Source organism: Nicotiana sylvestris, chromosome 8 (genome assembly GCF_000393655.2).
Source record: "Nicotiana sylvestris chromosome 8, ASM39365v2, whole genome shotgun sequence".
NCBI classification, from domain to species: domain Eukaryota; kingdom Viridiplantae; phylum Streptophyta; class Magnoliopsida; order Solanales; family Solanaceae; genus Nicotiana; species Nicotiana sylvestris.
In genome coordinates, this window is record NC_091064.1 from 17,754,873 (window position 1) to 17,826,961 (window position 72,089).

A 72,089-nucleotide genomic window follows, 5' to 3' on the forward strand; every position below is an offset into this window, starting at 1 on the left:
ATAACTTCTTCTTTTCAACTCCAAATTGGGCGATTTTTGAAAGGGAATTTCACCACCAATTCATAGGTATGTAATCTTAGACTCATTTTCTTCAATTTCTATTAACACCCATTAGATTTCTAGGCTTAAATCATGTTCTTAAGGGTAGAAAATTTGGGATTTGGGTAGAGTTAGGGCTTTTAATATATTTGTGATTTAGACCTCGTTTTGGGGTTGAATTTTGGAACTAATTATATATTCGGGCTCGTGGGTGAATGGGTGATCGGATTTTGGTCCGAACCTCGTATTTTGACCAAGCGGGCCCGGGGTCAATTTTTGACTTTTTGGGAAGAATGTTTAGAAAGCTATAAGTAAGCATTGGAATTGGACTGTTTAGCGTTTATTGATGTTATTAAATCGATTATGTCTAGATACAATTAATTTGGAGCCAAATTCGAAAGGAAAGGCGGTGTTTGAGGCTTGAGTTGGCCGTGGAAGTTCGAGGTAAGTGTTTGGTCTAATCTTAACTTGAGGGATTAGGAGTTGTGTCCTATTTGCTATTTTCTTCTTGTTGAGTACGACGTATAGGCATGGTGACGAGTATCTATACGTTGGTGTCGAGCATGACCGTGAGTCTTAACTTGAAATTTGGCGTGTTCTTAAATGATCCTACGGATGCTTTAATTGATGATTCTCAATATTGAGCAAGGATTAAGTTTGTTTTCGTGGAAATTAATTAGGATTGAGTATTGATGTTAGCTGAGATGAGTAGAAGTTGGGTTAAGATTGGTTATAGTTGTTTCTCCCTTGCCGGAACGTATTTATTTTTACTGTCGAATACCTTGTCGGGATAGTGTAGTTTATTATTAATCCCTTGCTGGGACTCTTGGTATGGTTGTTGTTAAAGGTATATAAATATGTGGAACGGGCACACCGCAACACCACTATATATGGAACGGGCTGCACGCCGCAACAATACTATATATAGAACGGGTTGTATGCCGCAACAACACTATATATATGGAACGGGTTGCACGCCGCAACAATGTTATGTTGGATCGGGTTGCACGCCGCAACAATGTTATATTGGATCGGGTTGCACGCCGCAATAATGTTATATTGGATCGGGTTGCACACCGCAATAGTGTTAAGTGATAGGGATCGGGTTACGCGCCGCAACAATATTATTATTGTTTTGTTGTAGATCTTGGGTTGTTCCCTCATATTTCTCTTAAATTACTGCTGGACCTGATATTTTCCCTATAGCATGTACCCCCTCCCACCTTTATTTGTTTATTGCTTGTATTATCTTTCCGCTATATATTATATAACTACACAGGTTTATCTAAAGTATGGTCTTAGCCTCGTCACTACCTCGCCGGGGTTAGGCCAGACACTTACCAGCACATAGGGTCGGTTGTGCTGATGCTACACTCTGCACTATGTGCAGATTCCGGAGCAGCTTTTGGATAGTAGCACATGGGGAGCCTGCCTTCAGTCCATCCAGAGATCCCGAGGTAGTCCTACAGGCGTCCGCAGGCCCGACGTTCTCTTCTACTTTATTATGTACTTTGTTTTCATTAGATTTCAAGACCTATTGTATTTCTTTCAGACAATTGTGTGTAGTACTTATAGATAGTCCGTGAATATTGTGACACCAGATTTTGGGTAGAGGAGTGTATTGGCATTGTAGTACTGGCTTGGTTATTTTTAGTTGTTTAAGTCTTCCGCTTATTCTGGTCATTGTTAATATTTAAAAATGTTGATTACCTACTAATTCAAACTGTTAAAAAGGATTAAGATGAAAGAGTTAGAATTTCAATATTTTGTGGCTTGCCTAGCTTCTAATAGTAGGCGCCATCACGACTCCCGAGGGTGGAAAAATTCGGGTCGTGACAACTCTTAGTTTATAAGTTGAAAAATTTTAGGATATGAATTGAACTTTTAGGATTTGTAGTTGAACTTTTAGTTTATGAATTGGACCTTTTGGATATTAAATTGAATTTTTAGTTTATAAATTGAAATTTTTGGATATGAGTTGAACTTTTAGTTTATGAATTGAACTTTTAGTTTATAAATTAAAATTTTAGGATATGAATTGAACATTTAGGATTTGTAGTTGAACTTTTAGTTTATAAAAAAGATTATGATATGAAATAACTAAATGAATTTGTTCTTGTTTTATTTGTATAGATGGAACATCGTACTTGGATGTACAATAGGAATTATTCTAATCTGCGAGGATTGCGGGAGAATGTTGTTGAAGGGGTTGACGACTTTATTAGACATGCAATGTTACTTTCGCCATTCCAAAGTGAAGGAGTAATTAGGTGCCCTTGTGTTAGGTGCGACTGTATGAAGTTTGAAAAACCGGAGGAAGTTAAGCTGCATCTTTATAGGAAGGGATTTATAGAGAATTACTTTGTGTGGACTAATCATGGAGAGATCGATGGTAGCCGTGGGATATTTCATAACATGGTTGTTGGTGAAAGTAGTAGGTCGGTGGAGAATACAAATCGTGATTCTAGAATTCATGATATGGTTACAGATGCTTTGGGGATGCACTTCGGGGGGTGAGCCCAATGAAAATGTTGAACAAATTCCTAATGATGATGCAAAACATTTTTATGAACAGTTAGAGGAAGCTAGTCGTCCACTACGTAAAGGAAGTCTGCACTCTGAGCTGTCTGTTGCAGTTAGATTACTAAGTATCAAATCTGATTGGAATATTTCTCAAGCAGCCATAGACACTTTCATTGACCTTATGAGTGAACTAGTTGACCCTAATATCAAATTAACTGGTGATTTCTATAAGGCAAAGAGATTAGTTTCTAAGTTAGAACTTTCGTCAATGAGAATTGATTGTTGTGAAGATGGTTGCATGTTATATTATAAAGATGATGCAATTTTAGACAGTTGTAAATTTTGCAAAAAGCCTCGTTTCAAGAGGCTTTCCAGCAGGAATATGGTCGCTATCAAGGCGATGCATTATTTACCTCTTATACCTAGGTTAAAGAGGTTATATGCGTCGATGAGTCCTACTCCTCATATGAGATGACACTTTGAAAATAGAAGACCACCTGGTGTTATGTGTCATCCTTCAGATGGAGAAGCTTGGAAGCACTTTGATAGGACATATCCAGATTTTGCTAGTGAACCAAGGAACATTCGATTAGGTCTGTGTGCGGGTGGCTTCACGCCTTTTTCTATATCTGCGACACCATATTCATGTTGGCATGTCTTTCTTACACCTTATAATCTATCACCCGAGTTGTGTATGACCAGTCCATATATACTCTTAAATTGTATTATCCCTGGTCCACGTAACTTGAAAAGTTTGATTGATGTATATTTGCAACCTTTGATTGATGAGATAAAACAATTGTGGTATGATGGTGTTGAAACATATGACATATCAACCAAGCAAAATTTCAATTTGCGTGCTAATTTAATGTGGACTATTAACAATTTTCCTGTGTATGGAATGTTGTTTGGATAGATGACTGCTAGGAAGCTAGCTTGTCCTTACTGCATGGAAAATAGTAAAGCGTTCACTTTGAAAAATGGTCGAAAGCAATCATGGTTTGATTGTCATCGTCAATTCTTGCCTCGTGATCATGAGTTTAGAAGGATGAAAAATGCATTCAAAAAGAATAAAATGGAATATGATTCTCCACCTCCGATACTTTCAGGTGAGGGAATTTGGGAGAGTATCCAGAATTTCAGTAAAGTTACTGAAACTCCCCCTTATAGATTCTCCGGATATGGTGTTACTCATAATTGGATGAAATAGAGTATATTTTGGGAGTTGCCTTATTGGAACGATAATCTTCTTTTATAACTTTGATGTCATGCATATTGAGAAAAGTTATTTTGATAATTTGTTCAACACAGTAATGGATGTTAAAGGTAAGACAAAGTATAACTCGAAGGCTAGAATGGACTTACAAGAATATTGCAGGCAGCCTGAATTATACTTGCAGACAACAAACATTGGTAAGGTATTCAAGCCTAAAGCAAGTTACACATTCACTTTGGAGGAAATACGGCAAATTTGTGATTGGGTTACGAAATTGAAAATGCTTGAGGGTTATGCGTCGAATCTTGGAAAAAAGTATATATGGAGGTAGGGAAGTTGAGCCATTTGAAAAGTCATGACTGTCATGTTTTCATGGAGACCTTAGTGCCTATTGCATTTTGCGGTTTGCCTGAAAGAATCCGGAAACCTATCACAGAGATTAGTTTGTTTTTCAAAGACTTGTGTTCTACCACATTAAGGGAAGAAAACCTACTCCGGATGGATCAGAACATTCGTGTAACTTCTAGTAAGATGGAAAAGATATTTCCATATGGTTTTTTTATGTGATGGAACACCTTCCAATCCACCTTGTACACGAGTCACGACTTGGAGGGCCTGTTCAATGCAGATGGATGTATCCCTTTGAGAGGTAATATTATAAGTTTTATGTAATTTTCTATTTTATTTGAAGGATCTATGGCTAACATGACATTATGTAGGACAATTGGCAAATGCAAACAATTTGTTAAGTAGAGGAATAGGATTGAAGGATCTATATGCGAAGCTTATCTTGCAAAGGAAACTGCTCATTTTTGCTCTTATTATTTTGAGAGTAACATGCCATGTTCTAGGAATAGGCCCAATAGGCACATGGTCGAATGTGTGAATGATCCATTATATCTGTCAATGTCCATATTCAATCGACCAGGCCGATGTTCTAAGAATGTTAGAAAGAGAAGTTTGAGTGATATGGAGTACAAGTCAGCTACACTTCATATGTTGTTAAATTATCCCGAAGTTGGACCATTTCTCAAGTATTAATTTATTAGTTATCAAAATATAAAATTTACAGTGATTACATCTCGATGCAACTACTAAAAATATTTGATGTGTCACAGTCACTTCGTGGGTCAATTTGGCCACGATGCTGCATAAACGAGATTTGATACGTGGTTCAAACAATTTGTAAGATTATCCTGATAATGTTCTAACACTATGTAGGTAAATAATATTTGTAAGTTATGCTAACTTATGAATTCTTTTAACATTATGTAGGTAAGTAATTCAAATAATGGTGTAAATTAATTTTTGAAAGATATATCTTGGGGACCTAGGCTTAAGGTCACAACAATGTCTAAGTACGTAGTGAATGGTTATAAGTTCCATACAGAGGATTGCTCTAAAAATAAAAATAGCAACAACAGCGGGGTGTGGGTTCAAGGTGGTGATGGCGGCCAAGTTGGAGATATTGATTACTATGGCGTGCTAAAAGAAATAATAGAACTAGAATATACATGTTGGCCATTTAAGAAATCGATACTCTTTAGATGCAAGTGGTTTGACCCAAATCCAACAAGAGGTACAAGAGTACACAATCAATACAGCATAATTGAGGTTAATCATACGAGAGAGTATGATTGCTATGATCCTTTCTTAATTGCACATAATGTTAGGCAAGTGTATTATGCTCCTTATCCATTATGGCGGAATAAGTCTGATTGGTGGGTTGTAATAAAAACTAAGCCTGTAGATAGGGTGGAAGTCGAGAATGTGTTAGATATTACATATCAAAATGATATCTTCAGTGTTCACCAAATAGTAGACGATCAGCTAGAAAATGATTCGGAACATCCTGAACGTATATTGGAAGAAGTTGATATAAATGAAGTAACAATTATAGAAAATAAGGACGAAGAATCAATTGATGAAGCTCAAACAAGTGAGGACGAAGAATTCTTGGACGAGGAACAATACGTCGATGAGCTTTAAAAAGTTGGTTTTTTAAATAACTCTTGTTTTATAGCTAGTTTCTTATACGTTTCAATCTAAATATGTAATATATTATGCAGATGACTAGCAAGGGTCAAGGTAACAATGACCCTATTGGTTCTCGGGGTCGAGGAAATGCTAGGAATGAAAAGAGGAAGGTAGTTAATGATACTCCCTCTTTTCCACCCTCTACAGATAAGCCTATGTCTTATCCTCCACCCCACAGCTATACTGAGCTGCCACAACATCACGAGCCCTACAGCTTCATGCAGATACCAGGTCTTTCATCACAGAGCCATAGGACTGTACGTCCGACATATAGTCCAACTACCTCACGACCACGTGGATCGCAGCCATCTGCATCACATGGATCGCATCCATCCATGTCACAGCCACATGGATCACAGCCACTCGGGTCACAGCCCACAGCCACTTGAGGTCCATCCAGCTATGTCACATTCACAGGGATCACAACCATCTTCATCAGCGGCTCCATCTATTTCAGGCCTTCGCCTGAGAGGTAGTAGCTCTAACCCCCCTACACTGTCTACACATGCCTATGATGTACATGGTTCAGACGATGATGTTGATGATGACGAGGAGGTGCATTATGATCAATATGGCAAGATCATTATAGTCCCTGAGGGTGATGGATAAGAGTTATTTGTTATTTTTGCGTTTATTATTTTGTAAAGTTTTTACTAAGATATTAATGTATTTTTAAATTGCAGGTTCATCCTAAGTAATAGGACTACGAGGATAATCACCAAAGCCATTAGAAAGCTTTATGATGGCCTTATACGACTTGGTCTGATTTCCCATTCTCGCTGAAGGAGCAAATTTTCAATCAATTTAAGGTATAAATGTTCTTTTAAGCAGTTTAATAATTTATATTTATGATATTTCTTTTTTAATATTTAACTTTTGAAATACAGAGCAAGTGTGTATGGGAACACCACTATAGCACGAAAGTGGCTGCAAATTTTAATCACAAAGCTCGCAAGCGAGTGTCGCATACTTTCTCCGAAGCTAGAAAGAAGAACAAGAAGCCTGACTGGTTACTTCGAAATTTATGGCAAGATTTGCAAAAGCAATGGCTTACCGCAAAGTTCTTGGAGAAGAGCGAAAAATGAAAGAAATCTCACGCATCTGAGAAGGGAGCCTCCTTGCACACTGGAGGTACGGTCAGCATAGGGACAATAAAAAGAAGATTGGTACGTAATTGCTTAAATTATTTTAATTTTCAAAGTATATCGATTCAGTTTATTAACTAAATTAATTTGTTTTCAGGAAAAGAAGTTGGGGCATCTAATGAACCATAATGAGCTATTCAAGGAGACACATATTGTAAAGAAAAAGAAAGAGACGGATCAAGAAAGGTGGGTCGAGGACCGAGCCTCGACTATATATGTAAGCTTTTACTTTTCTTTAAGTATAATAATTTACTTTTATATAAATTTTGAAATACTAACTCAATTTAAATTTTCGTATAGGATCACTACCAAACTAACGTGGAGGAGTTCATCCGCACTCAGGCAACTGGTGAATCGGGCTAGCCAATCCAACCTTCGAACGAGGATGCTGAAAGAATATGGATGGAGTCTGCTAGCAGTCCAAAATGGGGGAAGGTATACGGTCTTCCTACTAAAAAGTTTCATCGCTATAAGTGTGGAATGCAAGGAATAGGGACTTCCTCGCAAGGCGAGCGACTTGATGGGGAGAGCTTCTCCGCTATGCGGGAGACTGTGACAAAGCTCACATCTGAGCTAGAAGTGGCCAAGGAAAGAGAAAGGGTTAGAGATGCTCAATTCCTTGGCATGCAAGCTCAGATCAGACTCTCCTATCTACTGGAGCTTTTCTGTTGCCCCGGTCTCGTGAGTCATCGCCAGAGGCTCGACTTGAACGTGAGCGTTCCTTCCATCCTCCCTGTGATCGTTCCTCCCGTCCTCCTCATGGTCGTTCTTCACGTCCTCCACAAGACCCTTCTCGACACCGTCTTTTAGATAAAAGTTCATCAGATGGTAATGATAAATTTGTACAAAACACTCCTTGACTTGTATATACTTTAAACTAGACAAATAGATCCAGTTCTGAACTAGTTGTAATAAGTATTAACTTGGATTTGGATTTTTTAGTTCTATTGAACTTTAATTTATTAGTTTTAATGTATTTATTGAATTATGTTGTTGTTGTTGTTGTTTATTGTTGTTGTTGTTGTTGTTGTTGTTGTTGGCATAAAATGCCTGTTTAGGAATTTTGGTATGCTAGCAGGTGTGTAGCTGCCAAAACAGGCATTTTATGCCAAAATTAAAACCCAAAAAACCGACCAAAGTTGGTCGATATTTAATTAAAAAAATAATTTTAATTAGCGATCAAAGTTAGTCTCTTAATCCTAAAAAAATAAAAAAATTAATAATTACCGATCAAAGTTGGTCGGTTAATGAACAAGGATTACCCAGATTTCACATTTACCGACCAACTTTGGTCGCTAATCTTTAAATTTTAATAATTAATAATATAACGTAATTTACATATATCGACCAACTTTGGTCGGTAAAATTAAATTATTAAAATATGTTATCGACCAAAGTTGGTCGGTATGTGCTTTAAATTGCACAGTTGGTCCTTTTACGCGTGCGACCAACTTTGGTCGGTATACAAAAGCGACCACTAAAATAGCGACCAAGCCTGTTTGGACGGGTTTTGGTCGGTATTTTGCATAAAGAGACCAACGTTGGTTGCTTTTTGTGGTTGCTAAAACCCGAATTTCTAGTAGTGTATAGAGGTGATGGTATTGACTTCACTCATGTCGTCCTGCTGCAACTGATTACTATTGTTGCTAAGGAATTAATAAAATTAGTGACCTACATATGAAATCACAATAAAAGGCTTTATATGCAATTCCTAAAATTCAGATACTAATGAAACAAAATGACTTACTATGCATGGATCAGTCAAAAGAGACAAAACTAAATAGCTAATTCAGAAAGAAAGAAAGAAAGAAAGAAAGAAAGAAAGAACTGAGTAGAAATTGAAGGGAAAAAATCATCATAAATAGAAAAATAATGAGTATGTGTAGAGGAGAAAAAATCAAATTTGAAAACGGGATAAATGTACTAAATGAGAAAAAGGAAATTCACGTAATTTACTCGCTCAAAACAACCTCAACAAAATTCAAATACTATAACGTAAAATCCCCTTGAACTATAACGTAATTGTCAATACACACTCAAAACTTTTCGGGAGGATGGTGGAACAATACAGGGATAAGAAGAAGGATCTCCACATAGTGTTTATCGATCTAGAGAAAGCGTACGACAGGGTTCCTAGGGAGGTCTTATGGAGATGCTTAGAGGCTAAAGGGGTCCCGGTTGCCTACATTAGGGCGATTAAGGACATGTATGATGGAGCTAAGACTCGGGTTAGGACAGCAGGAGGTGATTCAGATTATTTTCCGGTTAGTACGGGGTTGCACCAAGGGTCTGCATTCAGCCCTTTCCTATTTGCCCTGGTGATGGATGCTATAACGCATCATATTCAGGGGGAGGTGTCATGGTGCATGCTATTTGCTGATGACATAGTCCTAATCGACGAGACACGACGCGGCGTCAGCGAGAGGTTAGAGGTTTGGAGACATACCCTTGAGTCCAAAGGTTTCAGGTTGAGCAGGACGAAGACGGAATACCTTGAGTGCAAATTTGGGGCAGAGCCGACGGAAGCGGGAGTGGAAGTGAGGCTTGATTCTCAAGTCATCCCTAAGAGGGGTAGTTTCAAGTACCTGGGGTCGTTTATTCAGGGGTCCGGGGAGATCGACGAGGATGTCACACACCGTATAGGGGTGGGGTGGATGAAATGGAGGTTAGCGACGGGAGTCCTGTGTGACAAGAAAGTGCCACTGTTACTGAAAGGTAAATTTTATAGGGCAGTGGTTAGGCCTGCTATGTTGTATGGGACCGAGTGTTGGCCGGTGAAGATCTCACACATCCAGAGGATGAAAGTTGCAGAGATGAGGATGTTGAGGTGGATGTGCGGGCATACAAGGAAGGATAAGATTAGAAATGAAGATATTCGAGAGAAGGTGGGTGTGGCCCCCATGGAGGACAAGATGCGGGAAGCAAGACTCAGATGGTTCGGGCACATTCAGAGGAGGAACACTGATGCACCGGTGAGAAGGTGTGAACGACTGGCGGTGGTGGGTACGAGGAGAGGTAGAGGGAGACCTAAGAAGTATTGGGGAGAGGTGATCAGGCAGGATATGGCGCGACTTAGGGTTACTGAGGACATGGCCCTAAACAGGGAATTGTGGAGATCGAGCATTAAGGTTGTAGGTTAGGGGAAATTGTGATGTCTTTTTTACAGCGCACTAGAGTGAGACTAGCCAGTTAGGAATTAGTCTTAGGATGCTATTGATCAACTACTGATGATGGGTTTTATCTTCTGTGTATTAATACCTTACATCTTTCTCGTATTTCTTATATCTCTTATATTGCTGTTATTTTATTTTTTATGGAATTTATGTTATGTTATGGATTTTACGGTATTTTATGTTGTTTTATTATGAGTCTATTGATAGTACTAATATAGTGTCTCTTGTTGCCTCTTTGAGCCGAGGGTCTCCTGGAAACAGCCTCTCTGCCCTCGGGGTAGAGGTAAGGTCTGCGTATATATTACCCTCCCCAGACCCCACTTGTGAGATTACACTGGGTTGTTGTTGTTGTTGTTGTATTACCCCGAGTACTTTCGAAGTGGAATTTTAACCACCTTTAGTGATGACATGGCAGAGGAATTGTATTCACCTTCACTAAGGCGCGTGAATGTTTTAAAAATTGACCAAATTTTTTGTTCTTCCTGTTATTTCTCTTTTGTCCCTCAAAATTTTTGTTTGGGTCAACTTCGATGTCTTCCCCTATGTTTCTGACCCTTCGACAAAATTCCAATGGTCCTCGCCGTCAACTTCGTCACCCTACACCGTCTGGCAGCTCCTCCATCTGCACCGCAGCTGAGGAACTCCGCTATTTATTTCAGGAAAATTTTTAATCTGAATCGCGACAGCTCGTTGGAGAGCATCCAAATAGAACATATGATTTACCCGCTTTATAAAATCGGTACCGTTCCATTGCAAGAACGAGTCTAGGATGACTCAATTAGTGCTACTGCTCTAATTCGGAGTATGATTCCCATCCACATTATTCTTACAAAAATTTATTAATTTCACCTCCTCTGGAAATGCAAATTGGTTTTGGTCGGAGAGGATGGTGAAAAGAAAGAAAGAAGAAAAAAGAAAGCAAAAGTCATACAAAAGCTTAGCCTCACTTCCATGACTATTATGTACCTGAAACTAATGCAAACTAGTGCCACCAACACTAGTGTTTCATCTACAGAAATTTCAATGGCAGACCCATTTTGAAAACAAAACTACAGAACGATGAGATAAGCATATTGCAATGATTAGGTAAATTTTTGATCTTCTAATAGAAAGCAGAAGTAAAAACATACTCGCTTTGTTTCAGTTTACGTGAACTTATTTCCTTTTTGGTCCGATCCAAAAAGAATGAACCCTTTCTAAATTTGGTAACAATTTAGCTTTAACTTACAACTCTACCCTTAATGAGAAGCTTTTATAACCACACAAATACTCTGGGCCCCATTTGGACTTATTTAGGACTACAAATTCCAAAAGTCTTCATTTTTTCTTAAACTCCGTGCTCAGTCAAACAGGTTCACATAAATTGGAACGGAGGGAGTAGTATTTTCGGATGGAGCAGTGGCGAATCTAGAGGGTAGCGTGCGGGTTCCCGGAAATTAGTAGCTTTTGCACGGCCCTTGTATATATATTAAAAAATTCAATAAATATCTATAAATATTCGATTATGAACCCAATTGATAATTTAAAATCGTTCTAGGAACCCATAAACTTCAAAGTCTGGATCCGCCTCTACGGATAGTATCCTCCAATGGGTTGTGACGATTAGAAATCATCACTGCTAAGGAAGGAGAATCAAGAATGTTCAGAGAGTTAGTGAAGTACTGTTAATATTAGTCATTGTAATTAAAGAATTGAGTTTCCATTTTTAATCCTTAAGTTTAGCTTTTTCCATTTTGGTTCATAGAGAAGGGCTAGGAAGGGTTCTAGAAAATTACAAGCGTCTATTTCTAGTTTGGGGAGTACAATTAGAATAGCTGCATTTTTTATCCTTAAAAGGATAGAATTTGAGTATTGTAAATAGCGTAAGATGATGAATATCAATCTTCTTTTTCTCTAAATCTTCTTATTTCTATGTTAATTTCCTTTATTTTGCTAGAATCGTTACATGGGTCAAAGAGAAGCAAAAGTTTTTTTTTTTTTTTGGGGGGGGGGGGGGGTGAGGAATAGGCAAATAAAAATGACATGGAAAATATGTGGTAGCGTGCATGTGCTACACTGCAGATTTAAATCTGGTTTTGGTCTCTTAGGGTGGTCAAAATTCCACTTCGAAAGTACTCGGGGTAATAGATCTCCCGGAAAGTTTGAGCGTGTAACTGAAAATTTCATTATAATTCAGGGGCGATTTTTATGTATTATCCCAAGCATGAGATAATACATAAAATCCCATTGATAATAAATAAAAAGCATTAAACTTGAAACCTTTCAAGTTTCACCATTGATAATTATTATACTATGTGCTATATTATACATGTAATAATAGTATTTTGATGGGACCTTTATTTTTTGGCTTCAATGGCCAAACAAATCCAAAAACTAAAAAACATAAAATTTGAAACCTTTCATATAATTATATAAATTATGTGTTACATATAATAGTAGTGTTTCCGGGCCCTTATTTTTGAAGAATTAACCTAAATAGTTGTTTATCCAATCACTTAAATTAAAATTAGCCCATGAATGTATAATATATATATATAACATATGCATAACCATGTATAATCAGTATATAATCGGTGTATACCGGCTAGGAAAAGTAGTGAATCCGGCAGGCTATTTTTGTAAAGATCCCTATTTTTTTTTTGTGCGGCTTCAATGGCCTTACGTTGAAGCCAGCCTTCGTAAGGTACTTGCTGTTAGGAAGGTTAGTGGTGGATGGTGGAAGCTGATCATCTGTCTTATGACCATATCCACTTTCATCCTCAGGCATATGAAATTTGGTTCTTGATCTTTGTTTGGAATTACTATTTTTGTCTCTTTTTCATGACCCAATTTGTTGGTGGGAATTTTACCAAAGAATTGGCCGTCTCTTGCATGGATATGCAGTGAAGATAAGATAGCAATTAGTAGGAAGAGGAAGGAGGTAAGATGCTTGACAAGGAATGCCATGGAAGAGGGATAAAGAGTAAGAGAGATAGATTATATCAATTGTATAATGCCCAAGTGTGTCACATAAAATGGACAAACACTAATATTTTACCCACTAAAACATTACTCAATAACTGAAAACGAAGCACTAATACTGGAACTTATGACATGTTGCTCACATTAACTTAAAACTATTGCAGAATTAAAAAGCTAGTTCAAGGCATGTCCCCTTCTGGTTGGAACTCCTCTTCATTCTCATACTTCACAAAATTAACGTTGTTGTAGTTGCTTAACTCATTGTCAGCATAGGAATTTGCAAATTCCCTTGAATTTTCATATGGATCCCTCACATACTTCTCTGTATTGACATCATAGGAGTATTTCCCATTTTCCAAAAATCTTGTGTCACTCATTCTCTGCTGCTGCACCCTGTGACCATTGTCACCATCGTAGTGGTTATAGTCAAGGGGATAGCTTTGTTCTTGATCGTTGTAGTAACTGTTGCCAACACTGTTGCCAGGGTAATTATTGTTGTAGTTGTAATTGCTACCACCATTGTGGTATTGATTGTGGTTGTAAGTACTGCCACCACTATAGTACTGATTATTGTTGTCTTCGTTGTCATAAGTATTGTGATCACCACTGCAGTATTGGTTGTAGTTGTTATTATTGTTGTCGTCGTTGTTGTTATTAGGATTGTCCTGAGGGACAATAACATAAGCAACAGGGTTGTAATTCTTGGGAAGGTACTTGCTATTAGGAATGTTATTTGTGGGGTTAGTAGTAGAAGGTGAAAGCTGACCTGATTCATGATCATAAACACCATAGCCATTTTCATTTTCAGGTATGAAATTTGGTTCTTGCTCTTTGTTTGGAGTTCCTTCCTTTGTCTCTTTTTCACGACCATTGTTGGTGGTGGAAATTTTGTTGAAGAATTTGTTGTCTCTTGCATGGATTTGCAATGAAGATAAGAGAGTAATTAGGAGGAAGAAAGATAAATGATTGGCAAGAAATGCCATGGAAGATAGCTAAGAGAGTAAGGGAAAGAGAGATGATGTGAATGTGTGTAGTGTTGGTAACATTAATGGTCACTCTCTCTTTATATAGAAATCCTTTTGTCATTTTTAAGTGTGTAAATATCGAGTACAAGTAAATATTTTTTGTAATATATATGAGTTCTTCCTAATCATTCCTTAATTTGTTCATACTCTCTACATATTTTATTTACAGATCTCTTATGATATTTTTTACTGATTGTGAAAAGAGTCATATGCTAAAATAACATATGTAATGGACGACAAAACTAATTCTCTTGTTTTTTGACCTTTTTATATTTATTTTAAGCCATATTGTGAAAAATCATCCTAATTAGTAATATCGCCATGACCGGAAACTTCGATATGGAAGAAATGATCTCTTACATCCACTTATGACCCTACAAACATCTCTTGTGTTTTATTTACAGATTTTCTATATTACTTTTTACTGATCTTCTGTGAAAAGAATCATATAACTAAAATAACATATGTAATGACTTACAAAACTAATTCTCTTGTATTTTGACCTTTTTATATTTATTTTTAAAACCATATTGTAAAAACTCATCTCAATTAGTATGTTACGATTCATTTCCATAATAGGTCATGATGACGCCCAACACCCTTGCCGGGCAAGCCAATGCGGAAAAATACTAAACAAACTTTCGCTCACCTTTACCCAAAAAAATAGTTGAAATAATTCTTTAAGTTGAAATAAAAATTAGAAATGATTAATAAAATCATAATAATCATACAACCCCAAAATGATATAGTCTAATAATGTGTGTGTCAAGACCTAGTGTCACAAGTTGTGGGCAACTAGTAGAATATACAAAAGAATCACACTATCCTATTGTCCGAAACAGAATAGACAGCAAAAAAACATAAGAAAGACTTCCTCAGGCTGCTGAACGGCATGGGAGGGAAACAGCTCAACGTAGAAGTCTCGAGTCCGCTCAGGGATGCGTACCAGACTGATAGCCAGATACACCTGCTTCAGATCCTGTACAATTAAGTACATAAGTGTAGTATGAGTACATAAACAATATGTACCCAGTAAATATCCCGTCTAATCTCGAAGAAGTAGAGACAAGAGGCCGACTTGATACTTACTAGGGTCAAATAATATGAGAAGAATTTATAATAAGCACAGATAGCACAATTTATTAACGTTTTATGGCAATGAGTAACAGTTCTTTTTCCAAATAATGTCATGATATCCATTTACATTTTTCAAAGCATATCTGAAGTTCAGTCCACTGAGAAATACTACGCAAAGCATGCGCAAATAACACCGAGGGACGTACGGCCTGATCCAACATAAAAGTAAAGTGTGCACTACCGAGGGTCGAACGACTCGAACCATAGATGCATCTATTACCCCGCTCGCTAATCACACGTGCGACGCGGTCAAATATAAATAAGCTCATCAACAAGCAGACAATAATATATATATCAGAGGGGTAGTTATTCATAGGAATATCCAAATTCTCTTTTAAAAGACCAAACAGGATAAGGTTCCTCTACTAGTCTCTTTTACCTTAATCAAAATAATTTATACGAATCCGAATTTAGCATCAAGCTACAAGAATATCATGTAGAGCATGCTTTGGGTCCTAGACTACCCGGACTTAACATAGTAGTAGCTATGCACGGACTCTCGTCACCTAGTGCGTACGTATCCCCCGCATATAAGAACAATTAATTTCATTATTACACCTATGGGGACAATTCCCTCTTACAAGATTAGAAAGGAGACTCACCTCGCTCCAAAGTGCACTTCCAATACCAAGAACGAGTCCAAGCCCTCAATTCGGAGTCGAACGATCCCAAACTAGTTAAATGAGGTAAGAACTAGTCAATATAGGTTCCAAGATCGAATTCTAGCTATTTAAGCAATTTCCCAACCTTTAACACAAGTTTCCTAAAATCCGCCCCCTGGGCCCACTTGCCCGGATTCCGAAATTTTTCGAAGGAAGTTGTTCTCTATAATCTAAGGATCGATAAAATATGATTTCTAATTTATTCCATAGCAAATTTCGTGGTTAAATCTAACTTTTACTAAAACCCAAGATTTTTGCTCTAACTCCATGATTTCACCTTAATACTAGTGTTTAATCTACCCAAGACGAAATCATTAAACTAGAAATAGGTAGAACACATTACCTCAAGATGCTAGGTGAAGATCTTCTCTCAAAAGCTCTAAAATCGCCAATGGAAGAGTGAAAAAGTGATAAAAATGACTTAGAACCCGTATTAATGAACCTCACTACCTCAACGATTTCTGCATCTGCGTTCCCGCATCTGCGAGAAGAGGACCGCATCTGCGAAAGGGGCTAAAATGGTTGGGACCGCTTCTGCGGTCTTGAGGACGTATCTGCGATGAAAGGACCGATTTTGCGGTCTCACACCTGCGGTCCACCAACCGCAGGTTCGGTTATGACAGAAGTAGTTGCTTCAGCTCTTCTAAAAAATTTCCACTTCACTCGAGCCTCGTCCGATTGATGCTTAGGGCTCTCGGGCCCCGCCCGAACATACCGACAAGTCTGAAATCACGAGACGGGCCTTCTTGAACCTTCGGAACACCCAAAACAATGCTAAATCTAGGAATCACCCCCTAAAACCAAATGAATCAAACTTATGAACTTCAAGTTCTTAATTTTCCTTTAACGGGCCAAAACGCCCTTAAACTACTCGGATTGACTCCAAATTTTACAGGCAAGTCTTAAATGATATTTCGGACCTGTACCGGACTTCGGAACCAACATACGAGCCCGATTCCTATGAAATCAATCATTAATTCATTTCTTTAAATCCTTAAAACTTCAGATTAACAATTTCTAATAAAATATTCATTACTCGGGCTAGGGACCTCAGAATTCGATTCAGGGTATACGCCCAGGTCCCATATTTTTTCACGGACTCTCCGGGACCATCAAATCACGAATCCGGGTCCGTTTGCTCAAAATATTGACCAAAGTCAAACTTAGTCTTTTTAAGAAAATTCTAAAGAAACAAATGGGCATATTTCACTCCAAACTCTTCCGAATCCCGAACCAACCGTCCCGCAAGTCGAAAATTAGCAAAAGCAAGCACTGAAAGTTTTATTTAAGGGAACGAGGTTCTAGAAGGCATAACGACCGGGTGGATCGTTACATAGTAATATCTACATGACCGAAAAATTCGATATGGAGTAAATGATCTCTTATGTCCACTTATAACCCTACAAACATATGTTATTTTTTACTTATCTCTTTTGAAAAGTGTCATATAATTAAAATAACATTTGTACTGGACGATAAAATTAATTCTCTTGTATTCTAACCTTTTTATACTTATTTTGTAAAACAAATACACATTTTTGGGTACTTTATTAGAAGTTTAATATCCATGAAGTGTCTATTTCAATCTTTCATCCAAAGTTCAAAGTATTCTCTTATTGGAAAGGAACATGAGATGAAGGGTTTAGTTTGTCTTTGTGTGAGGGTGTGGGATGGTAGAAGCAGACCTTTTGTTCCATGCCATGTTCTTAGAGACTTAGGCTCATAAAAAGTTAAAAAAAGTGAATATATCCATATCTTTCCATCTGCTGCAACTGTAAGATGTACGTAGTACGGCAACATAAGGTAAGGTCTAGAGCTACATTCACACATGAGTAGTTATACTATCCACTTTGGTAGATTTTTAATATATAAAGTATTTGGGAAGCATCGAATCTTTGTACATGTTTAGACGTATGTGCAGAATTCTGTAATACAGACCGACTTCAAGGTACGATCACTTATGTTGAAGACATAGTTAAGTAAATAAAATGATTACACACTTAAACATGATATCAAAGCAGACAGAGGTCCTAAGTTGATACAAACGAAGTTTATATCCAATTATCCACACTTAGCGGAAAACAGAGTTGGCGGTACGAAGGTGAGAGGCGGATGTAGCACTGGGGCACAGGGTTCATCTGAACCCAGTACTTTCAATACGGAACATAAATTTATGTGTAAAAGTTCACTAAAATTGCAACAAATAGTAGGCCTAAATCCATAATTTTAAGAATGCAACGAGTTTCAACACTAAGAAATTTAAAGATTGAATCCATAAGCTCAAATTGCTCAGGACTCCGAGCATAACTTGAGGAACAGAAAAATGAGATATTACGTCCGTTTCAGTACTCACAGCAAACATTATGACAACAAAAGAATTACAAAAAATGATATTGCGAAAAACTAGGCAACGCTGAAGTATACAAGTCTCTCTTATGGTTTGAATGTTTGATTATATAAGAATGGACAATCAGGTACTATTACCAACATGCTACAAACCAGTTACTATGTATAATCTTTAGCTTAATTTATACTCGCAGTCTAAACAAAATTGATATCATGCATCGCAATTGTTTAGTACTACAAATCTTTGATTCATCTTTAAGGCCCTTGATATACTATTATTGAAAAAGAACCGGTATAACCAAAGGCAAATTTAGGATTTAAATCTTTGATGTTTTTAGCACTAAACTCATACTTCTAAACTTGTGGTTTATAATCTAATATTTGTTGAATTTTTAGTGGTTCCTTGACGTATATATATCCTTATTTACTGTCGAAAATACTGGGTTCAGTTAAACTCATTGTCCAAAAGCTCCATCTACTTCTGGGCAAAGGTGTACATATGTGTAATGGTAAGGGGTCAGCGGACCCTGTAAACTTCGGCCAAAATCTTGTATATGTCTACGTGTATACCTTGAAAATGGTTAATTTAAAGCAGTTGGACCCTGAACACTAAAAGTCTCCCCGTCGCGTAAAAATTATGGGTCCGCCTCTGCTTCTAGGTACAACTATATGTCTATTGATTAGGATTTGTTTGGATTTCTTGAGCCAATTCCCTTGTCAACTTGTCAGCGCGGTCATCTTGCCCACCAGCAAAAGTATACACTCTGAATGCAAATTGGAATGCCTTCCATAGTAGTTTACTTGATCCCAGCTTTTTGTGCCCATCATTTTTTGTCTTTGCTTCTCTCCTCTCCTGAGTCAATGTTCCAATATTATCAAAAAGTTCACCAAATTATCAGGACCAGTAATTTTCATAAGAGTTAACAACATATTACTACATCGTACTAACCTTCAAGACAAGTTCCATGCAGTTTGAGGAAACATCTACCATTAATTCTTTGATACGCACGATAATGCCAAAATCAAAATGAATGTTATGGCTAATAAATTTCTTGGACTCTTCATCTTTTGTTCGATCCAGTGTTTCAATTTCTCCTTTGATCTACGCGACAGAACTATTTTTTAGAGCTGTTATAAGCAGATGAATACTAATACTTAAGAGTTGTGAGATTCAGGAACTTAGTTTCTTATGTACCTTGTTAAAGTAACTCTCAGCTTTGTCAAGGAGTTCGCCAACAGGTGAGACTATCGGCCAATTCTTTAGAGTAGTGGCTATTGAGTCTAACTTGGAATGCAATGCTGCTGCCATCCTAAGTTCTTCCAACTTTTTAGTAGGAAAATCTTCAAATCTTGCTAGCACCTGCAGCAAGAAACGTTCAAGCCAACGTCGTGAAATGGGAGTATGAACAAAGCAGATATATATATACGAACCTGAGATTCATCGGTTAATTTCTCAAGGCGAGATTCTACATATTTGTGGAACTTGGCGAGCTCGGACATGTCTGATGTTTGAAAAGAAGCAATAGCCGTTTTTATCTCCTTGATTGTTTTTGCGTGATTTATAACATCCTCTTCAATTTGGTGGAAATATGCTGACCTGAGACAAACATTGCACATCCCAAAATATATAATTCAAAATTACTGAAAAATGCGACATTCTACCAAATAATAGGTGAGGATCTTAACAAGATTACCTCTTTGTCATTTCTGCTAATGCATCAGCCATTCCCTGTTTACCTCCTGCTGAAGCACTAACTTTCCCTGTTCTCTTCTGTGATTTACTATCTAAACTAGAGCCTTCAACTTGGCTCTTGAGAAGTCGATAAAGATTACCCATTTGGGATGATCTTTTCAATTTAGTGGCTGCTCTCTTAACTCGTAAGACACCCACAAATCCTAGTGGTGGTGGAGGTGCAGGTCCCTTTCCCATCGGCATGGGTGGAGGTGGCGCTGGCACTGCTCCATTAGAAGTCTTTGGTGGAGGTGGGGGTGGAGGTGTCATACCCTTTGATCCGATTGGAGGTAGCGGTGGAGGTGGAGGTGTTATTACATTTCCGGATGTCATGGGAGGTGGCGGTGGTGGAGGTGGAAGTGTTATTATGTTTCCTGCTGTCTTAGGTGGCAGTGGAGGTGCCATACCCTTTGATCTGATGTTAGGTGGCGGTGGAGGTGGAGAAGGTGGAAGTGTTGTTATGTTTACTGTTGTCTTGGGTGGCAGCGGTGGTGTGATACCCTTTGATCCGATGGTAGGTGGTGGTGGAGGTGGAGGTGATATTACATTTTCGGATGTCATGGGAGGTGGCGGTGGTGGAGGTGGAACTATTGTTATGTTTCCTATTGTCTTAGGTGGCGGTGGAGGTGGTGGAGGCACCGCCATGGGACGTGGTGGGGGTGGAGGCGAAGATGGAGGTGGAGGTGTTACTATGTTTCTTGATGTCATTGGTGGTGATTCTATGACATTTGGAGATAATGCAAATGGTGATAGTGGAGCTGCTGCCTGTTCTGCCATATATGATCTCAACTTAGGAAGCGTAGATGGAGGTAAACGCACGTCCAATGAAACAGGACTTGACACTGGTTGATTTTTTGAAGCACCAGTGCAACATTTTGCTCCACTTTCTGATACATTGTCCATATCAGTCAGTAGAATATTTGGAGAGTCCGTCATGTCACAATCTTGGCCAAATTCACAATCATCCCCTGCTTGTATTTCTGATTTTTGTTCATTAAAATTAGTTGCTAGTTGAACAACACAATCTTGATCTTGCTCTATTGCATGAGGCAGCAAGTGGAAATAGAGACGTTTTACATCTATAGGATTCAGCTTCTCAATTGCTTGAACCTTTAGTTCACTCTTCTGTGAACCATTGATTACTATCTCAGAGAGAACGGAAGTTGGCGTAGGTGGAGGGCTTGAGGGGGAGGACTCATTGCTCGAGTAAGACTCTGACAGAGGCCTCCCAAAGGTGTCGGATGAAGGAGTTTCATCTCTTGTCTGGTCATCCACGTCCATCATATCGAACACCCTTTCAGTCGCTAGCTTAATCATCTCATCAAGCAATATCAATCCTAACCAGTAAATGTTGAAGATATAACTAAATAAATAAAACGTGTCATTTCTACCAACTCAACCTATTAAATGAAACGATCGCACAATTCAGCAATAATACTCAGAGCTGAGAGGTGAATAAAAGAGGCAGAACATTGCCAGCATCCATGTAACATTATGACGTACCATAACGCTTTAGATCGTCATGTGGTTTACTATCTGAGTCCTCATCCAACTCCGCCATGAATTTATCATCACCCATCCATATTTCCCCGATTGATTTAAGAGTATCACAAAAGCATTCCAGCGCCTGATACATATATGTATGTATGACAATTTGGTTAGCAAAGTTAGTTGTGATCTTCCATAGAAAAACGCACAATTCAGCGAGTAAATAGGTAACCTGATCCATTCCCACTCCAATATTTGATAATGGAACATTTGGGTTGACGGAAGGATACAACTTATATAGATCCTTCAGGGTCAATATCAGCAGCTGTAACAAAAAGATGTTCATATATAACAGAAGTTAAAAGACTTGCCACTATTCTTGTCTGAACACTACAAAACAATGTCTATTTTCGGACGTTTTATTGCAAAAGTTACTATTAACCTCCACAAATTGCATTAACCAACAACAACAACAAAACCACTTCAGAGGCTATTTCCGAAAGACCTTCGGCTAAAAACAAGATGAAAGATGCAGTGGCAACAAATGATAACAACAACAAGATATTAAGAAAATCGAAGCGAAAGAAAGCAATCAAACAGCAGGTAGTACCAGCAATCCAAGAATAAAGAGATATTATGCTAACACTCATGTTACCAGTCAAGGAAAGGAAAAGGAAAACGCTCGACTGCCTGCTAACCTTCCACCCTAATTCTCGACCTCTACACCCTAATTGCATCAAATTGCGGCAATTTAACTAAACCTCCACAATTTGACACAATTTGAATAAAGTGACAGAAGAATACCTCATTTACAGATGCAGAACCCAAACAAGGTGATAGATCAAGCAAGTCTCTCAAGGTGAGGATCTTGCTCCTGAGGGCTGTCATTATTATGAAGTTGTCTGCAACCCCACATGAATTGTGAACTCTAGAGCCTTTGGTTGCGCTCAAACTTTTCGATACTATAATGGAAGGTGTTTTTTGTGTTTCTTTATGAGTAAGTACATTTGTCTCGTACATATCGTCATCCTGGCAATACAAAAATTACTGTTAGTATTCGCTACGAAACTGGAATTAGCTATGAACTTCATCATTAATCTGACGCTAAATTACTCATAGCTAACAAAATTTCTTGATAATCTGTTGTTAATTAATCCATCGATAAATAGGATGAGCGACGGATTTTTCTGTTTAGCTACAGAATTTGTCTGTTGCTAATTCCTGTTTTTTAGTAGTGATCATACTATCAATGAAGGAAAATGCAACTATTTGAGTTCTCCAATCTCTTTAACTTACATTATGACAGTAAGATCATCCATATCTCCAAATACAAGATGAACAATTTCATTTTTGAGGTAAAAGAAATTTCTCAAAACTTCATTAGACCTATATGATTTTGTGACATGAATATGCTTGTGTTCTTCATCTTCCTTAACAAACTATTCTTATCAAAGTAGTCCCACATCATGGTCGAGCGGAGTTTATTTTTTGTCCAGACATAATAAATAATTAAAAGTGTGATATCTCTGACAGCTTAAACTTTTATATATATATAATTGGGTGATCGCACAATTCAACATGATACCATAACAGACAGAGCTCTGGCGTGTAAGCCTCATCATCACCCATTATCAAAGAATTTCATCGTGCTTGGTCTTAGAAAAAGTGTCAGGCATACACGTCTGGAAGACGTAATTAAGAAATTAAAATTAAGCTTTGTCTAATAATTTAATCTTGCAGACGAGATGGTCGCACATTTCCAACGTTCCGCTTATAATGTGTTTGGTTATACGATAAAAATCGAAATTAAAGAAAGGATAATATTACCTCAAATGTGGAGAGCTTCGTGGGGGAAAAGTGAGGAGCCACAACACAGCATTCCCCAGATTGCATTTGCAACCAATTAAAATAACAAGTTCCAAATAGGCTTGAAGAAAAAGGCAACAATAATAAAGAAAATGATGATTGTAGCAGTTCAATATTCTTATTGATTTTGACAATTAGAAACCGAGAGTTTCTTGGGGCAAATAATTTGTGAGCAGCAACAATAATATAGTATATATAATTCAAATAACGGAGGAGGATGAAGATGATGAAAAACATTAAAATATCTAAGCTTTCCTATTCTCCTTTGTTCCCAAAAAGAGGGAGAAATGAAAGTCAAATTCTTGAAATAAATTTTCTTGTTTTATTTAGGCCGAACGTATGTTTCGGGGGCTCAATGCTGCCTCTTCCTCTTCCTACATTAGCACATTTGGTCTTTTCCTTTTAAAGAACACTAAACTAAAAATCTTTTGGAGGGGTTATCAACCCTTTCGTGTGAGGTGCTAACGGCTAGCTTAACTAAGATATGTTTATTTGTTTTAAAAAATTAAAATGTCCGTAAAATTCAAATAAAGAATTAAACATTATATCTATAAAATATTTTATAAATTTTCTTAATTTAATACAAAAATTATTTGTTTAAGAAAGCATGGTGGTGATAGATGTGATGATAATGGTCCCTATCAGCAACTATGGTTGCGAGTTAGTTGGCAAGTGGTGGTTGGTAGTATATAATGGTTGTGCATTTGTAGTGGTGGTAGTGGTTCGTGGAGGTGGCTACCTATGGATATGTTGTGCCGTAGTGGTAGTTGACAACACGGACGAATCTACAATTTAAACTCTATGAGTTCAACCTTCAATGATTTTGATATTAAACTTATTATGTTTTTAAACTATGAGTTTATACCTACTATTAGTTTCAATTTTAGTAATACACATAAATTCATATTCCACGCAAAAAGTGATTGATTCAATTGAACCCGCCCATGTAATGCTACATCCGCTCTTATCATATGCGTAGTAGTAGACAAAGTGATAGTAAAATGCTACATTCACGAGAATTTTCAAGTGAATAGGAGCATCTTAATGATCTTAAAACTATAAAATTTGCATGAAGTTATTCAAAGTTTGTTTTGTGCGTTCAGAGATTGATATAGTTTGGTTTGCTACATTAAGATTGATATGTTGCTGCATTCTGTATAGCATTTTGTATATGTGACCAATGTCTAAAAGGAACCAAATAAATTATAAATCATGTTAACGAAAAGAAAAGAGGTCCCGCCGAGATTTGAACTCGGGTTACTGGATTCAGAGTCCAATGTCCTGACCACTAGACCACGGGACCAACTTTGCAAGAAGGTGCACATAGAAATTATAAGACAAAAAGCATAGGGTTATAAACTTGTACTAATTCCCAAAATTTTATAAGTATTCATAAAACTGCACATTTGACTGATGTACGTTAACCTTTTCAGTTAAATGTTTTGACTTGACTATCTACCTATGAAGCTACCTTAAGAAAGCAATCTATTCATTATTGTCCCATTAAGTCAACACATTTTGTCAAATGAATTATTTTAGCTAGTGAAATCAGTTGAAAATGTATTTGGGATAAGATTCTACTAGATTGTGCTTTTTTAACATTGTTGGTGTTGGTTGAGATTATAGTTGTTGTTCAAATAGATTTTAATTTTTTCTCCATAAGATACATTTGGTCACTCAAGTGTGGGACTGTATGAAGGTTCATAAAATTGTAGAATCTTCTTCTAGGATCTGTTTGGAAAACTGCGTGGTAATTATAATTGGTGTGTAATTACATAATATATTAATTATGATGGCCTGGTTATTTGTCATAACGTAATTACAGAGTAATTAAAAGCGTACTGTTTGATTGCACATGTGTAATTATATAGTTAGATTAAATTTTAAATGAAGTAATTATCAAAACTTAAAAGTTAATATAATAAATATATGCCTATAAATAATTTTATAAGTATAAATGATATTAGATATGGTATTTAATATACATATTTTTTCTTGAATATACATTAATTAGTAATATATATATATATATATATTACAAATTAATAATATATATTTTAATTAATTATAGAAACTAAAAACATACGTCTTGTAGAACATTATGGAATGCATGTTTGATAAAATAAAGTAATATTTATAAATATAATGTCATAACATTAGTAAATATATATATATATATATATATATATATATATATATATATATATATATATATATATATATATATATGCAAATTAATAATACTTATTTTAATTAATTATAGAAACTAAAAACATACGTCTTGTAGAACATTATGGAATGCATGTTTGATAAAATAAAGTAATATTTATAAATATAATGTCATAACATTATTTCAATTTTTGATAAAACTAATTTAATCAATTCTAACTGAATACATGCAATGTGAAATAACAAGTCAATATTACTAAAATAACTAAATTAGAATCATAAATATAACACAATTTAAAATTCAAAAAATAAAAAATAGTTTAACATATGTCAAATTTCAACATAATAAAAATATGTTCTAATACAACTTAAGATTCAAACGACAATAATAACCCAGTAGAGTCCCACTAGTGGGGGACTGTGGAGGGTAGAATGTGCGCAGCCCTTACCCCTACCCCTGGGGTAGAGAGGCTATTTTCGGGAGATCCTCGGCTCATAGAATAGATCAGTGACGACAACAGAAACTAGAAAAATAATATCAGCAACGTCAGAGACAACAAATTAATGGAAAAGCAATAACACAAATATTATGCAAAAGTGTGAAACACAACATAAACTGCTAGCAGTCCTAGACAAAATACTATCAGACTAGCTGGTACAAAGAGGAAAAATGCTCGACTACCCCTTAACCTACATCCCTAATACTTCTTAGACTTTCAATGAATTTCAACCATACCCATTGAAAAATATCCTTTTTACTTAGACATTTGGAATCTTGTATATATTTGGGAAACTACCAATTATGTCCATTTATAAGTAGTTTATTACAAAAATTGACCAATTCATTAAATTTTACTAATATTAGCCAAATGTTATCAATATTAGCCAATTAGCTAGTTGTATCCAAAAAAGGTTAAATTTTTGTTTTCTTTTGAGTGAATGTATGAGAAAAGATTGGGTACATGTTAAGTAGTTTTAATCCCAGTTTTGAGATGATTTAACAGAGTTTTTAGGTAGTTTGAATTAAAAATTCGGAGTAATAATAATAATAATAATAATAATAATAATAATAATAATAATAATAATAATAATAATCATATTGTGTATCATATTTGTATCAAATATGTATCACATGTATATTCATTTATACCTCTGTGCTTGATACATATGTGATACATATTTGATACATGTGTCGCAAAATAATTTTTTGAACTCGATTTTAACTACGAATGTTAATACCAAATCAGTCCAACTCACCTCTAGTCTTCCTCAAAATTTGTATATTGACTCATATATGTGTTTTCAATGAATTTCAACCACACCCAATGAAAAGTATCCTTTTTGCTTAGACTTTTGGAATCTTGTATATATATTTTTCTTGTATTCCATCGCCTTATTTGCCACCTCATCCATAAAAAAAATTTGTCTTGCATCTAATGTTGTTATCATGCTTAAAAATATGAAATGAGATCTTTGTGTGTGCTTCTTGGAGAGAAAAAGCCTTATTTATTTGGATTTTCAATGTTTATATGTGCATGATTAGTTTTGGTAAGTCTATGATTAATGGCTAGAGGTTGGTAAGTTATAACTTATTTGGGATATTTATGTAAGATTCCCCTAATAACAACTAGAGAATTACCATATGTGTCAAAAAGTTACACTTAACATTTAGAAACTTTATTTTTGACCTTTTCAATTAATTAAAGAATTCTTATTTTCATGTATGGTCATTGTAACGATTCGACCGATCATTTTTTTTAGAACCTCTTTCCCTTAAATAATACTTTCCGTACGTACTTTTGCTGTTTTATGACTTGCGGGGATGGTTAGTTCGGGAATTGGAAGAGTTCGGATTGAAATCGGAACATTTGGTTCCTTAAGTTGGCCATAAAAGGCTAAGTTTAATTTCGGTCAACGTTTTGAGTAAATGACCTTGGAATCGAGATTTGACTATTGCAATAGGTTTTTATGATGATTTCGGACTTGGACGTATGTTCGGATTAAGTTTTGGATAATCCGGGAGCATTTCGGCGCCTAATAGTAAAAGTTGGTTCTTTGAAGGTTTTAAAGTTCTTTAAATTTGGTTTGGAGTAGGTTTTTAGTGTTATTGAGGTCCAATTGAGATTTCGAGATTGGGAATAGTTCCATAATATTATTTAAGACTTGCACACAAATTTTAGTGTTATTACGAGTAGTTTAAGTACGTTTCGGTGCGTCGGGAGTAAATTGAAGAACTCGAAGTTCATATTTTTGATTCAATTGGTTTGGGGTGTGATTCTTAGTTTTGATGTTGTTTCGTGCGTTCTGCGAGTTCGAGCGAGTCCATTTTATGATTCCAAACTTGTTGGTACGGCCGGGCCGGGCCCCAGGGGCCCAGATGTTAAGCGGACGAGGCTCGAATCAAGTTTTGGCTTAAGGAAAATGCTGAAGCTTTTAGCTTCTGGTGTAAACGCACATGTGCTTGGCCAGCCGTAGGTGCGAGCTCGCAAGTGCGAGCTACGAGCCGCAGAAGTGGATCAGCAAAAGGGAGGCCAGTGACCATAGAAGCGGGCCATAGACCGCACCTGCGAAGGTGCAGGTGCGAAGGCAGCCATCGCAGGAGCGGATAAATTCGCAGGTGCGCATATTTTGCCGCTAGTGCGGGTCTGCAGGCGCAATCGTCTGAGCGCAGAAGAGAAAGGAAGCAGCCTGGCTTTGGTCCGCACCTGCGTGATTTTGTCCGCAGAAGCGGAACCGCACGTGCGATAGTGGCACCGCAGGTGCGAAAATCGCAGAAGGCAGAACACTTTATGTAATACGGGACTTAGGCATTTTTGCCCTTTTCTTACACTTCTTAGGGCGATTTTGGAGCTGGTTAGAAAGGGATTTTCATCAACCAATTGAGGTAAGTAATTTCTACGAAATGTGAGTTAAATACATAATTTATGGATAGATTATAACATGTAAATTAGTGAAAAATCATAGGTTAGATGAAAAACTTAGGGTTTTGGTAAAAATGATATTTAACCACGAAAATGGTTATGGAATTTAGTAAAAATTATATATTTGAATTCATGAGGTTATGAGTAATGACTTCCTTTGAAAATTTCTTGAATCCGGGTATGTGAGCTCGGGGGTGAATTTTAGTAATTCTTCAATTGAGGTTGGGTAATCACTTTGATAGTTAGGATATGAACTTTTGAGCATGCATTGACTATTTTATATAACATTTGACTAGTTTCGAGTCTTTTGGCACCGAACTGAGGGTTTAAGCACAATCTTGGACCGGAAAGTAAGCTTTGAGACGAGGTAAGTCTCTTTTCTAACCTTGTAAGAGGGAATTTACCCCATAAGCGAATTGATTTAATATGTGCCTCTATTTGTGGGGGCTGCGTACGAACGAAGTAAGAAGAGTCCGTACGTAGCTACTAATTATGCTTATATTTGTGTAGTCTGGGACCCAAATCATGTTATACTTGCGATGTTTGCACCCTACTTGTTAATTTACTTGCTTAAATCGTATCGAAAATTGATAAAGGAATTGTAAAAGGTTAATTTTATTTACTTTATTTTTGGATGGGCCACTTGGACGTTAATGAGAATTGGTGTTTCTTTTATTAACCTCTTAATAATCTTGAGTCGGTTGTTTATAAAGTATTCTCTCTTCTCGTGGAGTGGGCCGAACGCCTCGGTAGCAGATAGATGCATCTATGATTCGTGTCGTTCGACCCTCGGCAATGCACAATTTATATATTTGTATGTCGGATCGGGCTGTACGACCTCGGGGCATAATTTATGCGTAATAAATTCTTGGAGCCCAATTATAATTGATATTGCTTCATTGGCTTGAGAGATAAATTGTTAAATGATGGAAACAAATTTGGAGTTTATTATTAGTGAAAGAATTGTTTATTATTTCCTGTTATTGAGTTTTCAGGTATATTTATGTAATCCATGCTTAATTATAATTTTGGCATTTTATTGTTAGCCCATAGTAAGTGTCAAAGTCGATCCCTCATCACTACTTCTTCGAGGTTAGACTGGATACTTACTGGGTACATGTTATTTATGTACTCACGCTACACTTCTGCACTAAATGTACGGGATCTGAGGCAGGTGCATTTGGATATCATTCCGGCGTGCATCCTTGATTTCCACGAGACTCTGCGGTGAGCTACCTTCTGAGCCCATTCTGCAGCAGCCGAAGTCTTTCTTTTCCTTGTATTTTCTGTCTATTTCACCTCAGACAGTAGTGTAGTATTCTTTTGTATATTCTACTAGTAACTCATACACTTATAACACCAGGTCTTGGAGATTTATGCTAGTAGAATTTTGGGTTATTTTTCTTATCTTACTCGTTTTCCAGAATTTTGATCTCTCATTTTATTAAATTCTTACTTCTTATTTATGCACAAACTAAAAATCAGCTGTTTCAAATTTAAAAAAAAAATGATCACAAAGTTAGTTTACTTTTGCTTTGCCTAGCGGTAATATTGGGTTCCATCACGCCCTATAGGAGAAATTGGATCGTGACAGTTATAACATAAGGAATCCATTAAATCTCCTTTTCGGATTTTTAAATTTTAATTTTAAATTTTCAAGTTTTCAACAACGTAACAGAAGTTTGGCAAATACTTTAGAATTTTTAATTAAAGTACTCAAATCTTCATATTTGAGACAAGATTTTTAACGACAAGAACTAAGATAGTGTATTGAAACAAATGACGAACATTTTGTTAACTTGAAAGAACCCTTATCAACATAAACAAATATTAATAATAGATATCCGCTGTGAAACTAAAGTTTTATACCTTGTAAAATACTACAAGTATAAACTACAAGCATGAAAATAAGAAAAATAATTACATACTTTAATTTCTATTTTGTAACTAAAGCAAATAAAGAATTCCTCTCAAATTTTTACACTAACTTTTGATATGCGATAATGCTATAATTGTTACCGTGTGTGGAATATATATAATATATAATTGTTATCCTATAGAGTTATTTGCCGAAGATCACAAAATCAACTACATTGTGAGGATAAGTCAGATGCTTCGGCGTCAAAGAAAAAGAGCCGTGTCATCTTCATCCAAATGTGTTGCTCTCGATGCCGGATGATAACTACGAATTCTAGTCTATTTTATGCTTTTTTTTGCTTGAGTTTCAGATTAAAAGTCTGTAAAAGTATTCCCAAAAGCTAACTTATTATGCATATTTGCAGTGTTTGGTCAAAAAGAGACAAGAAAGTCAAAATCAGCTCAAGAAGGAGTGAAACCTGCACAAGTCACAGCTGAGTCAACTGAGCGTTACAGTGAAAAATCCACCGCGGACTCGAAGGACCTACCACAACAGCGGTCATTTTATCGCGGTACGCGGTGGCAAGATTCAGAGTTGTCATTTGGGGCTTTTCAAGTCACCGTTAACCGCAGTGCTTTTATGCGGTAGCGGTGCCTTTACCGCGACAACGGTCCGTTTACCGCGGTCCGCGGAGGAAAGTTTCAGAGAGTCTAAAGTTGAGCTGCAAGTTGAAGACCACGGTCCGCTTTTGATTTTATGCGGTCGCGGTAGCCTCACCGCTGCAACGGTCCATTTTCCGCTGTCAGCGGTACCTCCGTCAGGGGCATTTTTGTTCGAAAAATTTAGTTGTGTATAAATACTTCTTTTTCAAATTTTTAGGTCATCTTATCAGTAGTGTGCACGTGAAACCGCCGTTTTAGCTATTTTGAGTAATTTTGTAGTTTGTTTAACAATTAATCTTAGTTTCTTATCTTGTAATTACATTTTATGGATTATTCTTCATCTCAATATATGATTTCTTCTTTATTTATGAGTAGCTAAACCCATTAGCTAGGGTTGTGGCTCAACCCTAGTGCGGGTATTTAACGGGTCTCTTATTTTAGGGCTTAAATGTTTATGGGTGATTGATATTTGACCTGATTTATGCTTTCTATGTTGAATTAGTGGTTGCAAACACTAATTTGTGCCTTTTTGAGTTAGGCTCTTCTTGAGAAAGAGATCTTAACTCTAGGAAATTCAGGCCAACAAGGAATTGGGGTGTATTCAAGAGATTGATAGCCCCAATTAAAGGGTTAAACGTAGAGATAGTAATACCCGACTTGAGCCAACATTGCTTGCATAAATTGAACACCCAATTAGGCTTGAGAAAGCCAATTAGGGAAAAGTCACTCAAACTACTAAAAGGTATAGAGTGAGTAGCTTCGTGCATTGGCTATATCACGATCCCAACCATAACATTATTATCCTAAGTTTGAGATTCCGTTAGATACTCACCCTGGAGTAAGTCACTTCCCTAGTGCCTCTTTACCCATTAAGAAAACCCTACAAAAAAAATATACTTAGCTTAATTTCGTGCATCCTTAGTATTAAAATTAGAAGCAACAAACAAAAAAGAATGATTGGAAGTGCAATCAAGAGCACTACACATTGCTAGATTAGATAGGAATCCAACTCCAAACATTATATTAGCTCCCTGTGGATTCGATCCCGACCTTCTCGGGTAAAAGCTGCATTGACCGTTGTTGCCACTCTATAGTGGTGTAGGGTTGGACCCGATCACTATTTGGCGCCGTTGCCGGGGAGCTAAATGGTTTTGGCTATCTATCTGACTAGTTTTGTGTCTATTTTTTCTTTCCTTCTATAATACTAAATTGTGTGTGTCGCCCATTCAAGTACCAAATGGCGGCGAACAATAACAATGATCCTCTTGAAAATGCTATTCCGGGGGAGGAGGTAGATGACAATATTAATGATGAGGTACCTATAGTGGCTCAAGCTCAAAGGAGAGGCCGCCAGGACAATGATAATGTTCCAGACCCTCCCACGCCTCCTTCAAGAGTTGCCCCTCGGGTGCTTCCAAATGAAAGATATGCTAGTGCAATTGTCCCACCCCTAATCCGGAGGGAGGGGCAATTTTCAAATTATAAATGTGATGTTGACTTTGTTGGAGCAGCAAGCAAGGGTATTTCACAGGCGCTCCCCATCAGAATGCATTATAAACATCTTAAAGGCTTTATGGATGCCTGTTGGGGAAGCAAGCAAATAAATGTGTCAGGAGATGCACTTTGGTTGAGATTGTTGTCTTTCTCACTTAGAGGGAAAGCTTTGGACTGGCTTGAAAGTCTTCCCAACCATTCCATTACTACGTGGGATGAGTTGGCGGACGAGTTTATAGCTAAAGTTTTCTCGGCAGGGTATATGGAGACTTTGAGAGATGAGATTTTGGCCTTTAAACATGAACCTAATAAACCACTTCATGAAATTTGGGAGAGATATCGGACAATGGTGAAAGAATGTCTGAATAATGACATGACCGAAGTAATGAAAATTTTATGAACACACCTTATAATGAGGCGTGTGAGATATTGGATGAGATGTTAGATACTTCCTCAGCTTGGCAAAGTCGAGCCAATGTGTCACAAGGTGACCCCGCTGTCATCCACTTGCACAAAGAGCTCCATGATCATGGCTAGACAATAGTAGAGTTAACTATAACAATGAATCAGCTGGCAAAAGCTCAATTGCAACAAGTACAAGCTCCTAGACAAGTCAATGCTATGGAAGGTGTCAATATGTTGGTCAACAAGAGGCGAAAAAGAGGTCAACAAGGTCAGGGTAGTCGGGATCAATATGACCAAGGTAGTGGTGGTTTCAATAAAGATGAGAGCTATGATGAGCAAAATGAAGAAGTGCAGTATGTGAACAATTACCAAGAACAAAGGGACAATGCTCCTAACCAACAACAATAGTGGAGATCCCAAGGAAATTGGGGGAATCAAAACCAACAAGGCAATAGCAATTGAGGGAATCAAAACTAACAAGTAAATAGAAACTGGGGGAACAACAATCAGAATTGGGGGAACCAGAACAACCAGGGCAATTGGAGTGGCAACAATAATAATTGGGGAGGAAACAACAACCAAGGGGTTGGAATAATGGCAACCAAGGAAATCGGGGGCAAGACTTTCAAATACCTCCGATGTTTCAACAACCAAACAACCCACCCCCATTTCCTTATCAAGGTCCTAGCTCGTCGAACAATGAGATGTGAAAGATTGAGATGATGTTTGAACAAATAATGAAGAAGAACGCCGACTCTGATGCCCAGTTGGCATCCCACAATACTTTAATCCGGAATTTGGAGGTTCAACTTGGTCAGATTTCGTAATCTTTGAATACTCACCCTAAGTGGGCTCTACCTAGTGATACAGTAGTAAACCCAAAGGGCGGTAACAACACCAGAAATGCAATGGTGGTGATTACTAGAAGCGGTTGATGTGCTGATGTGAATACCTCCAAGCAAAAGGAAATTGTGAGTGAAGAGGTTGAAGTATAAGATGATGATGTTCCTATGATTGATGAGCAAGTGAGTGAAGAGAATGTGAATTCAGAAGTGAGAATTGATATTAATGATAATGAGGTGGAGACATAAGATGATGTGAACCCGTCTAGGAAACACGTAATAGACATACCGGAAATGGTAGTGCCCAAGGCTAAGGCTCCCTTGCCAAGGCCTACTCCACCTTAACTTCAAAGGCTTGCAAAGGAAAAGAATGAGAACCAATTTAGAAAATTTATTGACATGATGAAGAGCTTATCAATCAATGTTCCTTTGGTGGAAGCGCTTGAGCAAATACCGGGTTACGCCAAGTTCATGAAAGACTTGGTAACTAAAAAGAGATCCATGGATTGTGAGACCATCAAAATGACTCACCAAGTAAGCGCAATTGTGCATTCGATGGCTCCAAAACTTGAAGATCCCGATGCTTTCACTATTCCATATACCATTGGGAGCACGGATTTTGCAAAGGCATTGTGCGATTTGGGTGCAAGTATCAATTTGATGCCTTACTCCATGTTCAAAACCTTGGGTATTGGTCAACCGAGGGCTACTTCTATGTGGTTGCAAATGGCGGATAGAACTATGAAGAGGTCGTTGGGTATTATCGATGATGTTTTTGTTTGGGTGGGCAAGTTCATTTTGCATGCTGATTTTGTGATCTTGGACTGCGAGGTTGATTATGAGGTTCCAATCATATTGGGAAGACCTTTCCTTGCAACTGGGAAAGCCTTAGTTGATGTGGAAGCAGAGGAGCTCACCTTCTGGGTAGGTGATGAAAAAGTGGTCTTTCATGTATGCAAATCAATGAAGCAGCCCAACAATACTGAAGTGTGCTCTTTTGTGGATCTTGTCACGGAAGTGATAGTTAATGATACTAGTGCAATGATCAATGTGGAGGACTCTCTAAAAGCGGTATTGTTGAACCTCTATGTCAATGAGGATGACGGCCAGGTGGAGTGTGTCAATACTTTGCATGGAATGGGCTCTTACTCTTATGAGCCTCGAAAGCTTTCTTTGGATCTTGAGAATAGAAAGACTCCACCAACAAAGCCCTTAATTGAGTAACCTCACATGTTGGATTTGAAGTTGTTGCCTTCACACCTCAGGTATGAATTCTTAGGCCCCAATTCAACTTTGCCAGTTATTCTTTCCTCTTGTCTTACTAACCTGTGTAAGCACGTAATTTTTGACCCGCACAATTTTTAAGTTAGTTGTAGTATTTTAAATATTTACTTGAGTTTTATAGATCTTTAATCCATTTTCTTTTACTGCCACTTTATTAGTTTAATTTTACTGTTTTAGTATTTAAAAATTAAAAGACAAATACAAAAAAAATAGTTTTAATTTTTATATTTAGTTTTATTTTAGTAGTTTATTAAATTAATTAAGATGTGCTTTTTATATTTCTATAAGTATATTACATTGTTTTAGTCTTCCTACCATATTTAAGCCTAACAAGACAAAGACCCATTCTTCTCAACCCATGTGTAATATTTAATCCTAGCCATCTATTTCCTTCTAATCCACATCATCCCTTCCCACCTTCATATAAAATACCCAATTATAGAAACTCTATGCTAGATTCGAATTCCTAAGAAAAAACTAAGAAAAACAGGCACACCCAAAAATCCAAAATCTGCTGTCCTCACCAAATCTCCTCCTCTTTCCTTGCGCTCAAAATCCCTAAGATAAGATTTCAGCAAATCCTCTTTACTAGACACACACACACACACACGAAAAGTGCTGGAAAAGAAACAAAAAACGGAAGGAGAACGAGGAAAACAAATTGGGAAAGAAACAGAATAGAAAACAGATTTTGGGGAAACAGTAGCGAAAAGCAGCGGGTTTTCTTCTTTTATCTTCTTTTCCTCCATAGATCCATTACCTTCCCATTGTTAGCTTCACGTCAAAACTCCGAGGTTGTCCGTTCGAGGTCTTGTTTGAGGTTTCGAGGTTCCGTCATCGACAAGGTTTCCGTTCCGGGTTCTGTTGATGGAGTTTTATTTTTGCTAATAGACTGATACTCCTCTGTAATTATTTGCTTAGAAATATTGAAGGAAGTTTACTGCTTTGAGGTCCATTCTTATCTTCTTCTTTTTCCTTTTTTTTTTCTTCAAGTTTTATTAGCTTATATGTCTCTAAAGATTTTGTTTTGTTGCTGTTGAGTTGACAAATTTTTATAACTTCTGTTTGTTAAAGTTTTCAAAGATAGGTTTCAGTGGTTTATATAAACTCATAAATTTGGTTCAAATTGTTGAATATGATCTCCTGGTTCTGTGTTACGTAAGATTTGTCATACCCTTTTGTTTGTTACAATTGCTTGGGTGTGAATTATGTTGCCTTAGTCCTGTTGCTTTTTATATTTTTTCATTTTGTGACACGTTCTAGTATTGTCAAAATTTAGTGAAGATTAATTAATATTGTTTTGAGCAATCAACCCGTTAAGTTGTAGATAATTCATAGTAGTTTGATAATAATTTAAAGAGCTAATTACAACTCCATATTTATAGCTTTTGGCCTTATAATAATCCCAAATTAGTTTTAGGAAGTAAACATGAACATCCGTAGATTACTTTAGTTGAGTAATTTTTTTTTTGAAATAAATTAAGGTGTGTCATACACAAACAAAATCCATAACTTATGGCCCTCACATTAATGCAAAAATTAATACTTTGAACATTCGTAGTTTGCTTTAGGCGCATTTTATAATAAACCATCGTGACTATGGGTACGATTCCCGTGGCATAGGCATGATACCTAATTCCCAAATTCCAGGGTGCATTTCATGTAACCCGATCATAACAACTTCGAATTTTAATAAAATAAACATATCGTGAATCGCGAGTGCATTTCATATAGCGTGGTTCGCGGTGTGTTCCAAAACAAACAAGTGTATGACAATCGTAACTTGTTCAAGAAATAATTCCATAAATCCTAAAAGCGGTTATAAAGTTTAAAAATGCACAATAAGTTTAAAACATGTAATAAATCAGATAATTAGGCCAATTATTAATAGTTAAGCGACCGTGCTAGAACCACAGAACCCGGGAATTCCTAACACCTTCTTCCGGGTTAACAGAATTCCTTATCTAGAATTTTTGGTTTCGCAGACTTTTAAATAAAGTCAATTTTCCTCAATTTGGGATTTTTAAAAATAAGTTGGTGACTTGGGACACCATAAATTATTCCAAGTGGCGACTCTGAAAAATAAATATAAAATAATCTCATATCGAATAATGTCACTTTAATTGAAAAAATTCCCTTATATACCGCCTCGGGTGTAAAAAGGAGGTGTGACATATCTGACAACTCTGCTGGGGATAAGAACCCAGAATCTCTGGTTCAGGGTTCAAGAATTCGAGTTTAGAATAACTGTTATAATTGGCTTTTATTGATTATCTGATTTTTACGTGTTTGAGGCTATTGTGCTAAATGTCATTTTTTACCGTTTTGATATTGCTTGGACTGTATATAAAACTGTTGTGAAACTCTTCTTCTCTCTGAGTCTTCTAAATCTTCTGGGAAGTGCACGCTGGCGTGACTTCTTTTCTGTTATAGTCATATCCTAATTTTAGAATGAGGTTCAGACAAGTTGCAAAGCCGGTGAAGCTTCTGTATTCCCGGTACGCTGTCCCCCTCGACTCGAGTTGTCCGTTCGGGTATGTCAGGTCTAGAATAATACACCCAGCTTTTTAAATCTAAAATAACATAGCCTCATGCCGGATCCCTAGTATGAACGTTTGTTTGCATCACGTGCATTTGACTTTGGGGACTCAACACAGGGGTTGGGTCCGTTTAGGACAGGTGTACCCGAAATTAAAAGTCCATCTTGATACATCTTATGTGCTACTTGCGTATCTATTTGTTCAGGCTTGCATGTTAACTGGCTTCTAGAATAGGAAAAGAAAATGAAAAAAAAAAAGTGAAACAAAAGGAAACGGAAAAAAAAAAAACAAGAGTAAGAGGTAGGTATTTGAAAAAATTCAAAACTCTACCAAAATTTTGAAAAAAAAGAAAGAAAATAAGCCAATGTTTTCAAAAAGTCATGTTTCTTTCATTCCGTCAAAACTGACTGAACTATGTGGGTCTGATTCTCACCAGATGTGAGATACATATGCAAACCTCATCGGTTCCGGCCCTCCATTTTCAAAAAAAATCCAAAAATATTTTCCTTTTACTTCCTTCTTTAGAAAGTCTTTCTTTTAGACTTCAATTGTTTTTTTTTTTAAAAAAATTACAAAAAATATTTTCTTTTAATTTCTTCTCAAAATCCAAAAGAATATTTTCATTCTTCTTTCGAAAATTTAAAAGAAAATTCAAGATTCCAAAATGTTTTATTTAAAAGTATTTCTTTCATAAAGTCAAAATAAAAGTCCAAAAATCCAAAAATATTTCCTTTCTTCTTTAGAAGTTTTTTCTTTCAAAATCCCTCCCCCCCCCCAAAAAAAAAGAGTTTGAAATTAAAAAAAATGAAAAATATTTTCTTTCTTCTTTAGAAATCTTTTTTTCAAAAATTTCGAAAAAAGAAAAATCAAAATAAAAAAATATATTTTCTTTCGTCTTTATAAGTCTTTATTTCAAAAAAAAAAAATTTAAAAAAATTCAAAAATCCAAAAAGAAAAAAAGTTAGTTTATTTTCTCTATTCTCGATCTTCCTGAACTACGCAGGATCTGATTCATGTTCCCACATAATACGTAGGCAACCCACATCAGGTTCGATCACTATTAAAAAAATGAAAAAAAGAAAAAAATGATGATAATATTAAGGACCGACTGAGTCCATTCTAACGTGTCTTTTGTTTTGAATTGTGACGAAAGTTTGAAGTAGTCGGTTTGTGGTAAGCTGACAACACGAAATCCAAAAGAAAAATGATAACTGACATCGAAACTGTTACAAGTGCTCAAGAGACTCAGGGTCACGGGGTTCAACAAGAGTTTACTGTGGTTGAGGAAAATAGAATACTGAAACAGCAAATGACCAAAACGTATCAAGCATGGGCCAATGGCCGAGGACAGCCTTGTCATGAGTCACAATTTTCTACCTAGCAAGAGCAGTACCACTCTCCTAAGTACCATTCGTACTTGTTTGATCTTCCTGCAAACATTGAGAAGCCTGCCCAAAAGATGGCACCTGAAGAAATAACCCAAAGAGTGAAAAACTTAAAACAACGGTTGAAAAACATGCAATGGTTGGCATGTCAGAAGAGTATTGCCTTCAAGGATCTATGTATGTTCACCAATGTCCACTTGCCGTCTGGTTTCAAGACTCCCAAATTTGAAAAGTATGATGGACATGAAGACACCATAGCTCACCTGAAAAGGTATTGCAATCAACTAAGAGGTGCGGGAAGAAATGAAGAATTGCTAATAGCATATTTTGGGGAAAGCCTTACAGGAGCAGCCCCCGAATGGTTTATGGATCAAAATACCTCTCACTAGCATGTCTGGGATGACATGGCTCGGGCCTTTGTTAAGCAGTTCTAATACAACATCGACATTTTCCCAGACCGCAATTCCCTTTCAAACCTAAAGAAGAAACCAATTGAAAGTTTCAAGGAATATGCCATTATATGGAGAGAACAAGCAGCTAGAGTTAAGCCACCTATGGATGACCACGAGCTAATCACTGTCTTCCTTCAGGCTCAAGAGCCTGATTACTTTCAAAACATGATGTCCGTAGTTGGCAAATCCTTCTCGGAAGCAATCAAAATGGGAGAAATGGTAGAGAATGGCCTTAAGACGGGCAAACTTATCAGTCAAGCAGTTCTCAAAGCCGCAACTCCGGTTGTCCAGATTGAATCCGATAATTTTGGTGACACGAATGAGAAGGTTGAAGAAATCATGATGATATTAGGGTCGAGAAGAGGTCCCAGGAGAACATCTCGAAGGTATGAGCATCCTCCTCAGGTTTTCCATAACACCCCTGAGCACTATTATCCACCTCAGAACCCTCAATACTATGTTGCTGCACCTCAGTATGTTGCCCGACCACCAAGACACCCAGAAGGCGAGCACCAGCACCGCAAAATCTCCACTAGCCTCTACAAAATTTTCAAATGCCCTATAACCCACATCCAAGCCAGGGGTATAGAAGGAAACAAAGGTTGAAAGATAATTTTACACCAATAGGAGAGTTCTACGCAAGCTCATTTGAGAAGTTAAAGCGTTATGACATGATTGCACCCATTCCTCCAAATCATGTGGACCCACGTGCAAGAAGCTTTGACCCTTCTAAAAGGTGTGAATACCATTCTATTGCCCAGTGGCACAATGTTAAAAGCTATCAGGATTTGAAAAGAGAAATAGAAAGGATAATCCAGGAAAAACTGATTGTGATCCAAGACAGTGACACCCAAAATATCGTGCAGAATCCTTTACCTGCAAATGATGATACACACTTTGTGGGGATGATGCCTGGTGACATGGAGTCTGAAAATCCTCTCGGGAGCTTGCCGATTGAAATTGGAGAAAGCCATGGTGATTCTGATGAGCAAATTTGTAGCTAAATGTCAAGCTTAGAAATTGAAAAGTCATTCTCTCCTTACTAGGAAGGAATCTTGGTAGTTTGTTTTGATGTTTTTTCTACTATTTGGGTTATTTCAGGGTTGTCATCCAGATTTTATTTGTTTTATTGAGTCAAACCCTTCTATCCATCCATTCTGTTTGTGTGAGTCTTGTCTGTCTGTTCTATTGCTATTTTCATTATCTGGGTTATTTTAGGGTGGTAACTCGGATTTTAGGTTGTTTGTCTTGTTATCAAACCCTTTAATCTTTTACTCAATAAAATACAGTTTGTCCTTTTATGTCATTCTGTTCCTATTTCTTTTCTCGCTAGTTCTAATGACATGACATGCATGCGAAAATTTTGGCCAGATCTTAGAAACTGATTTAATCTGGAATTGGATAACTGAAAAACACTTTTGAGGATGAATAAAGAGTTGAAATACTTTGGAATTAAGGTCGAGTAAAATTCACCTTCAAATCATAATGAAGATCGGGCTTGAGGAAGTTTAATCAATTGAAGTTTGTTGGAAAGTTTGACATTAAGGGATGGAAAGTGTCTTGTGACCACGACACACCAAGAAGACATACATGTTTGTCAATGCTGTGATCGCGAAAAGATACTATGTTTGGCGTTCTCGAGGTTGGGAGACCCTTTTTCTGTTACCCAAATACTTTATACCATTTGTCACCCCTTTGAGCCTGTGTTATTTTCTTTGACCATCCTCTTTTGGAATCAAGTTTAGAGTCAAGAGTCAAAAAAAAATGAAAAAAAAGAAAAGAAGAAAAAAAATAAAAGTCCATGTCCCAAGAGTACAAACTGGAGTAATTCTTAGAAAGTTCAAGTGAAAAAAAAATTGAAGAAGAAAAGAATTGTCACAGGTCCATGCCCTAAAAAAATAGAAACTGGGGCAACTTGTTTTGAAAACAAAAAGAAACAAAAAAAAGATAGAAAAAAAACAGAAAGAAAGATGAAAAATAGTTTAGGTCAGATGTTTGAACTACGTTCGACCTGATTCCTTTAAAAAGGATACGTAGGCAACATCACGGTTCGGTCCAACCAAATAAGCAAAATAATAATAATAATAATAATAATAATAATAATAATAATAATAATAATAATAATAATAATAATAATAAATCCAAAAATCCCCAATAGCTGAAACTGGGGCAAATATTTTATTTCATTTTTGAAAGAGTAGATTCCAAGAGTTGTAAGTCTACAACCCCCTTATTTTGAGTCTACTTTGAGCCTTTATGTCATCCTTTCTTTCCAAGCCTATCCAAAAATCTTCCAAATAAAGACCTCCTGATCAACCTTCAAGAATGCCTAGAGAAGCACCCATCGAGCAACGGTTGTCACGCGACATAGAACATGTCAAGTTGCTCACAAAAGAAAACTAAAAAAAAGAGGGAAAGAAAAAGAAAAAGAAAAAAATAAGAGAGTCTTACTAGTAAAAACCCTCACGGGCACTGTAAGACGATGGTAAGCAGAGATGAATAAATGGGAGAGACTTATTGGTGAAAACTTCTTGGGGCACCACTAGTCAAAAGTGAGTCATGAAGCGGATGCAAAGGATTGGCACGAACAAGCCCGACTTCAAAGATCATAAGAATGGTAAAAGGGAAGATTGGATTAATTTGATAGATCGGGCCGTTGAGTCCAAAATGCATGTCATGATCATTAAGGCTAGTTATTAAAAAAAAATTCTTCCTTCTGTCCTTCCGACAGGGGCATTTCTTGTTAATACTTGTTTCTTTGCATCATTGTGTCCTTCACTCTGAGTTAGTCCTTGTCAAAACAAGCAAGAAAAGATTTCAAAATCTGCTACCAGCTTTTCAGTTGCATAAAGTAAATTTGGCCAGCACACTCAGTTGTTACTGTTAATATACCTTGAGGATCATGCAAAGACTCCCCCAAAAGACTCTTGTCAGTCTACTTGGTGCAAACAAAGATAACTGGTGATTCTCTCCGACACACAAGTTGCTCAAAAAGTAGGAAGTCATTCAAGATATCAGAAAATGTAACCTAAGCAAAGATCTCCAGTTGGGATAAGGCTGATTGAGCCACAAATACAAATGGTACTGGGTGTGAAACAATCAGGGTTAATGCAGAGCAAAAGTCTTTTGAGACCGACTCCAACTGATTGAGCAAAAGCCAAGTTGCCCAAGACACAAGGTCACAAACCGACCACCATTTTCAAAACTGACAATTTTTTCTTTGTGTGAAACAGGAACAAAGCATTGCAAGGAAAGTGGTTCAAAAAAAAGAAAAAAAAGAGAAAAAAAAAACAAAAAAAAAGAGAAGGAAAGAAAAGAAGAGAAGAGCCGACACAGGGAAGTTTCTCAAATGTTTGCCTTTATTTGTCTTGCTATTGTGCATAAAATCTTGCCATTGATCTTCACATTTTTTCCTCCTAGGATAAAAAGTCCTAGTCTGATGGATTTTCTCCCAATAAAATCTTAGTCTGATGAATTTTTCTCCTAAGATAGAAAACCTAGTCTGATGAACTTTCTCTTAGGATAAACATCTTAGTCTGATGAATCTTTCTCCTAAGATAACCAAAGAAAAAAAAAGAAACCTAGTTTGATGAACTTTCTCCTAGGATCAAAATCTTAGTCTGGTGAATTTTTCTTCTAAGATAGAAAACCTAGTCTGATGAATCTTTCTCCTAGGATAAACATCTTAGTCTGATGAATCTTTCTCCTAAGATAACCAAAAAAAAAGAGACCTAGTCTGATGAAATTTCTCATAGGATCAAAATCTTAGTCTGATGAATATTTCTCATAAGATAATAAATTAGAAAACCTAGTCTGATGAACTTTCTCCTAGGATAGATGTCTTAGTCTGATGAATTTTTCTCATAAGATAGAAAACCTAGTCTGATGAATTTTCTCCTAGGATCAAATTTAGTATGATGAATCTTTCTCATAAGATAATAAATTAGAAAACCTAGTCTGATGAACTTTCTCCTAGGATAGATGTCTTAGTCTGATGAATTTTTCTCCTAGGATTTTTTTTTTAAAAAAAGGATGTCTCGATTAAAAAAAAGGTCTTTTGTTCATGCCTTTGAAAAAAACGCTGGGGAAATTGGTTTAAAAATGTTTTTTCTCAACAAAAAAAAATCCTTCTTGGTTCATTTTAGCATAAGTACACAATGCAGTAGTCTCACTTTCTAATATAGGATGCCAGTATAACCTGGTAATCTTTTCCAGCATAGGGTCCCACTCCCTAGTAGATTCCAGCATAACCTGATAATCTTTTCCAACATAGGGCCCTACTCCCTAGCTGATGCCAGCATAACCTGACAATCTTTTCCAACATAGGGTCCCACTCCTTAGTTGATGCCAACCTAATATGGTAATCTTTCCAACTTAGGGTCTCCAATCCCCAGTTGATTTCATTTTAGATATAGGGTCTCCACTCCCTAATCTTTTTTTCTCAAGGATACACAATCCTGACTTTTATTGCATTCAATAAAGAAGTAGTTTAGAATTTTGTTACAATAACTCACGAAAATTTTCTAGTGAAAACTGGGGCAGAAATATTTCATTCGTTTATTTGTTTTGGTGTCTGAGAAGGTTTTACCTCGAGGCACAGGGTTCGAGACGACCAAAAGAAGAAGTCTCAATCCAGAATAAAAGAAAAAAAAGAAGAAAATAAAAAGAAGTGAACTCGAAGTGCAGAAGCAGAGAAAAGCTGTGGAATGCTCAAAACGTGATTGAAGTCACAAGCTCTGCATGTCCGGTCTTGATATGAAGAAGCCGTGAAAGAACAAACCAGCACCTGTAGCTAACAAGCGTCAAGATTCATATCAGAGTCTGCATGAAGAACCAACCAAGACTCAAGATTGAGCTTCAGAAGACTCATAGATAGGAATCTTGTAACTCGTAGCTGATAGCCTTAGTTAGTCCTTTTAATTTTGATTCTTGATGTAGTTACAGGACCACAGACCGGAGCCTCCAACGGAACCTCACTCGACTCTCTCATCCTCTCCACACACTCCATCACTTCATTCACTTCTGAACTACATGTGGCCTGATTCCTTTATAGCCAAGGGTATGTAGGCAACTCAGATACCAGGGCTCGGTCACAATCTTTTACCCATATTTATTTTTCTTACTTGTTTAGAAATCAATTACGTTGCTTACTTGTTTTTAAGTTAGTTGTAGTATTTTAAATATTTACTTGAGTTATTATAGATCTTTAATCAATTTTTCACTACCACTTTATTACTTAAATTTTACTATTTTAGTATTTAAAAATTAAAAGAAAAATACAAAAAAAAATAGTTTCAATTCTTATATTTAGTTTTATTTTAGTAGTTTATTAAATTAATTAAGATGTGCTTTTTATATTTTTATAAGTATATTATATTGTTTTAGTCTTCCTACCATATTTAATCCCAACAAGACAAATGCCTATTCTTCCCAACCCATTAGTCCCCTTAAGTGCAAGATTTAATCCTACCCATCTATTTCCTTCTAATCCAATGACCATCATCCCTTCCCACCTCCCTATAAAATACCAAATTATATAAAGTCTATCCTAGATTCCAATTCCTAAAAAAAAAGCTAAGAAAAACGGCACACCCAAAAATCCAAAATCTGCTGCCCTCACCAAATCTCCTCCTCTTTCCTTGCGTTCGAAATCCCTAAGATAAGATTCCAACAAATCCTCTTTACTAGACATACACACATGAAAAGTGCTGGAAAAGAAACAAAAAACGGAAGGAGAATGAGGAAAACGATTTAGGAAAGAAACAGAAAAGTGAACGGATTTTGGGGAAATAGTAGCGAAAAGCACGGGGTTTTCTTCTTTGATCTTCTTTTCCTCCATAGCTCCATTACCTTCCCATTGTTAGCTTCACGTCGAAACTCCGAGGTTGTCCGTTCGAGCTCTTGTTCGAGGTTTTGAGGTTCCGTCATCGATGAGGTTTCCATTCCGGGTTCTGTTGATGGAGTTTTATTTTTTCTAATTCACCTCTGTACAGATTTGCTTAGCAATATTGAAGGAAGTTTACTGCTTTGAGGTCCATTCTTATCTTATTCTTTTTCCTTTCTTCTTTTCCTTTTCTTCAAGTTTTATTAGCTTATATGTCTATAAAGATTTTGTTTTGTTGCTGTTGAGTTGACATATTTTTAAAACTTCTGTTTGTTAAAGCTTTCAAAGATAGGCTTCAGTGGTTTACATAAATGTCACGACCCAAACAGATGGGCCGCTACGGGCACCCAGTACCTTACTCGACCGAGTACCAACGTAACGTATTTTTCTTATTACATCATCATATACACGTGACATACGGTTCTAATAGGCCAACATAATCATTTATAAACTCAAAACATAGGCCGACAAGGCCGTACAATCTTTCACATATACGACATATATCTACAAGCCTCTAAGAGTACATAAATATCATAAAAGTCGGGATAGAGTCCCGCCATACCAAACAATACACGTCTAAATCATACTAACCAAACAAGCAACTCCGAAGCAAATGGAGCGCACCAACATCTTCCGCTGAGCTGATAGCCTACTTGGAGGGCTCTCGACCTGTTTATCTGGACCTGTGGGCATGAAACGCAGCGTCCCTAGGCAAAAGGGACGTCAGTACGAATAATGTACCGAGTATGTAAGGCACATAAATAAATACATAAGAGATATGAAAGACATACAGAGTACATGACTCAAACTATAAGTCTGAATAACTTTGTAAATCATAAATTACTTTTAACGTTACGCATATGCGTATGAATGACATGTCGTGCATAGGTACATGTTTCATAACATCATCAGCCTATGAGGGCATCCCATCATATCATATCGGCTACTGTGGGCAAAATCATCATCGTATACCAGCTGATCAGGTGGTGGTGCGTATATAACGCCATAACCTTTTCTATATCCCATATACATATATATACATACATATATACGCATATATAACGCCGTTTGAATACATACATATGTATGTGTATATAACGCCATTTGAATACATACATATATACGCGTTTATAACGCCGTTTGAATCATATTTCAGCCACTATGGTCAACATCATCATCATATACCAGCTGATCAGGTGGTGGTGCATATATAACGCCGTAACTTTTTCTCATATCCCATATACATATATGTATGTATGTATGTATGTATATATATATATATATATATATATATACGCATATATAATGCCGTCTGAGTCATGGATCAATGTACAAGTATAAATGCATGAAATGCATATGAAATATGATAACAAAATCTCTCGGTACGTCATAAGACCATTATATCTCTGATTAATATCATAAAATAATTTTACGTATTTTCTGAGACCCATGAACAGACGATGGAATAATAAGACATATGAAAATTCAAGAACATAGGCACTTCTAATACTTCTATGAATAGAGTTATATATGGAATTTGTGCATTTGCACGTTTCGTTCGTATCGTATGGATCATGCCGAAAGAAAGAAGGGATAGCCTTAACATACCTAGATTAGGGAAAATTCTGTATACTATTCTTGACGAGGATTGCACCGTACTCTTCTAGAACCGCAAAATTCTACATTACTAGTATTCCAACAAATTCCTTTTATTTTTGGAACGAAAACTACCTTCTGTGTATAACGTTCTCTTGAATCTTTAAGAAGGAAAGGTTTCCAATATTTCTCATGTATTTGGACTTAAGAATGAATGAAGATAAGAAAGTATTTACCATTTTCGTGAATCATTTAAGAAGGAAATGTTTCTAATCTCATTTGGAGCTAAGAATGAAATAAAGATAAGAGTGCATTTAACGTTTTCTTCAATCCTTTTAAGAAGGAAACGTTTATGATCTTATTTGGACTAAGAAATGAAATAAAGACAAGACTTATTCAAGTCTTATTGTTACCGAGATTTTATTTGACTCATAAGTTGCCACATGGCATATATGACTTATGAGTCATTTTTGCCTTGTGGTATTTGTGCCACATTTTTTTGGAGTTACTTAATTAAGTTTTGTCCGCTTATTAGTTAATCAGGTAATATCCTGTTACCCGGTAATTAATCAATTACTCGCAAAATCGAGAATTATTCCCACTTACTTAAAATATTACTCACTTTTAACATACTTTGTATACCTTACTATCATGACCATGTAGTACCTTGTATGACACTAGTCCATAAATATCGGGTACTTTAGCTCGGGCCGTATTTTATCCCAAATGCCAAACTTTGACAAAATTCGTTTTCTTAGACTTTCTCCCCCTTTCACCTTAATGAATTTACTAATCACATGTGCCGTAAAGGGAAATGACCTGAAGGATGACGAGATCGAATCCGTCCCGTTGAAGAAGTTCGGATAAACACTTTCAAAAGGGGCCATGATGTGGTATCACAACCTAGCTCCGAATTCAATCGACTCATTTTCCATATTGGCAGATTCTTTCATAAAAGCACATGCAGGTGCCATCAAGGTGGATACAAGGAAATTCGACGTTTTCAAAATCAAACAAAGGGAAAACGAGATGCTGTGGGAGTTCGTATCTCGATTTCAAATGGAGCGATTGGAATTACCACCGATCTCTGATGATTGGGCAGTGCAGGCCTTCACCTAAGGCTTGAACGAGCAAAGCTCGGTGGCTTCAAAGCAGCTGAAGCAGAATTTGATTGAATACCCCACCGTGACTTGGTCGGATGTCCACAATCGATATCAGTCAAAGATTAAGGTCGAGGACTACCAATTGGGAGCCTTCTCGGGCTCGGTATATTCAAGCAGACTCCTGGAAAAGGATCCAAAGCCAAACATGGAAAGGTACCAACCATACACCGAAGATAGGAGAAACACCCCAAGGCGTAACATACCCCGAAATGATCGAAGAACAGACCGAGGTCAGAATCCTCGGGGACTCGTAAGCAGAGTCAAATTCAATAGGCATACAGGACCGACAGAGGCACCCCGCCTGCCGGAATACAACTTCAACGTTGATGTTTCAGACATCGTATCCGCCATCCGTAAAATCAGAGACACCAGGTGGCCAAGACATGTACTATCAGATCCGTCACAGAGGAACCCCAACTTAGTGTGCGAATTTCATGGCACATGGTCATAGGACCGAAGATTGTAGACAACTCCAAGAAGAAGTATCTCGGCTACTCAGCAAAGGGCACCTCCGAGAGTTCCTTAGCAATCGAGCCAACAATTAGTTCCGGGAAAAAGAGGCAAACAGGAAGAATGAAACAGATGAGCCGCAACATGTCATCCACATAATCATGGGAGGAATCGACGTCACACAAGAGTCCACTATGAGAAGCACAAAAATATCCATCACAAGGGAAAGTCGAACTCGAGGTTACATACTCGAGGACACTCTTATGTTTAGTGACGAGGACATCGAGACCCTATCTTAGCCTCATAACGACGCACTGGTAATCTCCTTTCTTGTGAATACATTTCAAATTAAATGTGTACTTGTGGATCTAGGTAGCTCGGCCAACAGTATCAGGTCGAGGGTGGTGGAGCAGCTCGGACTGCTTGACCAAATCGTGCCCGCCTCTCGAGTCCTCAATGGATTCAACATGGCGAGTGAAATAACGAAAGAGGAAATTACCCTCCCGATCAACGTGGCTGGCATGACCCAAAATTCTAAATTCCATGTCATCGAAGGAGACATGAGGTACAACGCCTTGCTCGGAAGGCCGTGGATACACTCCATGAGAGCAGTACCATCAACCCTTCATCAAATGATGAAGTTTCCGACGAAGGATGGAATAAAAACTGTGTATGGGGAACAACATGCAGCGAGGGAAATGTTTGCGGTGCACGATGTGGTACGGGCATTAACGCCCCCAACATCGAAGGAGCCAAAAGATAAGCAAATAGTGAAATAGCAATCACGAGACATATTCTAGGCTATACCCAAACAAAACAAGCAAAGGACCGTGCCGCGGAGCAAACGTTGAAGGCATATCGAGGCTCGAAGCGCCATCTCCAATAAGGTATAACCATCTCCCTTTTATTTACATCTTACACTAACCTTTGTGCAGGTGCCAGATCAGAACAGTCGAAGCACTGTCCATCTCGAAGACCTTAAGGTTTCAAAGCATATGTTGCACTCTTTTCCTTCGATCGGGTTTTATCCCAAGAAGGGTTTTGCCGACAAGGTTTTTAATGAGGAAACATTTATATGCTACTTAAGGAAAATTTCACAAGTGTTCAAGGCTTCTCTTCAGTCAACCTCGAACACTGGGGGGCATCCCCCCGGAAGATCACCTTCTCAATGAAGTCGAGATAAGCCGAAAAGGGTCTTAGTAGGAAAATGATGTATCGGGCCAAACGGTCGAATGAACTGTGTCCGCATAGAATAATCGAGCCCTTGACGGCAAAAAGATGTACACTTGTACCAAGTAATCAAAGAATATCTTCTCCTCCGTCAAAATTCTTTGCGCTCCAAAGAAGTATTCTACCTTCACAAAAAAATGGCTTCAGATCCAGAAATCTCCAAAATACTCGGGGACTGACGCCAAAAACTCGAGGCCACATGACCTCCAAGTCAGAAACTTCGAACTTATAAGCCCTAAACGAGGCAGTACCAAGTTTACAAAGAATGGCTCCAGAGTCAAAAAATGTTCGACGTCTCGAGGACTATCGCCGATTATCACCCTATCGAGGTATCAAAAACTCAAGGCCATAAAACCCCAAGCGAGCAACCTTGGGCCCGAAAGCCCTCCATGTGGCATTACTATAAAGTGTAAGACCTCCACGAGGCATTATCAACAATATAAGCCCTTAATGAGGCATCATCAACGCTATAATACCTCCGGGTATGCCCAAATCTGTAAGACCTCAAGCTAGGCATGAACCATACTTGTACCAAGCAACCAAATCTATAAGACCTCAATCTAGGCATGAACCATACTTGTACCAAGTAACCAAATTTGTAAGACCTTACAAAAGGCATAATCCCGATCTTAAAGATAAGGCTATATATCCGAACTTATAAGACCCCTAAAAAGTCATACCCTCGATATAGACGCCGAAACTACTTCACTCAGGGACTGAAAGGCTCCGGCCAAACATAATGACTATGGTCACAAGGCTATACCAGCCAAACTAATGTGACTCGGGGACGTCCGACCGTCGCTATAAAATTACAAGCCTTCAATTACTTCGAATTTTTTTTGAATAGAACTAATTAATCAGGCTACCCTCAACATAAGCAAAGGAGCTTCGATCATATCAGCTCCAAATAATAGGGTCCGAAACAATTCAGCCATCAAGCGAAACCTCCCCGAGGTGCTCAATTATCGCTACCTAACGGCTCACAATCGAGGTTCTTATGAACCGTCGAAGAGTCAGGTAAACATAAAAACTTCAAAAAGTCTTTAGCGAGGGAAAATAATGCCTACATAAGAGTTCTATATATGGCTAAAATCGAGAAGACCAATTTTATGATTGATGAGGCATTACGTAATTTCACCTCGAAGGGCCCTAAGAATAGCTCGGGGTTCGAAGTCTTCGAGGATTCTTCTTGCCCGGTGTCGGGGTAGAATGAACTAGTGTATATCACAAGTAAGCGGGAAGTTCCCTAGGAGTAGTATTTTTCTGACAACGCCTGCACAAACAGTGACAACCTGCACCAGGCTGATTGGGTGGTTGTACCAGCTATTTGATGTAATAATTACGCATGTGTCATATTGGGATTTTCCCCTCATATATAAAGGGTACCCTTGTCATTTTTGTAAAAGAAGATACATTACACACTACATCCAATATAAGAACATTCTTTGCTCTCTAACTCAAACATACTCTCTGTTTGATCCTATTGCTTACATTTATTGTCTTGCTCATATTTGTTAAATTTCATTAATTATTCTTCATTTATTGCTCATTATTGGTCTTAAAGAGCCACCATCAAATTTATCATAACTGTTAATCCTCCATCGACTGCCCTTAGACGGGCATCCAACTTGAACTCGAGGCCCCGAATACACAAGCTCGAGGCCCCGATTTCCAGCCATTGAGTTTGATTATTATACTGTCTACAAGCTATTATCTTATTCTCTAATCTTTCACTTAGTATCTATTGCCTAATAACTAGCATAAAAATAGATCACATATTTTTAGAATCACAAAATCAAATATAATTGTTATTACCATTTTCAAGGTAAACAGTTTGGCGCCCACCGTGAGGCTAAAAATAATAGTGATTATTTTCTTGTTAGTTTACTACATAACACAAGTTATCTTTCACACCTTTTCTTGTCCAAGAATCTTTGATTTCAGGTCAAAATGTCTAACTCGTTAAACGTACATGACAACAACGGTCTTGATGACCATAGCGAGTATGGTGCAGTTGTTCCAGGTAATGGTGTACCACCCAAAAACCCTGAGCTTGCATAAGAACCGATTCCCGTCGATATGGTCTCATACAACACTCAACACATTGGCATAAGTTCCCACACCAACAAGAGTATACGCTGAGTAAATCAACTAGACACTCGGAAAAACCTCACCCAGGAAGAAAGAAAGGCAAATAGGGAAAGCGAAGTGGGAAAACTCAGCACATCGTTCATGTGTATATCGGGGGGACCGACATTCCCCAGGGGCCCGGGATCAAGCGGATAAAGGTTTCTGCAGCAACGCAAGGGCAAACCTAGGGTCGGGCATCTGAGGACATCCTCGCATTCAGCGAAGAAGACTTCAAGACTCTATCTCATCCACACAATGATGCGCTGGTAATCTCATTTCTCTTAAATAATATCCCAATTAAATGTGTACTCGTAGATCCAGGTAGCTCGGCCAACGTAATTAGATCAATGATGGTAGAACAACTCAGATTACTCGATTAGGTTATACCTACCTCTCGAATCCTCAGCAGCTTCAATATGGCTGGCGAAGCAATAGAAGGAGAGATCACCCTCCTGGTTAACATATCCGATGCAGTTCAAGATACTAGGTTCCACGTTATTAAAGGTGACATGAGGTACAATGTCTTGCTCGGTAGGCCATGGATACATAACATGAAGGCGGTACCATCGACCCTGTATCAGATGATGAAGTTTCCAACAAAGGACGGGATAAAGACAGTGTATGGAGAGCAACATGCGGTGAAGGAAATGGACGCGGTCCATGAAGAGGTACTAAATTCTGTACACTCCACCTCAGAAGAGTTGGATAGCCAACAAACCCCCGAGGATGATGAAGAGAATTTCCTTGCTCCTAGAACCTTCATTGCCCCCGAAATGTCGGATGCAACAAAGTCAACTATTGAAGAACTGGAGCAAGCCGCATTGATCAAGCATCTCCTAGATCGGACAGTATACCTAGGGACGGGATTAACCCTCGAACTCAGGAAAAAACTCATTCAATTACTTATTAACAACATCGATTGCCTTGCCTGGTCCCATTTAGACATGATAGGGATCCCACCTGAGATAACTACCTATCGACTAAGTGTCGACCCTAAGTACAAACCGGTAAAGCAAAAAAGGAGACCCAAGTCCGAGATAAAGCAAGCATTCATCAAAGATGAGGTAACGAAGCTCCTCAAGATAGGGTCTATTAGGGATGTAAAATATCCCGAATGGCTGGCCAATGTGGTGGTAGTTCCCAAAAAAGGGAATAAACTAAGAATGTGCGTAAATTATAAGGATCTAAATAGGGCATGCCCAAAGGACTCATTCCCACTGCCCAACATCGACCTTTTGATCGATCCCATGGCCGGCCATGAAACCCTAACTTTTCTTGATGCCTATTCGGGGTATAATCAAATTCAGATGAACCCCGAGGATAGAGAAAAGACTTCGTTCATCACAAAGTACGGTACATACTGTTACAATGTGATACCCTTCTGGCTAAAAAATGCAGGGGCCACATACCAATGCCTAGTTAATAAGATGTTCTAACATCAAATAGGCAAGTCCATGGAAGTTTATATTGACGACATGCTAGTTAAGTCCCTGTGCATAGAGGACCAACATGAAACTCAATCCTAAAAAGTGCGCCTTCGGGGTAGGATCAGGCAAATTCTTAGGCTTCATGGTATCGAACAGAGGAATCGAGATCAACCCTGACAAAATCAAAGCCATCGAAGAAATTACGGTGGTAAATAACGTAAAGGTCGTGCATCGACTGACCGGGCAGATAGCAGCCCTGTGCCGGTTCATATCAAGGTCGTCAGACAGGAGTCACCATTTCTTTTCCTTGCTAAAAAAGTAAAACAACTTTGAATGGACTCCGAAATTCCAATGCGCCTTAGAGGAGTAAAAGCGATACCTGACATGCCCGCCTTTGCTCCACACCCCAAAAGAGGATGAGACATTGTATTTATACCTGGCCGTATCCGAGATAGCGGTAAGTGGTGTACTAGTTCGAGAAGAACAAGGTACACAATTCCCTATTTATTATGTAAGTCGGACCCTCGATGATGCTGAAACTAGGTATCTGCACCTGGGAAAACTAGCACTTGCATTAGTAAGTGCGTCTCGAAAATTGAAAACTTACTTCCAATGCCATCATATTTGCATATTAACAACATATCCCCTTCGAAGCATAATGCATAAACCTTAATTATCGGGCCGACTGGACAAATGGGCCATCGAACTTGAGGGATATGATATCGAGTATCAGCCCCGGACGGCTATGAAGTCTCAAATTTTGGCAGACTTTGTAGCCGACTTCACTCCCTCTCTCGAACCTAAGGTCGAGAAAGAACCTTTTCTAAAAAAGGGCACATCTTCCGGGATATGGACCCTGTTCACTGACGGCGCCTCGAACGTAAGAGGGTCCGGGCTTGGCATAGTTCTAAGGCCATCAACTGGCGGCGTGATTAGACAATCTATAAAAACCACAAGGTTAACTAACAATGAAGCCGAGTATGAGGCTGTGATTGCAGATCTGGAATTGGCCAAAGGCATAGGAGCTGTAGTCATTGAAGCAAAGTGCGATTCCCTCTTGGTGGTAAATCAGGTAAATGGGAGCTTCGTGGTTCGGGAAGACAGGATGCAAAGATACTTAGACGAAATTCAAATCACGTTGCACTGCTTCAAAGAATGGACCCTGGTCCACATACCTCAAGAGGAGAATAGTGAAGCTGATGCACTCGCAAACCTTGGATCGTCTGTCGAGGAAGATGACATACTCCCCGGATCTGTTGTTCAACTATCCAAATCAGTGATCAAGGAAGGCCATGCCGAGATCAACTCCACTAGCCTAACATGGGATTGGAGAAATAAATATATCAATTATTTGGAGATCGGGAAGCTACCCGCAGACCCAAAAGAGTCGAGGGCCCTGCAAACCAAAGCAACCCAATTCTCACTCGACGAAAGTAGAACTTTTTACAGAAGAACTTTTGATGGCCCTCTAGCATTATGCCTGGGGCCGGGAGATACATACTATGTGCTCCAAGAGATCCACGAGGGCACCTACGAAAATTACTCCGGTGCCGATTCCTTAGTTCGAAAAATAATCAGGGCAAGCTACTATTGGGATAGCATGGAGAAGGACACAAAAGAATTCGTTTGCAAATGTGACAAATGCTAAAGATTCTCCCCAATGATTCACCAACCCGGTGAACAACTACATTCAGTTTTGTCTCCATGTCCGTTCATGAAATGGGGGATGGACATCGTCGTACCTCTACCAACGGCGCCAGGTAAAGCTAGATTTATTTTATTTATGACTGACTACTTCTCAAAATGGGTTGAAGCACATGCCTTCTAAAAAATAAGAGAAAAAGAAGTCATTAATTTCATTTGGGACCATATCATGTGCCGATTCGGAATTCCTTCCGAAATAACGTGTGATAACGGGAAGCAATTCATCAGAAGCAAAGTGACTCAGTTCCTCAAGGACCACAAGATCAAAAGGATCCTGTCAACACCCTACCACCCATGTGCAAATGGCCAAGCCGAGTCCATAAACAAAACCATCATTCAAAACTTAAAGAAGAAGTTGGAAAGCGCAAAGGGAAGATGGAGAGAAATATTACCCAACCCAATGCGTAAGAGCCACTGTCGCCAGCCCATATAAAGGGTCGTGCCGACCAAATGCGTAAGAGCCACTGCCACCAGCTGGTATGAGAGGTCGCACCAACCTAACGCGTAAGAGCCTAAGAGCTAGTTTTAAATTCAAAAACTTAAGGGTCAATGAGCTCGAGTCGAAACCCGATTCGGAGACTGAACCCAAAGCAGTTAACTCTATATGCCTAAGAGCAAAAGCATAAGAGCCTAAGATGCTAGTTTACATTAAAAGGTCGTACCGACCCGACACGTGAGAATCTAAAAAATCTACGTAAATGGCCTAGGAGCCAACAAGACAAACTTACTCGACCATTGCGAAATGCTCGACGGTGGCAGGAACCTAAGTGTCTAAATTTGAGAACCATAACTTCGAATCAATTGCCAAATGAATGCCACAAGTCGTTCAAAGGGAAAATAGAAAAAGGTAAAAAAAATTGACACACATATAAGAAGATTCATAAAAATACAATTACAAATCCTACATCTGGAGCCCTTACGAAGGCAGAAAGCAAATGAAAACCTTAATCTATCACCAGAGCTACGCCTTCGATGGCCTCCTCAGAAAGTAGCTTTTAGCAGCTTCGACCATAACCTCCAGGTTTCCAACGGCCTCCTCCCCTTCAGGGGCTTCGCCTTCATATTTATCACCTCCCGAGTCACTGCTCGACTCGCCTTCGGAAGGAAGTAGGGCTGCAACTTCCTCTTCTAGGGTCTTCACCCTTTCAATCTTGGTGATTAAATCAATGCCCCCCACATATATATCCTCGAGCGCCTATCTCCTAGATTCTAACCGGGCATGTTCCACTGCTTGGGTCAGGCGCAACTTAGCCTCTTCGGACACCTTCCGGGCCTGAGCATTTGCAGTAGCTGCATCCTCCTTATGCGAGGTCACGAGCGCCTCAGCCTCAGCCCTGACCTCAGATACTGTAGTAACCAACTCGGTATGGAGATCCTTATGCTTACTTCTCTCAGCCCTTGCATCTTCGAGGCAAAGCCCGATCAAAACCACCTCTCCTCGGAGGGCATCTCTCTCAGAGATTACCTCACTCAAATGTCGCTTAAGTTCAAGAATGTCGGAGTCCCTAGCTCGGAGCTCCTTCCCCATAAGGACATCATTCTCCTTAAACTGCAAAAATAGACCCAAATATATTAGAACACCAAAGTCAGTTAGACGTACAGACAAAAAAGAAATGGGAGCTATGTAACCTGTTCAGTAAGACGAGCCTTTTCCAGGGACGCCGCCTCCAAGCAATCCTGAAGGCCATGGAGTTCTTCCTCCCTCTTGGTAGAAAGAGCCCTGAGCTTATCGGCTTTCAAAGTAAGCTTCTTATGTTCGCCCTCGCAGCGAGTTAGCTTGGTTTCAAAATTGACAAATGCTTGATTATAATGCACCTTGGCCTAGAACCATGAAAGAAATAAGGTTAGCAGGACAAAGGTCGGAGGCCAAGAAAAATTTATAAATAGATTACCTGCTCACATAGCATGTCGATCTCATTAAAAATAAGCGAAATGTCAGGATCAAGCTCTTCCTCGGGCATAGCAGAAGGCTTTTCAAACATATTTTTATCACCAACGAGCATTCCCACGTTGAGAGACTCTGTATTGGGGGTATCTTGCATCTCCCTTAGAGGAAAAGCCGGTTCCAAAGGGGAATCGATCACTTCAACGACCTCGACTAGGTCAATCGGGACTGTCCCTTGCTTTTGAAGAGCTTCGAAATTGGGCTCCCCTGGATCACATACCAAGAGCACCTCAGCGAGGGAAATTTCGGCCATCGATCGACTCGACGATAGGACCCGATACACCCTCTCAGGCCTCTTCAGCCCAAGACGGGGCAACTACAAAACCGATCCGCGATTCGGAAGCCGCCAACTCAATAGTATGTGAAACAATCAAATCCTCTCCCCCTTCGGGTGCTGTCAAAGGATCATCTTTCTTTTCGCCTCCATCTTGGGGGCTCTCCAACGCTTCTGGAATTAAGGCTGTTAAACCATCCTTAGAATATTCCATTCCGGTTTTCTTGGATTTTGGAGGATAAGTCGATGATCCCCATCGTTTTTTCCTCTTTTCGTCGGATGTTGGAGCACCCACTTCACCAGGCAGAGTTTCTCTCATCAAGAAGACCTCCCCCAGACCTGCCCAAATACAAAAACAAGCACAGGGAATGAGAACGGAATTAGCAACAATTTTTCTAAAACTGAAACTATAGCCGAGAATGAAGTTCCACCGTGATCCTTGGATTCCCATCGAGCCTTGGATAAATCGCGCCACATGCTCTCGACATATGGGCAAATCGAGTCTAGTTTAGCTACCCGGCCTGAAAGATTCATTACTGCATCAAGGGTGTGCCGCGGCAGCTATATCAGCGGAGGAAGTTAGTTCATGAGTAAATGTATCAAAAGGAAAGAAATGGGTAGTTAATTAAGTATGTCTACTTACGTTTCATGTTCCATCTTTCGGGGAACGACATCCTCTCTGCGGGGATCAAGTCCGAAGTCCTAACTTGGACGAAATGGCTTATCTACCCCCATTCCTAACCTCGTCGGTACAAGTGAAGAGGGCCCTTGAGGTCCGACAACGGAGCTTAATCAGGCCCCCATGAAAGAGTTGGGGACTATACATTCTGATCAAATGGTCAAGGGTGAAGGGCATCCCCTTAATCATATTTGCGTAATACCTGGTCATGTAAACGATATGCCAGAATGACGGATGAATTTGGCCAAGAGTCACTTGATATCATTCGCAGAAGTCGAGGATCACTGGGTCTATCGAAGGCATGGATGGAACTGCTGAGGGTAAATGGATAAGTATACACACTGAGGAAGTCGGCCATATACGTCGTTACATCCTCCCCCGAGAAGGAACCTCCACTAACATCGCATCTCCCCAGCGACAGTCAATTTTCACCCTTTCGATATCCGTTATTAAACTAATGTATCGAGTCGCGGGTTCACATCGCCCGGCTTCGAAGAAGGTCTCTCGACCTTGAAATTAGAGGTCGTCTCAAAGGCCTCTGAAATGCATTCTCCAGCACTAGGAGACGCTGATGTTTTACCCTCAGAGGAGAGTGTGGAATAGGAAGGAACATCTTCTTAAGGGATAGAGGTAGAAGTGTTCGCCATTTTTACCAAAGGGTTACAAAGAAGAAACGAAAAATCACGTTTCAGGAAAGGGCATGATAAAGAGGTAAGAGGAAAGAAAAACTCTGTTGGGAGCCTGATGATGCAGCGGAGAGGAAGGGGCAAAGAAATATGTATTTATATAATCCTAACATGTGTGATTGGAGTGGACCGAAGGACAACCAACCACTATAATTAATTCGAAGATTTTGAGGATTGTGTGAACGCGACCTTTAGAAGCCCTGTCTACTACATCAGTCACTTGGTAGGACACAACTATTTGCTTTGATGGAAGTTCCAGAGGGTAAAGATCTCGAGGATGTTCTCTTCGTTTTACCCTGAGAAACGCGGGGACTATCTGTATACGGCTAAAATCGGGAAGACCAATTTTATGGTCGACGAGGCATTACGTAATTTCATCTCGAAGTGCCCGGAGAATAGCTCAGTTTTTTAAGTCTTCGAGGATTCTTCATGCTCAGTGTCAGGGTAGAACGAACTGGTGCTTATCATAAGTAAGCAGGAAGTTCCCTCGGGGCAGTATTTTTCTGACAATGCCTGCACAAACAATGACAGCCTGCACCAGACTGATTGGGTGGTTATACCAGCTACTTTATGTAATAGTTAGGCATGTGTCATATTGGGATTTTCCCCTCATATGTAAAGGGTACCCTTGTCATTTTTGTAAAAGAAGAGACATTACACACTACATCCAATACAAGAACATTCTCTGCTCTCTAACTCAAACGTACTCTCTGTTTGATCCTATTGCTCATTTATTGTCTCGCTCATATTTGCTACATTTCATTAATTGTTCTTTATTTATTTGTTTTTATTGGTCATAAAGAGCCGCCATCAAATTTATCATAACTGTTAATCCTCCGTCGATTGCCATTAGCCGGGCATCCGACTTTATCTTAAGGCCCTGTATACACAAGCCCGAGGCCTCGATTTCCAGCAATTCGATTTGATTATTACATTATCTACAAACTATTATCTTATTCTCTAATCTTTCACTTAACATCTATTGCTTAACAACTAGCACAAAAATAAATCATATATTTTTAGAACCACAAAATCAAATCTAATTGTTATTACCATTTTCAAGGTAAACAAGGTCGTACCGACCCAAAGCGTAAGAGCCACTATCGCCAGCCTAAACTAAGAGGACGTATCAACCATATGCGTAAGAGCCACTGTCGCCAGCCCATATTAAGAGGTCATACTGACCCAACGCGTAGAGCCTAAGGTCCAGATTAAAAATTTAAGGGTCAATGAGCTCGAGTCGAAATCCGACTCGAAGACTGAGCCTGAAATAAAAATGCCTAAGTGCAAATGCATAAGAGCCCAGATGCCAGCCTATATTAGAGGTCGTACCGACCCAATACGTAAGATCCTACGAGCCATCCCAACAAGCCTCAGGGCCGAATTACAAACTGAAGGATTTTTACTCAAAGTCCAATTCATCTGGCAAATCATTGTCACACCTCCCTTTTCTTCCTACACCCCCGGCAGGAAGTGTATAAGGGAGTTTTTCCACTTGAAGTGACAATCGAAACGAGATTATTTTATTAAAATTCAGAGTCGCCACTTGGGATAATTTTATGGTGTTCCAAGTCACCGGTTAAAATTTCGAATCGAGGAAAATATTGACTCTGTATTACAGTCCGCGAACCAGAAATCCGAGTAAGGAATTTTGTTAACCCGGGAGAAGGTGTTAAGCATTCCCAAGTTCCGTGGTTCTAGCATGGTCGCTCAACTGTTATAATTGGCCTATTAATCTGATTTTAAAACACTTTTAAACCTATGTGCATTTTAGCTTTTAACCGCTTTTAATTAATTTTTAAAGAAGATTGAACATCATTTAAAACGTGCCTTTGGATCGCGCCACATGAAATGCACCCGCAATCCTAAACACATTTTAGTCAACGTTTTAAGATTTTTATTTGGGTCACATGAAATACACACCCGAGGTTAGGAAGGTAATATTATTAAATGATGCGCCTAAAGCAACTACGCGTTTTCAAGCTTGCGAAGGCCATGTAAAGTTCGCTAATGTCATACCTCGATTTCTAAGGATTCAAAATTAATTAAGCGAGGGCCATAGATTTTGGGATTTATTTGGCCTGGCCCGCCTCAATTCATTTTAGAAAAAGAGAAGAAAATCTCAACTAAAGCAATCTACAGATATTCATGATTCAAAATTATGTTAGAAGAAATGTTTATATGGATTAGTTTTGGTTTACACTCTCAAATCGTCTTAATGGCCCATGTATGAGCATGTAAATTAAAGATGAGGCAAGAAATAATCATTACACTTCCAGAATGTAGATGGGTCTCTATCTCTATATTTACACATTAATAAAAAGTGCCTAATTAATTTATAACTAGGCAGATTGTCTCTTTTTTTAGAGATTCCCATGCCAAGTTACTTCATCTGAAGTACTACTCTAAACCCTGCGCCAATATGATCTGTTGCTCAAGTGAGGAAACTTCATTAACATATTCCAATTCACACCAAGAAAGAAACAACAAAGACAAACAGACTTGATTCTCTGTGCTGATTAGAACCTCACTTCAAATTAATAGAGATTGAGAAGTGGCCATTTGTTCAATTGTAAGAAGTAGCAATCAATCAAAGGAAAGAGCACTAAATGAGAAACATTTACTGAACTTGTAGTTTGTGCCTTCAGTTAAACATTTATCACATACAATTTCATGACTAAGAATAAGTTGCAGACATTTCAATTACTGAACCTAAAACGAGCAGCTCAGACCAATTCCGGCACAGAAACAACAGCGAGCAAAGAAAATTTCCTAACTACCATGTACGAAAATCATTCTCATGTTCTTTATGCAACTCAAACAAAACAGAGATTAAGAGTAATAGGCCAACAAAAGCACAAGAAATGATATTTCCCATTAGATTAAGTTTCGCGCTTAACAAACACATTATAGCAAATTTAATCACAACATCTACCAAATCCAGTAAGCGAGACAAGTGATTCTATATCTACCAACAATATTCTTAACTGAGAGTAGGAATCAAAGTAATTCACATAGCAAAACCAGATATGAAAACAAAACCAAAACTCAGCAGGAATTCCATTTGCCTCACAATCAAGACTAGTTCAAAGGTGTGTACATAATTGTTTGAGAAACAATACTCCAAACAAAAGACAAATGAAGGCAGAAAATAGTGGATGAGGATCAGCAGAATCAACACAACAAAACGACAGTCCTAATGCTCGGAAAATCCTTGAAATCCCAAAAAACATCGACAAAATCTGTTGGGGTTCGAAAGCAATTTTTGCATTTTTTCTTTTTACTTCAGTTTTTTTTCTTTGTTGTTTTTATCGTAAAATTTTGAAGCTCGGATCAGGAGTTCTAAGGTTTTAGCAAACTACTACTCAAACTAGCAGGAATATTAGCTGACACTATTCAACAATGCAGAAACTCAAACAGACATTCAAATTCAAACAGACATTCACATTTCCATAAAAAGAACCATTCAAACGGACATTCAAACTCAAAAAACCAACTCAAATCTCAACCAAGCATCCTAAAATTGTTCAGTGATGTTTTATTTCTCAGGTTTACCGCAATCGATTCAAACAAACAAACATTTCAACTCACGTAAAATAACAAAATAAGAGAGTTTGGAAGTGAACCTGAAAATAAACTTTTGATTAATGCAATTGAAGGATTACAACGATTCTCAGAGGAAGCGAGTCCAAACAGAGATCACAATGAACTCGCGAGTCAGCAGCTAAGCGAACAACTTTGGAGCAACTCGAATCCAATAACACTCAGTCGACTTCCATTAACTCAAAATAAAATTCAGAACAACAAACTCACACTTCAAGTTCAAACTAGATTCACCATGAGAATGAAGATGTCTGAACTTCAGGATGAAAGGAACTAGGGGCTAAGATTAAAGACGAAAACAATTTGTTTTTATATATTTTGTCCTTGGAATTAAACCAAGATGGTTTCAGATAAAAATGAAAAGAACAGCTTCATTCGAATTCTCATTTTCAGGTGACCTCCCTTCTCTCCAAAAAAAAATCCTCCAAAATAATCCCCAGAATTCCCCCCCTTCAAAAGAGAAACCTCACATTATATAAACCCCTCAGATTTCTCGAACCTTCTCCACTGACCTCCCTGGAATTCTTTGCAATTTCTTTCTATGAACGATTATTGGGATAGATTGAGGGAATGGATTGATTTTAATCCATCCACGACCCCCATTTATACAACAAATCGATCGAGAAGCTAAACAACGCTCAAAAAAATCTGAAGAGAATCTTCTGTTGTCAGAAACTGTTACCAATATGGTGACGAAGAGAGAGGGGGAACACATGAGGCAAGATTGGGGCTCACTCGCTTGAATTTTGGCAATCTTTCGGCATGGATTCAGTGGTTTTGGAGAAGAAGAACAGTAGGCGTATCTCATGGGTTTGGGATTTAGGGCTCGTCCGTTCGTTTTTGTGTTTATCAGTTAATTGGGAATGGGTCAGGTTCGGGCATGGAATTGGGGAGGGTTTGAGCAACGAATTGGGCTTAAAGGATTGAAAATAAAATTGGCCCAAGATCTGATACAAAGTCCCTTCTCTTTTTCCTTTTCAATTTTCTAATTTCCCTTTGTTTTCTTCTTTTGTTTTCCCCCTTTTTTCAAAATTAAACTAAAATATAAATTAATTCCTAGAACCTAATTAACCTAAAAATAACACTAATTAAACCTAAATGATAATTATCACAATTAGTTAGAAACAATTTAAATGAAAAGCCACTTCGAATAAAAGCTAAAATTAAAAGTGCAAATTAAACTATTTTTGTGATTTTTCCCATTTTTTTAATAAAACACCTAATTTAATAATTAACCTTAAAATGTGAAAATAAATCCTAAACGCAAATGCTGTGTATTTTTGTATTTCATGAATTAAATAAAATAAACATGTACAGACAAATGCAAACAATAACAAAAATGCCACGAAAATTTACGAAATTGCAAATGATTAAGAAAAATTATTTTGTTGGATCTATGGGAATAATTCATATAGGGCAAAAATCATGTGCTCACAGCTGCCCCTCTTTGCTCGAAAACACGAAGAATTTTCGTGCAAAGATAAAGTGAGCGGATACGAGCAATTTTTGCCCGTTTGAATACTTTGTGGGAAGCATTTTTTGAAAGAGTTGACCGCACCCTGCTTCCGAGGTGACCTACATATCCTTGGCTGAAAAGGAATCAGGTCAGTGTAGCTCGGGAAGTTTTGGTAGCTGGGACTACCATGAAACTGTGGTTTTACTGTTGTTGCTGCTGCTGTTACTGCTTACTGCATCCCCTTATTATACCATGATAAAATAAAACGAAGCTAGACTAGATTATGATCTATGAATTACAAAATCCTATCTATCTTCAAACTTGCTCTTGCGGTTCTTGTTGCCTTGTTGACTTGTATTCTCCCGGTGGAATCCTTTTGTTGCCGCCTTGAATTGTAATCTGAGATGTTCTTCCTTTTCTTCAGGTGGATGCCTGACTGCCAATTACACTTTGAAATGTTTTTCCTTTCTCTAAGTGGACACTTGACTGCTGAATTTGAATGTATTTCCTGCTCTCCAGGAGGGCTCCTGATTGCTGAACTTGAAATGTATTCCCTGCTCTCCAGGCGAGCTCCTGATTGCTGGCTTGAAATGTATTCCCTGCTCTCCAGGCAGGCTCCTGATTGTTGAACTTGAAATGTATTCCCTGCTCTCCAGGCGGGCTCCTGACTTCAACAAAATGACTAAACAGAGGAAACTTTCTGCCCCAGCTTGGGTATCTGGGAACATATGTAAGTGTAAAATGAATCACATTACTAACTATCAATAAGAACTTGGAAGCTAAAATATGAATTGTACTCCCTTGTTCTCCAGGTGGGCTCCTGACTGTTGACTTGAAATTTATTCCCTGCTCTCCAGGCGGGCTCCTGACTTTAACGAAATAGACAAAAACAAGGAAAATTCTTGTCCCAGTTTGGTGGCTGGGCACAGATGTAAGTGTAAAACGGATCACATTACCAAATATCAATAAGAACTTGAAGGCTGAAACTTGAATTGTACTTCACTTGTTCTCTAGGCGGGCTCCTGATTGCTGCCTTGAAATGTATTCCCTACTCTCCAGGCGGGCTCCTGACTTCTAACTTGAAATGTATTCCCTGCTCTCCAGGCGGGCTCCTGACTGCTGACTTGAAATGTATTCCCTGATCTGCAGGCGGGCTCCTGACTGCTGACTTGAAATGTATTCCCTGCTCTCCAGGCGGGCTCCTGACTTCAACAAAATAGACAAAAACAAAGAAAATTTTCTTCCCCAGTTAGGTGGCTGGGCACAGATGTGAGTGTAAAACTGAATCATATTACCAAGTATTACTAAGAATTTGAAAGCTAGGTCCCATTATTCAGGGGGGAGTCCTGATAACTCTTAACTAAACGACAATTTTAAATCTAAGTTATATCTTCTACTGGTGTGACTTCTGCTAAATCTTGCTATCTAAGAGGATCTTTAAACTACTCCCCATTATCTAGGAGGGTCCTGAAAATCAAAGGTCAAATTTTATCCTAAGGGTGACAAATTTCCTAGCTGAATTGTACTACGCTACAGCAGAATTTACGCTAAATGTTGTTATCTACTCGAAATCTTAAAGCTAAGTCCCATTATTCAGGAGGGTCCTGAGAACTCCTAATTTAATCCTATCTCGAACATGCAAACTTCTAAACCAGCTTATATTCCTTTGGGATACACTTATGCTAGATTACGCTATTTCTGACCTAGGTCCCATTTTCCAGGAGGGTCCTGAAAATAAAAAAATCAAACCTGTTTGATGACTGCCTTTCTCCACGGAGGGTTTCTCCGAAACAACAGAAATTTCATGCCCCTGTTTAATCAGAGAAAAATTCGTCAGTTTAAAATGTGGTGGTTAGTTGATGACATTCTTTGCTGAAGGTCTCTCCGCTGCATTGTTTTGTTTTGACTGGCTTCCCCGAAATGGCCCTGAACTGCTTGCCTTTCTGACTGACTTTCAAAGCCCTATGACTTTGGATGACCCGAGTGTTCTATACCCGAACCGTTGTTTCACATCTATGACCCCTTTAACTGAACCTCTTCATCTCCCATGAAATTACCAAATCATTTTACCGGTGGAACTCTTGCTGGAACTTTATCCCACTTTACATCATGCTATCTTTGGTATGCTTTGGCCGTACTGTGCTTTGCAATCTTGAAGTTGGTAGTGAACTTTCAAATTCCTTCTTATTTGCTTAAACGGAACTGACATTGGGGACATCTTAGAGAAGTAAACCCAAAAGAAATGAAATGCAATGACATTCAGAGTTAAGGATAAGAAAATCCAAAACTAGAAGACTATCTGAAGAGGAAAAAGAAAAGAAACTTATCTGAGTGGAGCAGCTGGTACCAATGATCATGACATGCATTTCGGATTAATCAGTCCAATCTGTCCAACCAATCAACTTTCAGTTGCCATACTTTGTTGCCCCAGAATTTCCATAACCTGATTTCTTCACCCAAATCCTGACCTTGTTCATCCTGCGATGCCTTGAAAGGTTTTCACCAGCAGACCTCTCTCACTCGTCCATCCGTCAACTCACTTTTGCCTTAAGGTGCCCGTGAGGGTTTTCACCAATAAGACTCTCTCATTTTTATTTCTCTTAGCTCCCGTCGCCTTACGGTGCTCATAAGGGTTTTCACCAATAAGACTCTCTCATTTTCATTTCTCTCAGCTCTCATCGCCTTATGGTGCCCGTGAGGGTTTTCACCAATAAGACTCTCTTATTTTTGATTTCTTTTTCCTATTTGCACCAGAGTGTTGCCCCTGATATGAATCACCTCTACCTGCTTGACTTGGCATTTCTCAAAGACTGATCGGAAGGTCTTTCTTTAGACCGTAATGTGGCTTTTGAATGGGTTTAGAAAGAAAGGTTATAAAAAGCTCAAAACAATTCGAATGGGTTCAAAATTACAACTTTCGGAATCAGATTTCTGATAACAACCACAACTTCTGCCCCAGTTTCTTGTTTGGGGACTTTTGGATTTTTACTTTGATGGGACCGAACCGTGAGGCTGCCTACGTATCCTTAAAAGGAATTAGGTCGAACGTAGTTCATGTCATAGAAATTACTTTGTTGTTGTGATTTTCTCTTTCCTCTTTCTTTTTTCTCTCTTTTTGCTTTCTTTTCCTTTTTTGTTGTTTTTCTCCTTCTTTTTCTTTTTCATTCTTTTCTTTCTTTTTTCATTCTTTTCTTTCTCTTTTCATTCTTTTTCTTTCACTTTTCTTTTCTTCCCTTACTTATCTTTCACGCTTGTGTTTTTTATATTCGCTACTGATTCCGAAAGAGGGGTATGAAAGAAAATAAATAAGGCTCAAAAGGGGGTGACAAGGGATAAACTGTTTAGATAGCAGAGCAAAATGCCTTCGTCATTTCAATATTCAAAACATGCCAAATACAAACAAGTACAATTAAACAAAGGAATCATACATAGTATCTTTTGACTGCATCAGAGTTGATAGCCATTTCTACACATTTGCCTTCTACATCTGTCAAATACAATGCACCATTGGACAACACTCTAGTTACAACGAACGACCCTTGCCAATTTGGGGCAAATTTTCCTTTTGCTTCAACCTGATGAGGAAGAATGCGTTTCAATACTAACTGACCCACTTCAAACTTCCATGGACGCACCTTATTATTGTATGCTCTTTCCATTCTTCGTTGATACAATTGGCCATGACACATTGTTGTCAATTTTTTCTCGTCGATCAAACTCAATTGTTCCAAGCAAGTTTTGACCCACTCATCATCATCAATCTCAGTCTTCGCAACAATTCGAAGGGATGAAATTTCCACTTCTGCGGGTATCACTGCTTCGGTACCATACACTAACAAATAAGGAGTCGCCCCTACTGAAGTATGGACAGTAGTGCGATAACCCAACAACGCAAACGACAGCTTCTCATGCCATTGTCTGAACCCTTCCACCATTTTCCGAAGTATCTTCTTTATGTTCTTGTTGGCTTCCTCTACTGCTCTATTCGCCTTGGGGCGATATGGGGTGGAATTGCGATGTGTAATCTTAAATTGTTGACATACCTCTTTCATCAGATGACTATTGAGATTAGCACTGTTATCTGTGATGATTACCTTCGGTATCCCGAACCGGCAAATGATATTTGAGTGCACAAAATCAACCACCGCCTTCTTGGTTACAGACTTGAATGTTTTAGCCTCAACCCACTTGGTGAAATAATCTATGGCCACCAGAATGAACCTGTGCCCATTAGATACTGATGGCTCAATTGGCTCAATGACATTCATTCCCCATGCAACGAAAGGCCACGGTACAGACATCGTGTGTAATTCAGATGGTGGAGAATGAATCAAATCTCCATGCACTTGGCACTGATGACATTTACGCACGAAACTGATACAATCTCGCTCCATAGTGAGCCAATAATAACCTGACCAGAGAATCTTTTTTTCCAGTATATACCCACTCATGTGCGATCCACAGACTCCAGAATGTACTTCAGTCATAATAGTTGTGGCCTGCCTAGCATCTATGCATCTCAGCAATCCAAGATCTGGAGTTCTTTTGTACAACACTCCTCCACTGAAGAAAAATCCACTTGCCAACCATCGAATTGTTCTCTTTTGATCACTTGTGGCTTCCACGGGATACACTCACATCCTGATGTACTCCCTGATGTCGTGAAACCAAGGCTCCCCATCGAGCTCTTCAACCACCATATTACAATAAGCATGCTGATCGTGGACTTGAATATGCAAAGGGTCAACGTAAGCCTTATCTGGGTGATGTAACATTGACGCCAGAGTAGCCAAAGCATCAGCGACCTCATTATGAATCCTCAGAATATACCTGAACTCTATTGATTAGAATCGCTGACAAAGATCATGTAAACATTGTCGATATGGTATGAGTTTTAAATCCCGTGTTTCCCACTCTCCCTGAATCTGGTGCACCAGAAGGTCTGAGTCACCCAAGACCAAGACTTCCTGGACACCCATATCTACAGCCATCCTCAAACCCAAAATACATGCCTCATACTCAGCCATGTTATTAGTACAGTAGAACTGAAGCTGAGCCGTAACAGGGTAATAATGCCCTGTTTTAGAAACAAGTACCGCTCCTATCCCAACGCCTTTCATGTTAGCGGCCCCATCAAAGAAAAGTTTCCATCCTGGCTTTTCAATCTGTTCCAACTCATCAATGTGTATTACCTCTTCATTAGGGAAGTAAGTCTTCAAAGGTTCGTATTCATCATCCACAGGATTCTCAGCCAAATGGTCGGCCAATGCTTGTGCTTTCATCGCAGTCCGGGTCACGTAGACAATGTCAAATTCTGTGAGCAAGATCTGCCACTTTGCGGGCCTTCCCATGGGCATAGGCTTCTGGAAGATATACTTCAACGGATCCAAGCGAGAGATGAGGTAAGTAGTATAAGATGACAAATAATGTTTCAGCTTCTGGGCTACCCAAGTTAGGGCGCAACACATCCTCTCAAGATGAGTGTACTTAACCTCGTAATATGTGAACTTCTTGTTGAGATAATAGATGGCCTGCTCTTTCCTGCCAGTGATGTCATGCTGTCCCAACACACATCCAAATGAATTGCCCAAGACCGTCAAATATAGAATCAAAGGTCTCCCTGGCTCTAGAGGGACCAACACAGGTGGGTTTGACAAGTACCCCTTTATCCTATCAAATGCTTCCTGACATTCATCTGTCCACTTAACCGCAATATCTTTCTTTAACAGTTTGAAGATGGGCTTACAAGTTGTCATGAGCTGAGCAATAAACCTGCTGATGTAATTCAATCTCCCCAATAGACTCATCACCTCAGTCTTGTTCTTTGGGGGTGGCAACTCCTGGATAGCTTTGATCTTTGATGGGTCTAATTCAATACCTCGGTGGCTGACTATGAACCCTAACAACTTTCCAAACGGGACACCAAATGCGCATTTTGCAGGGTTGAATTTGAGATTGTGCCTGCGAAGCCTTTGGAAGAACTTCCTCAGATCTTTGACATGATCAGGCTGCTTTCTAGACTTTACAATCACATCATCCACATAAACCTCGATCTCCCTGTGTATCATATCATGGAATATGGTCGTCATTTCCCTCATGTAGGTTGCCCCAGCATTTTTCAAATCAAATGGCATGACCCGATAGCAGTACGTTCCCCATGGCGTGATGAATGCTATCTTTTCTGCATCCTCCTCATCCATTAAGATCTGGTGGTAACCCACATAACAATCCACAAAAGAACCAATTTCATGTTTGGCACAATTATCGATCAATATATGGATATTCGGTAATGGGAAGTTATCCTTGGGACTTGCCTTGTTGAGATCTATATAATCAACACACACCCTAGTCTTACCATCCTTCTTCGGCACAGGCACAACATTTTCTAACTAGGTGGGATACTGGGTGACCCGAATGACTTTGGCCTCAAACTGTTTGGTGACCTCTTCCTTAATTTTCACCCTCATATCAGTCTTAAATTTCCTGAGCTTCTGCTTGACCGAGGGGAATGCCGGATCAGTGGGCAATTTGTGAACTACCAAGCCAGTGCTTAGACCTGGCATGTCATCATAGGACAATGCAAAAACATCTTTATACTCGAACAATGTTTTAATTATCTCCTCTTTGAGTTGTGGTTCAAGATGGACACTTATTTTAGTTTTCCGGACATTATCTTGGTCCCCTAAATTGATTGTTTCTGTATCACTCAGGTTAGTCTTGGGTTTTTCTTCAAAATGGCTTAATTCTTTACTACTCTCTTCAAAGCTTCATCCTCGTCATATTCCGATTCAACATCACATTCTATTTCTTGAATTACTATTTCAGAATTAGATTGGCTTTTAAGACTGGGCCGGAGATTCCTCATGCATGTCATATCATTGAAGCCAGCTTAAAAAGAACTGTATAAGGAAGCAAAGAAAACAAAATAAAACAATCAGGAAGGAAGAAAAAGGGAAATTGCATTTCATTGAAATTAGAGATAACAAGGCTTATACATCCAAATGGACAGAACATAGAATCTGAATTACAACCCTAGAATAATCCAGATAAACTGAAAGAAAATCAAAGCAAACTACCAAAACTCCTTCCTGGTGGGGAGAGGAGTAGCTTCCCAATTGTTAATCTTTGCACTGGGCCCAACAAATTGCACATCCGCCTTGCTAGAACCCTCTCCAGCTTCCACCATGTTCACTTTGTTGAATATCCTCTCGAACTTTTCCATCAAATCTCCATCCATATCAACCACCGAACTGGGAACCGTCGTCATTGGGCGCTTTCTGGTACCAAGCTTGACAAATGATCTGGAAAGACGAGGGACTGGCTTTGGAAGGACCCATGCTCTCTGTTTCATTTTTCTGGCTCTTCTCATGTCTGCGACTGTGGGCTTGAACCCCAAACCAAATGTATCCAAGTTTTTAGGAAGAGAAACCGGTTTTACGATACCTTCCAGAGATGCACTTAAACCCTTGCCCGGTACAAAACCATTTCTCAACATTTCAACGGCTACCATGACTAATGCAACAGCTACCCTTGGAGTTGGCACGCACTTCCCTTCAGGAATTTTCTCTACCGATACCTTGTCAAAAACCTGATAAACCCATGGCCCCTTGTCATCTTCAAACTCTATGAACGGAACAATGGCACCACTGGGAACACACAAATTATCTTCGCCATGCACAACAATTTCCTGTCTATCCCATTCAAACTTAACTATTTGATGCAGAGTGGACGGGGCCGCTTTGGCAGCATGAATCTAGGGTCGACCTAACAACAGATTGTAAGAAACAGCCACATCGAGCACCTGGAATTCCATAGTAAATTCAACTGGCCCTATTGTAAGCTCGAGCACTATGTCCCTGACTGAATCTTTCCCTCCACCGTCGAATCCCGAACGCAGATACTGTTCTTGTGAATTCTTTCATCATCCACCTTCAACTTGTTCAGAGTGGAAAGAGGGCAAATATTTGCACTGGAAATATTGTCAACCAGTACCCGAGTAACCACAGAATCTTTACATTTCACCGTCAGATAGAGGGCTCTATTATGCTCAGTACCCTCCACGAGCAACTCATCATCAGAAAAAGTGACTTTGTTTACCTCAAATATCTTGTTAGCTATCTTTTCCAAATGGTTTACTGCGATTTTGTCAGGAACGTAGGCTTCGCTCAAGATCTTCATCAAAGCCCGACTGTGCTCGTCTGACTGGATCAATAATGACAATAGCGAGATATGAGCCAGTGTCTTCCTTAACTGCTCCACAATGGAATAGTCTTGCACTTTCATCTTTCTCAGAAATTCCTCTGCTTTTTCCTCGGTCACAACTTTCTTCACCAATACTGGGTTATCTTTGGAGGTCTTAGCTTTCCTCAACTCTTCGGGGGCAAAGCATCTCCCCGATCGAATCAAACCATAGGTCTCACACACTTCTTCTTTAACCTCTTTCCCCTTGTAAGTCACTGTCACTCGTTCATAATTCCATGGTACTGCCTTGCTGTTGACT

The 72,089-nt window shown here is 38.5% G+C and overlaps 3 protein-coding genes and 1 non-coding gene across 4 annotated transcripts; 1 reads left to right on the top strand and 3 right to left on the bottom strand.

The window, feature by feature from the left end:
- Positions 1-13,273: 13,273 nt before the first annotated feature.
- On the bottom strand, positions 13,274-14,077 carry LOC104220288 (protein E6-like). The gene has a single exon (XM_009771124.1). It carries the CDS (start codon positions 14,075-14,077, stop codon positions 13,274-13,276), a length of 804 nt encoding a protein of 267 aa, XP_009769426.1.
- Positions 14,078-18,615: 4,538 nt separating this feature from the next.
- On the bottom strand, positions 18,616-23,657 carry LOC104220287 (uncharacterized protein At4g04980-like). The gene is made up of 9 exons (XM_009771123.2): positions 23,312-23,657; positions 22,289-22,513; positions 21,717-21,809; positions 21,500-21,623; positions 19,959-21,333; positions 19,696-19,861; positions 19,460-19,624; positions 19,214-19,366; positions 18,616-19,117 (listed from the first exon to the last, which is right to left on the bottom strand). Exons 1-9 carry the CDS (start codon positions 23,585-23,587, stop codon positions 18,938-18,940), a joined length of 2,757 nt encoding a protein of 918 aa, XP_009769425.1. The 5' UTR covers positions 23,588-23,657; the 3' UTR covers positions 18,616-18,937.
- A 924-nt stretch (positions 23,658-24,581) lies between these two features.
- TRNAQ-CUG (transfer RNA glutamine (anticodon CUG)) lies at positions 24,582-24,653 on the bottom strand. The gene has a single exon. It is a non-coding gene; the product is annotated as a tRNA-Gln (tRNA).
- Positions 24,654-53,987: 29,334 nt separating this feature from the next.
- LOC138874740 (uncharacterized) lies at positions 53,988-54,890 on the top strand. The gene has a single exon (XM_070153519.1). It carries the CDS (start codon positions 53,988-53,990, stop codon positions 54,888-54,890), a length of 903 nt encoding a protein of 300 aa, XP_070009620.1.
- The last annotated feature ends 17,199 nt before the right edge of the window (positions 54,891-72,089 follow it).

What these genes read in the sequence shown, in the direction of transcription:
- LOC104220288 (XM_009771124.1), bottom strand. Translation starts at nt 14,077, where the DNA reads ATGGCATTTCTTGCCAATCATTTATCTTTCTTCCTCCTAATTACTCTC.
- LOC104220287 (XM_009771123.2), bottom strand. Translation starts at nt 23,587, where the DNA reads ATGTTTTTCATCATCTTCATCCTCCTCCGTTATTTGAATTATATATAC. An exon ending in GTTCTGCATCTGTAAATGAG is followed by an intron (nt 21,810 to 22,288) that starts GTATTCTTCTGT and finishes TTTTTGTTACAG; the next exon opens with CTGCTGATATTGACCCTGAA. An exon ending in TTAGCAGAAATGACAAAGAG is followed by an intron (nt 19,862 to 19,958) that starts GTAATCTTGTTA and finishes TGTTTGTCTCAG; the next exon opens with GTCAGCATATTTCCACCAAA.
- LOC138874740 (XM_070153519.1), top strand. Translation starts at nt 53,988, where the DNA reads ATGAAGTCTCAAATTTTGGCAGACTTTGTAGCCGACTTCACTCCCTCT.